The sequence below is a fragment of the Pituophis catenifer genome, unplaced genomic scaffold (genome assembly GCF_029215685.1).
Source record: "Pituophis catenifer annectens isolate HBS135680 unplaced genomic scaffold, rPitCat1.0.hap2 SCAF_2, whole genome shotgun sequence".
In the NCBI taxonomy this organism is placed as follows: domain Eukaryota; kingdom Metazoa; phylum Chordata; class Lepidosauria; order Squamata; family Colubridae; genus Pituophis; species Pituophis catenifer.
The window spans coordinates 2,389,171-2,461,259 of record NW_027256882.1 but is presented as its reverse complement, the minus strand read 5'-3'; the positions used below and the strand labels follow the sequence as shown (position 1 = coordinate 2,461,259).

The 72,089-nt window shown below is 40.9% G+C and overlaps 2 protein-coding genes across 2 annotated transcripts; both read left to right on the top strand.

The window, feature by feature from the left end:
• The first annotated feature begins 24,119 nt into the window (after positions 1-24,119).
• On the top strand, positions 24,120-33,624 carry LOC139310613 (vomeronasal type-2 receptor 26-like). Its single transcript, XM_070934804.1, has 4 exons — positions 24,120-24,869; positions 25,969-26,181; positions 27,138-27,264; positions 32,720-33,624. Exons 1-4 carry the CDS (start codon positions 24,120-24,122, stop codon positions 33,622-33,624), a joined length of 1,995 nt encoding a protein of 664 aa, XP_070790905.1.
• A 19,464-nt stretch (positions 33,625-53,088) lies between these two features.
• LOC139310371 (vomeronasal type-2 receptor 26-like) lies at positions 53,089-58,064 on the top strand. The gene is made up of 5 exons (XM_070934531.1): positions 53,089-53,250; positions 53,771-54,583; positions 55,685-55,894; positions 56,114-56,240; positions 57,169-58,064. Exons 1-5 carry the CDS (start codon positions 53,089-53,091, stop codon positions 58,062-58,064), a joined length of 2,208 nt encoding a protein of 735 aa, XP_070790632.1.
• Positions 58,065-72,089: the final 14,025 nt, after the last annotated feature.

Here is a 72,089-nt window from a genome sequence, read left to right as displayed (position 1 = left end):
TCCAAAGAAGGTCTTTCTTGGAATGTGAAAGGCGAGACTATAAAAATCATATTATTGTTTTCTCAGATACTGAAAAATGCACCAAGTGCCCAGATGACAAATATCCCACTGATGACAGAATCCAATGTATCCCCAAAAGAATAACCTTCCTGTCCTATGAAGAACTTCTGGGCATCATCCTGGTCTCCTTTGCTGTACTCTTGTTTCTAACAACAGGCTTTGTTTTAGTCATATTTCTTAAATACCTAGAAACTCCCATTGTCAAAGCTAACAATCGTGACCTGTCCTACATTCTCCTGGTTTCCCTCTTGCTTTGTTTCTTGTCCTCCTTTTTCTTCATTGGCCGACCAAGGAAAGCCACCTGCCTTCTCCGACAAACAATGTTCAGCATCACCTTCTCAGTAGCTGTGTCTTGTGTGTTAGCCAAAACAATCATGGTAGTGCTGGCCTTCCTGGCCACGAAACCAGGGAACCGGGTGAGGAGATGGTTGGGGAAGAGCTTGGCCAACTCCATCATCCTTTCTGGTTCTGCTGGAAAAATGGTCATTTGTGCAATCTGGCTGGGAGTTTCTCCTCCGTTTCCTGATTTTGACCTGCACTCCCAATCAGGAGTGATCATCCTTCAGTGCAATGAAGGCTCTGTCACCATGTTTTATTTGGTTCTCTGCTACATGGGTTTCCTTGCTGCCATTTGCTTCACAGTGGCTTTCCTGGCCAGGAACCTGCCTGGGGCGTTCAACGAAGCCAAACTGATCACCTTCAGCATGCTGGTCTTCTGCAGCATCTGGATCTCCTTCCTGCCCACCTACTTGAGCACCAAAGGGAAATACATGGTGGCCGTGCAGGTTTTCTCCATCTTGGCTTCTGGGGCTGGCCTGCTGGGCTGCATCTTCTTCCCCAAGTGCTACATTATCATCCTGAGACCAGATCTAAATACTAAGGAACATTTAATGATAAAAGTCGGTATCTGATCATGAAGTAGTTTCTTAGGGTCATAACACTTAATTATTTATTACAGTTATTATTGAGTTTGTGTCAACCCCGGCGTGCCGCCTGGCCAGGGGCTGCCATTTTGCGGGGAGATGAGGAGGTGACCACACACTTGGACATGGTCCTGCGTGGCGCGATCGATCATCCGGGGAAGCCTCCGACCCACCCGCTGCCATCCTGATACTTCATAGGTGGTGGCACGGCCGCTGCACAGCTGAGAGGCAGTCGCATACTGATGACATCACCAGACCAATCAGCTTGACCGGTGGATGCTACTGCTGGCCTCTACTCATACTGATGGATGTACCTGGAGGCTTTCTTGCGGGAACTGAAGGGCAACTACTTTCTTGTCTGATCTGCTGGGAGGAGGGGATTTCTCGCAAGCAGGGAAGGAGTAGGGTATTACTCGCGAGCAGGGAAGTACATGGGAACATTGTAGGGAGCAGCAGCACTTACGGGTGTGAGGGGGAGGATACAACATGCAGGGATTGGTTGGGGGTGATAAAGGGTAATTGTGGGCTTGGATAAGAAAAGGGCTAACATATAAAAGGTGGTGGGAAGCATTGGCCGTTAGCTCTAGCAATAGTTCCTTTTTGGATGTTAATGAGTGCCAGTAATAAAAAGGAAAAGCAACATCAATCCTAGTTTGTTTGTGTCAACCTTTCTTATTAGCCTGGAACCTGATAGATTTTGTTAGGGCTCCCTTACAAACCATGGCTGAAGGCACGGTACCAGAGTTAGAGGCAGCTGACCTCGAGGAGTCCACGAACATTAATGGGCTGGAGGCTGCATCCCAAGCAGACAACATCCCTGCGGATGTTCGGCCTAAGGAGCGACCAAGCCACAGCAGGCTGCAGAGGCCCAGGTGCTCCCTTTGGAAGCAGAACAAGGTGACTCTAGGAACTGGTGGTTGAGAAATATCAGGCTGGGGGACTTTAGAGGCCTTCCACCACCTGGACTCATGCTGACTGCATTGGGGGAACATTTCACCCAATCGAGGGAACGTAGAATATCGGACAATGATTACTGGAGCCATTCAATGGCTGTGGAGAACCAGACTATCAAAGTACTACAGGAGATGTATGGAGCAGCCGGTTTTGAAGAGGGGGGCCATCGTAGTGTTTGGCAAGGCCCTGCTGGAGGCCCACCTCCCTCCCCTGGAGCTCAGGGCCTTGAAGGTCTTCCTCGGTGGTCTAGGGTACCAATGGCGGGTACACAATACGAGTTACGTTACCATCCTGAGACCAGATCTAAATACTAAGGAACATTTAATGATAAAAGTCGGTATCCGATCATGAAGTAGTTTCTAAGGCTCATAATACTTAATTATTTATTACAGTTATTATTGAGTTTGTATGCTTCTTTTGACAATTAAGATTATTTAAAATCAAAAGAAATAAACATACAAAGAATGTATGACTAACTTAAGATAATAATCAAAGTGTAAAATAAATTAATTAATAATTTAAATGGTCATGAAACTAGGAAAGGACAAGAGAAGAAATGAGATTTTATTATCATACAGGACTGACTGACTGAATAAATAAACAGACATATGTTTGAAACAAGTTTACCAGTCAGTGGGTGGGATCCTCTTCAGTGCATTGAAAAAGAAAAAAAACATCTTTCCCTCTTTGCAAAATCTTTATTTTTTGTAATCTTTTGTAATGTACAGCAAAGAGGTGATTTTAAAGTCACTTTTGGAAAACGTTCCCCAGCTGAAACTGGGGAAAGTCTAAAACTCTTTTGGCCTTGTGTTCAGAGCCATTAATGAACCCAGTTCCTGACGTGCCAGGAATGAGCTCATCCGCCTTGAGCTGACTTCTGAGGAGGAATCTGGCGAGTTGTCCAAGGGGGACATTGTACTGCCTGCTGTTTATTTAGTAAACAAAGACGCTTCAAAGTACAAATGTTTACGGTGTCTTACATGAATACTGAAGGGCAAGTAGAAAGAAAAAAAAGTCTATCCCCATAACGTATTCCATATTTATTCAATGATACAATTGGCCAATTATCTATTTCCAGACCCTTTGTCTCAAATATCACCCCAAAGTTGATATTTCTAAGGCAAATGAAATTTCACTATCGCATGAGCAATTTTAAAATCACTTCCAATTTGTGATTAATATATGCAGATCTAATAGAAAAGTAAATTACAAACAGATCCTATTCTTAACATTAGGCAGGGTTCACAGTTACAGATTTTTTCCTTAAAATTAGAAGACAGGCAGTATTAGAATTAAGCGTCATCAACCTAAGTGTTCCAAGTAATAGCCCCAACGAAAGAAGACTCCGAAGCTTGAATTTTCTAAATGTTCCATTTTATTAGAGATGTCATATTGGCACATCTGAGAAAACCCAAATCAAAAAGTTTCCAGGTTTTCCCCACCCAAAAGGAGGTTCAAGTCCCTGCCCAGCACCCATCTTTCAATCACATGATCCAATCAGGCACCATCCAAAACTGGAGATGCCACCCAGTCACCTCATTGCAGCTGCAGGGCAAGGTGGCCTTCACTCTCTGAGAAAAGAATGTTATTTTGACTACATATTTCCTGTACTTTATGCAATCCCCCCCCCTTTTCCCACAGTAGAAATTGTGGTGGGCCTGAAGGCCAAATGTAAAAGATGGCTTCCATGTATGACACTAAGGTGGAACCACACTCTATAGTTCTGGTTGACCTTCCCCACGAGTCTCTGGAGACAAGAGACTACATTGAAGGACAACACCCAATTTCCTGGATGTCAACTATCTTTCTTCAGCATCACTTTCTAGACATGTTCAGAAAGGAAGGACCACAACCACTTCAAACCAGTGATCTCTAGGGGTACATCTATGATTTTTCACTATGCTTTTCTCCAGCTTCTCCTCTGCACACAGAGGCCCAGAAGTAGTTCAGGATTCACAGAGGAGATGTTGCTTCATACGGTATTATTAAAATCCTGGTCTGTGAGATCTCTCCTGATATTTCTCCAGTGATCACCTTTGATGTAAACATCAGACTGAAGCAACTTGAAAGCGATTTTGCATCAGAAAAGGATAAACGTCTCAGGTCACACTCTGTGTGGCACAAATTTTAGGACATTCAGGGACTGTGCTTCTTGAATGTACCTTTCCTTTCTCTCCTTTCCAGGTGCAGTTCTGTTTATCTCTCTCTCAGTCAAGAAAGTCACTCTCATTTCCATCTTTGAATGGGGGTGCTTTCAATTCTTTGAGCTCTTGTTCTTCCTTAGAAAGAGGAAGGGGAGTGATTCAGCCCCATGAATTATGGACCTCCTCCTTCTGCTTCTGCTGTTGCTGATGTCCCAGCCAGTCTCTGGGAAGCTGAGAATGAAGTGCCTGCTGAGTTTGGAGGAACATGAGGGAAGAAAACTACAGAGCTATTACAGGCCAGGAGACCACCTCATTGGTATAGTCACCATTGCCACAATAATATCCCAAATAATGGTGTCTTTCAACACAGCTCCTTATACTCAAGCTCCATCGTAAGTCATTCAGTGTGATGGAGTTGCATTCCTTCCATTTGCAGTCCTAACATTCTTCTTCTTTTCTTTCAGTTACTCCTATATTGCAGGACCTGTTTAATTTCTTGAATCATTTGGATTTCCATGGATTCTCTCTTATGTCTTTTTTTAAGAGACCCAAATCCAAAGATGAAACAGCCCTGCCCTCCAAAGTTCAAATTATTCTCCCCTCTCATAAAATCCTGACTTAATCACAACTAGCTTATTGAAAAGTTTGTAGTTGCCTCTGCCCAACCCATTCCCCTATTTTTATAACCATTCATTGATATTCAATTCCTGACCCTGGTATGGAATAGAGGATGGCTTGTTTTTCGAATTGCTTTTCTGGATCATTTATAAGTCCTCTTTGCTGATGATTCTATTTTAATGATTGAATGATTTTGAATCTTGGTCATTGCATAAATTAAAAATGAGCACTATTACAAATAATGATATATTTTAAATATTAAATCTCTATCTCGCCTTCTCAACACTCATAACAATTAAATGGTGATGGGTGACTATAATTTTATTCTTATTTTGGACACTTTTGGCTTAAGACTGAATGGGTTTGTGGAGAAAAAGAGGAATAAATGAAAATATATTTTGTTGTTGTTGTTAGAGATGATGTTATCATGAACATTTTTTACAGTCATTCAATTACTGATCCAGCAACAATCCTACGCTTCATTTTTGCCATTGAGCAAGTCAACAAGAAATCTCAGTTTTTGTACAATCTCACACTTGGCTACAACATCCATGACAATTATTTGAGCACCCTTGGGACTTCAGATGCCTTGCTTGACATTCTATCTATTGGAGAAGCCAATATTCCCAACTACAGCTGTGGAAAGAAGGACAACCTGATGGCTGTTCTTGATGGATCTCCTGATGACATCTCCATTCAGATGTCAACATTAGTAGGCCCCCACAAAGTCCCACAGGTTTGTTTGTTTGTTTGTTTGTTTCTCTATGTGTCAAAGTGAGCAGGTTGTTGGTGGGTGGGTAATAGATTCAATCATATCTTTTCTATGGAATTCATGAACTGCTTTTCTCATGGTCTTTGTCATGGGTAGGGACTGGGTTCCAGAGTGGGGAGGAGGTCTAAACATTTACTCGAGCAAGACTTGAGCAGCTGGACACAATGTTAAATATGGAACATTTAAGCAAATCTCTAAAATGAACTGATTGTATTCACATTGATCTAGAGATAGAAGACATAACATGTCTATTATCTGGATGTCAATTTTATTAGAAAAGAGAAAGAGCAGTATCTCAGACCTCAGATTAGACAAATGATTATATTCAATCTTGCTAATATTCTGCATTTTGTATTCTTTATCTTGATATGGCTAAAGGGTTAAGAACAATAGACTGTTCCAGTGGACACCAACCTTTCTGAACTCAGGGACCACCAAATTCATAATTTTAAATCCTGTGGACCACTAAGATGAATTTTTTTAAAAAAAGATAAATAGTATTTAGTGCAATATAAAAAGGCAAATAATTTTTCGGCAGACCACCAAAATTTTCTTGCAGACCACCAGTGGTCCATAGACCACCATTTGGTGAGCACAGGACTATTCTAATATGTTTGTGAGAAACACACTGGATGTGTTAAAAGCTTACATTTTGGACTTGATCAGATCTAAACATAATACACCATTCTTCATTTCTTCTTCAGATCAGTTATGGAATTGTTTCAGATGCTTTGACTGATAAAAGTCAAATGCCTTTATTCCATCAGATGCTTCCCAAAAATGGGATCCAGTATCCAGGAATTGTCCAACTCCTTCTCCATTTCAGATGGACTTTGATTGGTCTCTTTGCACCAGACACAGAAGAGGGAGAGAATTTCATGAGAACTTTCACTCCTATGCTTGTCAGAAATGGAATTTGTGTGGTTATCTCACAACAATTCTCAATGAGTAGACCTACAGAACCTCTCAGAAATGCCATCTCTAAGTGGAGAAAAGTCAATGTCTTTGTTCACTCCATAGAATTTGCTTCCATTGTGGATAGAATTCACGACATTAATTTAGCAATTGAAGGTTTGCCAGGACCCATTGAATGGAAAGTCTGGATCACCACAAATGTGCAGAAATTGACAATTAAAAGGGATAAACGGTTTAAATATATCCATAGCATTTGGGACTTTCCTTTTCAAGAAAGAAAATGGCCAAATGACGATGCCTTTCAACCCAATCTTTTTAAGGATTCCAAATTTGAAGTCCAGTCTTTTCGCTGTTATTTTTCAAAACACGTCCTCTCTGTCAAGGGCCGGAGACGATGCACCCAGATAGCACCACTGGACATGCAAGAGAAAAAGAATAGAATTCAGATACAAAATTACCACCGTTTTTATACTGTTGCTAAGACTCTGGCTCATGTCTTGAATGTTGCATATTCCTCAATATCTAGGAGGACAAAAACAGAAAAGAAAGAGAGATTGGGGGCTGCAAGGCTAGAGCCATGGCAGGTATGGGGTCATGACAGGGATCCATCATACCTAGTTCCTATTTAGAAAGAAATCCAATGCTGATGTAGGGGAACCATTGTTCTCCAAAAACCTAACAGGTTTGGCCAAGCTGTGGCCAAATTTAGTTCACAGGATTATGTTCTAAAGAGCAGGCACTGTGACAATTATATTTTGATATTAAACACTGCTATTATAAAATTATTTAAAATGTATACAGTGTAAATAAATTCCTGTACTTATGGCTTTGTAATTAGCATGATAGAATTTTGTATTCATAAATTTCAGCTAAACCTGGGAGCATTTAGCTTAACCCCTCCTCACTGCAGGAATCCAATTAAAGCTTTCCAGAATTATAACTACTTGGTCTTTGCATTTAGCTATGCCATTTATGTGAATGCTAACGCTAACGCTAACCCTAACTCACTGCTCACTGCCAGGAGTTCGATCCTGACCAGCCCATGTTTGACTCAGCCTTCCCTCCTTCCAAGTTTGGTAAAATGGGAACCTAGATTGTTGGGGGCAATATACTGATTCCATAAACCACTTAGAGAGGTCTGTAATAGCACTGTGAAGTAGTTTATAAGTCCAAGTGCTATTGCTATTTAGGCAAATAGTGAAGGGGAGTGACTGAACATCTCTTATTCACTAGTTCAGCTTTAAAATGGCTCCTCCTTTTAGGATGTTTCAAGTTGCTTTCAATATTCCTGGATGTTTCAATTCTAGTTCCATCCCTTTCTGGAGAAGAATGAGTTTTGCAATTTTTCCTTGGAGAAACTGTACTTGGACCAAACTGGAAATGTAGCAGCAGATCTGGATATCATAAGTTGGTTATTTTTCCCCGAGGAGGATCCCATCCAAGAGCAACTGGGGAGTTTTGAAAGACAGAGGCTTATTATCGACCAAGATGCTCTTTCACGGCTAAAGTTGCTCAACAAGGTGGTTGAAAATATTGGCAATTTTTCTCTGTCTGTATGTTTGGTGTTAGGGTCCCATGAAAGAGCAGGCTCAGATATTTTTTAATAGCTCATATCTGACCACAGTTATTCATGCCTTTGTTTCACCCACTGGGATAGGCCTCCTGCTGCTAGGAAGGTCATCCAAGGTGTTCAATCAAAATGGAACCACTATGACTTGTCCGATATGAGATAATGCCTTAAACTAGAAAAATGATGTACTGGAAATTACCTTGACTGCCCCCCCCAAGTCTTTCTTGACACTTGTAATAATGAGGGTCAATTTGTAATAAAATGCTACTTAGATTTGATCTTTGGCTTGTAAGCCATCTAAAAACCCATTTAATGGAATTTATTTATCTTGATTGTCAGCTACCTTAAGTCTTCCACTGAAACAAATATTTCTCCAAATTTAAGGAATAAATAAATGTGGGTCTGTTTTTCCATGTCATCTAATTGTAGTTCTAATTTTGGGAGGCAGTGGAGGACAGGGGGTCCTGGAGTGTTATGGTTCTTGGGGGATGAAAGAGTTGGAAACAAGTAGCGACTTACAACAAAACTGTAATTCTTCAATGGAAACGACCTTGTCTTGAATCCCTCAGTTGCAGAGGTTGGTTGCTATCAGTTTGTACCGGTTTGGGAGAACTGTTAGTGGAAATTTGGTGTGGTTCCCCGAACAGGTAGTGACCTCTGTCTGGCCACACCCCCGAACCGGTGCCTGCTTGCTAACCCCACCCACCTGATGCTCGCTCACCCTGCCTGCCCACCCACTCTGCCCAACCACTACTTGCAGAATCTAGCAGCATACTTCTGCTCACCGCTGTTGGCAAAGTTAAGGCCGAAGGGCATTGGCCAGTGGGTGGGCAGGGGAGGGAGAGCTGGTGGAGGGGAGATATCGACAGTGGGTGGTGGACCAATGCACGTGGGGAGGGAGGGGAGCATGCGGGAGATCGTGGCACCAGAGTTCTTCCTGTGTGTTTCCAACAGCCCGGTCTGGCCTGTGAGGGAAGCACGTGGGAGATCCTAGCTGAGGAAGGGAGAAAGGCCAATGGTGCTCACAAATAAATTGAGGCTCCTAAGTGGGGGGGGTCGAGCCTCCCCACCCACAACATGTTCACCTGAGGGCATTGCTGGCAGCCACTTCCTGCACCTCCCGTTCTGTGCTCTTCCCGCTGCTTCTCGGCCTCCTCGATTCACAGAGGCAGGAGGTGGTGGTTTCTTTCACTGCCTGCGAGCTGCTGGCTGCAAGCAGCAGATTGAGTAAACCAGCGATCTGCCGGCTGCCTCTATTCTGTAGTTTACTTGTGAGCAAGTTTATTCGTGATGCTCTCAAGTAAACTGCAGATTACAGGAAGCTGGCAGATCCCTTGCTCTGCTGCTCACCTGGCAGAGCGCAGACTGGCAGCTCTGGGTTGTCTCTCAGCCGTTGTGTGCAGGGAAAAACCTTGCAAAGTAAAGAAAAATTTTCCCTCTGTAGGAGAAGTTAATTGACTCGCAGTCGCAAGAAGTTTTTCTTTACTGTGGCAAAGTGTTTCCCTGCACGCAATGGCTGAGAGATGACCTGGAGCTGTCACTCTCTGGTAAAATGCACGTCTCGCAGTGGGGCGCAATTTGGGGTTACAGGTGGGGTAGGGGATGGGGGGAGCTCGGGAAGCTTTGCAGCTGCATGGCTACATGCAGCTGTTGTGCTGGGACTGATAGGAGCAGCAGCAGCCCTCTCCTGTCTTTCTCCAGCTGGGTGGGAAAAAATGGAGGAGGACTTCACAAGCAAAAGAGAATTCTTCTCTTTTGGCACCGGAGCCAAAGCTAAAAGAAACTGGAGGGGAGAAAAAGAGGGAGGGTAGGAACAGGGAAAGGCAATTTTTTCATTGTTTTAATTCCATAGCAACTTCTACTTAGTTGTTGGTTCTATAACAACCAACTACTGTCAAGGTTCAGTGCAAGTATTCCAAACTAACGAGTCTTAATGTCTGGTTAAAGTGGGTAGTACTTCCATTTAAAGAAGAAAAGCATAGCTCAGACAATTGCTGCGATTTTTTGCTCTTATATTCTGTTGTTTAGGTATAAATTTTGTTCATGTAGAAATTTTACTTACAGCCTATTAAACAACGGAGCTAGCTGTCTGCCTGCAATCATGTGTATCTATTAGGAGTAAATCCCACTGAAAGGGAGTAGTCTTACTGCCAATTAAACATGCATAGGCTTTACGTAGTTGAGAGATAGGGTATTGATTAGTATTCGGTGTAGTATGGAGAGAAATGAGAACTTCTGTAACAACATATACTTTGTGCCCAGACCAGGTGTGTGTGTGTGTGTGAGAGAGAGAAGAGAGAGAGAGGGGGGGAGGGAGGGAGGGAGGGGGGGAGAGGGAGAGAGAGAGAAGAAGGAAAGAGACAAAGAAAGAGAAAGAAAGAGAAAGAAAGAAAGAGAAAGTATGTGTGTGAGGGAGAGAAGAGAGAAAGACAAAGAAAGACAGAGAGGAAGGGAGAAAGAGACAAGAAAGAAAGAAAGAAAGAAAGAAAGAAAGAAAGAAAGAAAGGGAGGGAGGGAGGGAGATAGAGAAATGAGACAGAAAGAAAAAGAAAAAGAAAGAAAGAGGAAGGGGGAGAGAGAGAGACAAGAAAGAAAAAGAGACAAAGAAAGAAAAAAGAAAGAGGAAGAAAGAAAGAGGAAGGAAGGAAGGGCGAGAGATACAAGAAAGAAAGAGAAAGAGGAAGAAAAAGAAAGGAAGGCAGAGTGTATGTTTGTGTGTATGAGAGAGACGGATTGTAGGGGCAATAAGCTGACTTTGTATAAAAAAGAACACCGCTTTGGGGGGGGGGCAAAAGCCCTACTAAGCAGGTATGTACAAAAGTATGAAGGCTATTGTTTAACACATTATAAGCTGCCCTGAGTCTCCGGAGAATGGTGGCATATAAATCGAACTAATAAATAAATAAATAAATAAATAAATAAATAAATAAATAAATAAATAAATAAATAAATAAATAAATAAATAAATAAATGAATGAATGAATGAATGAATGAATGAATGAATGAATGAATGAATGAAAGAAGGAGGAGGAGGAGGAGGAGGAGGAGGAGGAGGAGGAGGAGGAGGAGGAGGAGGAAGGGAGAGAGAGAGAGAGAAAACGCTGTGCTTTTATTTTTAATTGTTCCATTATTTATCATGTGTTAATATTTTACACCGTCCCTACACCTAGAGTAATTTTATTGCCTTTCTTTTGCCCAGGACTACCACATATTTTTCAGGGATTTACATGCATTCAATGTCTATAGTCCAGAGCATGAATATGTGTGTGTTTATTTTGTACATCAGGTTGCATAAGTCCATCTTAATATGCTATTCCTGGTATGTGATGCTTTGTATACATACAGAGAAAGAAGCACTCTTGTGATCTTTGACTTTTAGGCTTCAGCCAGAAACATCAGCCATAATACTAATGACTATTTTGAACAATATGCACAAATGGCTATTTTATATGTGAAATTATGACTGAACTATTTCTACACCTATATTGGTTCTCACTCTCAGGAAGTGTCTCCTTAGTTTTAGGTTGCTTCTCTCTTTGTTCAGTTTCCATCCATTGCTTCTTGTTTTGCCTTCTGGTGCTTTGGAAAATACATTGCCCCCGCTTCTTTCTGGCAGCCCCTTAAAAGCCTGTTGCCTATCCCACTCTTGGGCAAAGCATGGGAGCCATTTCCTCCTTTCAGTGGCCCATGAAAGTACATCTATAGTATGTAGATAATAAAGTTGAAAAAGGTGAACAACATTTTTACAGAACTATAGATACGTTGAGGCTGGGTGTGACAAGGAATGGCTGGGAGGGGAGGGGCTAGGCGAGGCACTTCTTGACGTGAGTGACATTGAGTTGGCCACACCCACCCAGTCACATGACCATCAAACCACACCCAGTGTCACATGACCAGCAAGCCATGCCCACAAAATAAGCCATGCCCACAGAACCGGTAATAAAAAATTTTTACAACCCATCCCTGCTCACTTGGTCTTAGAAATATCTCTTTCTCACACAGGGTTCATACTCATGTCCCATGTGCTGCACAAAAACATGCCTGGCTCACGCTTTTTAAGTGACATGTTCTCATGATTTCATCCCCACTCATCCTCACTATAGTTCTAGAAACTAGGCAGTAATTGTTAGTCTTATTTCACCAGCATGGCCGCTGTATGAATTGAAAATATAAATGTAGAGATATAACTCAATAGTACCTCATTTGAGGTTGACAGCCCTAGTTGGTGAAGATTTTTGTCTTCATATCTTAACTGGACAAAGATTTGGGTTATTTTCAAAGGGGAGAGGCTTTGCAATATTTTACTTAGTCCAGGAGAAATCTTTTCTTGATCTACTGCTCAGAGTTTCTTTCCTAAGCACAGTTTCATTTTATTTTAGTAAATTAATCTAATAAATAAAAAATTGGCAGATATTTTAGAATGAATTTTGTTTTTCTGCTTAGTCTCTGCCTGAGTCCAAATGTGTGGACAATTGTCACCCTGGATTTGTAAAACGGGCTCGGAAAGAAGAACCAATTTGTTGCTATGATTGTATTCCTTGTCCGGATGGGACCATTTCCACACAGGAAGGTGAGTAACACCAGAGGAACTCTGGCTTTCCTGTCTCTCGGTATCAGCTGCCATTGAAAGAAGGTCTTTCTTGGAATGTGAAAGGAGAGACTAAAAAAATAATATTACTTATTGTTTTCTCAGATACTGAAAAATGCACCAAGTGCCCAGATGACAAATATCCCACAGAGGAGAGAATCCAATGTATCCCCAAAAGAATAACCTTCCTGTCCTATGAAGAACATCTGGGCATTATCCTGGTCTCCTTTGCTGTACTCTTGTTTCTAACAACAGGCCTTGTTTTAGTCATATTCCTTAAATACCTAGAAACTCCCATTGTCAAAGCTAACAACCGTGACCTGTCCTACATCCTCCTGGTTTCCCTCTTGCTTTGCTTCTTGTCCTCCTTTTTCTTCATTGGCCGACCAAGGAAAGCCACCTGCCTTCTCCGACAAACAATGTTCAGCATCATCTTCTCAGTAGCTGTGTCTTGTGTGTTAGCCAAAACAATCATGGTAGTGCTGGCCTTCCTGGCCACGAAACCAGGGAACAGGGTGAGGAGATGGTTGGGGAAGAGCTTGGCCAACTCCATCATCCTTTCTGGTTCTGCTGGAAAAATTGTCATTTGTGCAATCTGGCTGGGAGTTTCTCCTCCGTTTCCTGATTTTGATCTGCACTCCCAATCAGGAGTGATCATCCTTCAGTGCAATGAAGGCTCTGTGACCATGTTTTATGTGGTTCTCTGCTACATGGGTTTCCTTGCTGCCATTTGCTTCACAGTGGCTTTCCTGGCCAGGAACCTGCCTGGGACCTTCAACGAAGCCAAACTGATCACCTTCAGCATGCTGGTCTTCTGCAGCGTCTGGATCTCCTTCCTGCCCACCTACTTGAGCACCAAAGGGAAATACATGGTGGCCGTGCAGGTTTTCTCCATCTTGGCTTCTGGGGCTGGCCTGCTGGGCTGCATCTTCTTCCCCAAATGCTACATTATCATCCTGAGACCAGATCTAAATACTAAGGAACATTTAATGATAAAAGTCGGTATCTGATCATGAAGTAGTTTCTTAAGCTCATAACACTTAATTATTTATTGCAATTATTATTCAGTTTGTATGGTTGTTTTGATAATTAAGATTATTTAAAATCAAAAGAAATAAACATTCAAAGAATGTAAGACTAACTTAAGATAATCATCAAAGTGTAAAATAAATTAATTAATAATTTAAATGGTCATGAAACTAGTGAAGGACAAGATAAGAAATGAGATTTTATTATCGTCTGACTGACTGAATAAATAAACAGAGAAATGTTTGAAACAATTTACCAGTCAGTGGGTGGGAACCTCTTCAGTCCATTTAAAAAGATAGAACATCACGTCTTTCCCAGTTTGTAAAATCTTTATTTTTTGTAATCTTTCGTAATATGCAGCAAAGAAGTGATTTTAGAGTCATTTTTGGAAAACTTTCCCCAGCTGAAAAGCGGGAAAGTCTAAAACTCTTCTGGCCAGGTTTTCAGAGCCATTAATGAACCCAGTTCCTGATGTGCCAGGAATGAGCTCATCCTCCCTTGAGCTGACTTCTGAGAAAGAATCTGGGGAGTGGTCCAAGGGGGACATCATACTGCCTGCTGTTTATTTAATAAACAAAGACACTTCAAATTATAAATGTTCTCGGTTTCTTACATGAATACTGAAGGGCAAGTAGAAAGAAAAAAAGTCTATCCCCATAACGTATTCCATATTTATCCAATGATACAGTTGGCCAATTATCTATTTCCAGACCCTTTGTCTCAAATATCACCCCAAAGTTGATATTTCTAGGGCAAATGAAATTTCACTATCGCATGAGAAATTTTAAAATCACTTCCAATTTGTGATTAATATATGTAGATCTAATAGAAAAGTAAATTACAAACAGGTCCTATTCTTAACATTAGGCAGAGTTCACAGTTACAGATTTCTTCCTTAACATTAAAAGACAGTCAGCATTAGAATTAAGTGTCATCAACCTAAGTGTCAGGGTTCCAAGTAACAGCCCCTACGAAAGAAGAGTCTGAAGTTTGAATTTCCTCAATGTTCCATTTTATTGGAGATGGCACATCTAGGAAAACCCAAATCTGAAAGTTCCCAGGTTTTCCCCACACACAAAAAAATTCAAGTCCCTGCCCAGCACCCACATCTCCATCACATGATCCAATCAGGCACCATCCAAAACTGGAGACGTCTCCCAGTCACCTCATCACACTTCAGGGCAAGGTGGCTGTTATGTATGTATCTATTTTGTGCGGAAGATTCAAATGTACGGTGAATTCTGATTGGTTCATGGTTGCCTCTGAAAAGTATATAAAGAGGGCTGTTGCCTGTGTTCCTTTGCTTGAGTATTGAGGCCACAAGAAGCAAATCAAAAAGAGCTCTGAGTTTCAGCCAGGGTGACTAGCGAACACGGAGACACGGCATGTCTGCCTACGTTCTGCCAAAACCCTTCGACCCGACCCGAGAGAAGTGGGGATCGTCTCTAACCAGGTTCGAGTGTTCCCTGGAAGCAAGCGAAATGCAAGAGCTCTCAGCGTACCGAAAAAGAGCCCTGTTCTTAAGCCACTGCGGGCCAGACGTTTTTGAGATGGCCGAGTCCCTCTGCGAGCCAACCCCAGTCCAGACAGTTTCCTGGGACATCCTTCAAGCCAACCTGAGAGCCCACTACGCTCCAGTTCCTTCCAAATTTGTACAGCGCTACGAACTCCGGCAACGAGTACAAAAAGAAGGAGAACCGGTCAGTGCTTATTTGGCCGCGCTTCAAAAAGCCACAACGCATTGTGACTATAGAGACTTAGACGACGCGCTGCTTGAACAATTGATTTGCGGGGTTCGAGATACCCGGTTACAAAGGCGTCTTCTAGCCAAGCCAGACCTAACGCTAGCCGGTGTGCTAGATGAAGCCCGAGCACACAAGGCATCAATGAAAGCTTCGGAAGCGCTGCAGCGACCACTTCCAAGTAAAGAGGGGCCGAAAACAGCCCCCGTCCACAGAGAAGAGGCGCGAACCAGCACAGAAGAAGAGTCGGAGGAGGACGCCTTCCATACTGAAAAGAAGAAGACTGAGCAAAGCCGCCGCCACGAGAACTGTTCCAGCTGTGGCGGAGATCACGAGAGACAATCGTGTAAATACAGAGACGCCATTTGCAGGCGTTGCGAGAGGAAAGGCCACCTAGCACGAGTTTGCAGAGCTCAATTTCTGCGTAGTCGCAAGCCACGTGACTACCGTGACCAACCAGAACCAGCTCATTCAAAACAGCCAATCAAAGATGACGGCGTGAGGAAATGGCACGAATCTCAAAGGCGGGAGACCTACAGCACGAGAATCGCCCAAGCCAGCACAACCGACAATGAGAAAGTCTACATGAAAGTAGAAATCGAAGGCAGACCGTGCGAAATGGAAATCGACACCAGGTCTATATTATCGATCATGTCCTGGACAACAATCAAAACACTCCTGCCTAAGTTCCAGAAAACCCAGCTGTCCCGACAGAAAATTCGCCTCCTCGACTACCAGGGAAACCGAGTACCCGTAGAAGGCGTGGGCACATTCTGGGTCACCTACGGCGAGTTCCAGAGAGAGCTGCCCCTGACCATCGTAAGCAAGCCACTACCAAGTCTCCTGGGCATGAAATGGTTCCAAGCCCTTGTCATGGGCTTCACGGGCGTTCACAGCATCGGCGGCCCATCCCTCAAAGAAACCCTTCTTTATGAGTTTCAGGACGTTTTCGAAGAGACTCTAGGCAAGTACGTGGGGACCCCTGTTTCTTTTAATTTAGACCCCAACGTAGCGCCAATTAGACTGAAAGCAAGGGGTGCTAATTCCCGTAGATCACGCTAAGTGGGAAACCCCAATAGTCACGCCAGTCAAATCGGACAGTTCAATTAGAATTTGCGTTGACTATAAGTGTTCGATCAACAAGGCGTTGCAGCAGAGCACCTATCCGGTTCCGATAGTCCACCATCTACTACACTCGCTGGGGCCTGGCAAGCTATTTGCAAAACTAGACCTTGCGCAGGCGTACCAGCAGCTGCCAGTAGATGATGCTACGGCAGAATCACAGACAATAGTAACTCACAGAGGTGCCTTTAAATGCACCAGACTACAGTTTGGGGTTAGCATAGCCCCTGGGCTCTTCCAGAGTATCATGGAGCGCCTTCTACAAGGCCTCCCAGGGTTCGTCCCGTATTTTGATGACGTTTTAATTAGTGGCCAAGACAAGACTCAATTAGGACAGAGGGTTAAACAGGTTCTAACCAGATTCAGGGAAGCGGGACTTAAACTCAAATGAGCAAAATGCAAAATAGCGGTCCCATCAGTGGAATTCTTAGGTTACCAGATTGATGGCTCAGGCATTCACCCCACAGAAAGCAAAGTCAGGGTCATCCAAAATGTGCCCACCCTGAAATCGAAGACTGAACTGCAGGTCTTTTGGGGGCTTCTCAATTTCTACACCATGTTTTTAAAACACAAAGCCATTATTGCGGAGCCTCTGCACAGGCTCCTTGGAAAAAACGTTCCGTGGGTGTGGGGCAAATGAGAAGTGGCTGCATTCAATGCAGTAAAGAAACTTTTGTCTGAGGACAGTTTCCTCATCCAATACAATTCTGAACTACCTCTAGTGTTGGTGTGTGACGCTTCCCCCTTTGGCGTAGGCGCAGTTTTAAGCCATAGACTGCTGAATGGCTCATCGCCTATTACTCTCACACTTTGTCTAGTGCTGAAAGGAACTATAGCCAGCTAGACAGGGAGGCATTAGCAGCTGTAGCTGGGGTCAAAAAATTTCACGAGTATTTGTTTGGCCGTACTTTTGAACTCATTATGGACCACCAACCTCTTTTGGGACTTTTGGCTGGCGATAAGCTGACCCCGGCTGCTCTTTCCCCCTGGATGACCAGATGGTCCATTTTCTTAGCCGCCTATTCTTACAGACTGCTCCACCGGCCGGGCAGAACTCTGGGACATGCTGACACCCTCAGCCGATGCCCCTTGCCCGAACTATTGGACAACCCAGCCCCAGAAGCCCCAGTTTTACTTATCGACGTTGTACCCCCGGGCCCCATTTCTTCAAACGAGGTTGCAAAGGTTTCTGCCAGAGACTCTGTTTTGCGCACTGTAATGGGCTGGGTAACGCGGGGTTGGCCTACCAAGGTGGACGGTGGAGATTTTCAATTGTACTTTAATAAAATAAATGAACTGTCAATGTTGGGGGGTTGCTTGTTGTGGGGAGACAGGGTGGTCATTCCTTCATGGTTAAGGCACAAGGTTCTAGAGATGCTGCATGAGGGACACCCTGGTATTTTTTGCATGAAAGGCCTAGCTCGTAGCTATGTTTGGTGGCCACATCTTGACCAAGACATCATTGAGTGGGTGGGGAAGTGCAGGCCCTGCCAGGAATCCCGCCCAGATCCTCCTATAGTTCTCGTTCGGGAATGGGAAAAACCAAAGGGACCATGGGGGAGGATTCACATTGATTTCGCTGGCCCGTTCCACGGCCAGAACTTTCTAATCATTGTAGATGCATATTCTAAATGGCTCGAGATTGCCTTAATGCCATCAACCACTTCTGAGGCCGTAATCAAAGTACTCAGAAAACTGTTCGCAACACACGGGTTGCCGGACACCCTGGTATCCGACAATGGGCCCCAATTCACAGCAACTCAATTTGAGGGCTATCTAGCTGAATTAGGCATAAGACATGCATTATCCGCTCCTTTTCATCCGGCTTCGAATGGCCTTGTAGAAAGATTTGTAAGAACAGCCAAAGAAGCTCTTCCCCGGCTTGATGCAGGGGACTGGCAGGCTAGAATAGATGAGGTCTTAGCTGTACAGCACGCCACCCCGTGCCCCACCTCGGGCCGCAGCCCAGCCGAGCTCTTAATGGGCTGAAAACTTAGATGCATTCTCAATCGACTGCATCCCAATTACTCCTCCGATAACTTCAAGGGGGAAGGGGGAGGACTAAGACAATTCCAAGTGGGAACACCAGTGTTTGCCAGAAACTACACCAACGGGCCCTTGTGGGTAGAGGGAATCATCGTAGGAATTACTGGTCCAAAGTCATACACAGTTGATATAGGGCATGGTAAAATTTGGAGGAGACATATAGATCAATTGCGTAAATGTTTACAAAATGAAAACTCATGTCCTAACTATTGGCGGAGCCGGGAGAGACGGGAGGTCCCTCCGACCGGCTCGACACCTCACCAACAACTGAACTGTGCAGGTCAACCAGGATTAAGACACGCCCTGGTCACCTGAGTGATTTTGTATGTAAATATGTAAATAGATAGAATAAGTGCTTTCTGGGAGTGGAGGGGTGTTATGTATGTATCTATTTTGTGCGGAAAATTCAAATGTACAGTGAATTCTGATTGGTTCTTGGTTGCCTCTGAAAAGTATATAAAGAGGGCTGTTGCCTGTGTTCCTTTGCTGAAGTCTCACCCTGAATTAAAGAGCTGTTGTCACTAGCTTGCTTGTGCCTCTCGTTATTCCCACGCTACAACAGTGGCCATTGGCTCTCTGAGAAAAGAATATTATTTTGACTACATATCACCCCTACTCTATGCAGTCCCCCCTCCCATTTTCCCATAGTAAAAAATATGGCAGGCCTGAAGGCCCAAATGTAAAAGATGGCTTCCATGTCTGACACTAAAGTGGAACCAAACTCTATAGTTCTGGGTGACCTTCCCCAGGAGTCTCTGGAGACAAGAGAGTACATTGAAGGACAACACCCAATTTCCTGGGAGTCAACTTTCTTTCTTCAGCATCACTTTCTAGACATGTTCAGAAAGGAAGGACCAAAACCACTTCAAACCAGTGCCCTCTAGGGGTATATCTATGATTTTTCACTATGCTTTTCTCCAGCTTCTCCTCTGTACATGGAGGCCTAGAGGTAGTTCAGGATCCCCAGAGGAGATGTTGCTTCTTACGGTAATTATTAAAATCCTGGTCTGTGAGATCTCTCCTGATATTTCTCTAGTGATCGCCTTCAATGTAAACATCAGACTGAAGCACCTTGAAAGAGATCTTGCATGAGAAAAGGATAAATGTCTCAGGTCACACTCTGTGTGGCACAAATTTTAGAGCATTCAGGGACTGTGCTTCCTGAATGTACCTTTCCTTTCTCTCCTTTCCAGGTGAAGTTCTGTTAATCTCTCTCTCGGTCAAGAAAGTCACTCTCATTTCCATCTTTGAATGATGCTTTCAATTCTTTGAACTCTCCTGTTCTTCCTAAGAAACAGGAAGGGGATTGATTCAGCCCCATGAATTATGCATCTCCTCCTTCTGCTGCTGCTGCTGCTGCTGATGTCCCAGCCAGTCTCTGGGAAGCTGAGAATGAAGTGCCTGCTGAGTTTGGAGGAACATGAGGGAAGAAAACTACGGAGCTATTACAGGCCAGGAGACCACCTTATTAGTATAATCTCCATTGCCACAATACTATCCGAAATAATGCTGTCTTTCAACACAGCTCCTTATACTCAAGCTCCCTCGTAAGTCATTCAGTGTGATGGAGTTGCAATCCTTCCATTTGCAGTCCTAACACTCTTCTTCTTTTCTTTCAGTTACTCCTATATTGGAAGACCTGTTTAATTTCTTGAATCATTTAGATTTCCTTTTTTTTTTATTCATTTTATATTTTAAATTACTAACATTACAAACAACATATACAATATTTCACCCTGTGCTATACATAAGAAAGGAAGATTTGGTTCTTTGGATATATCCTCATGATTGCCAAAATCCACGTTCTCGGGGTACAGGTACCGAAGCATCCAATTTTCCCAGCGCATAGTCCACAAATGGTTTCCAAATTTTCCAGAAAATATCTTCTTTATAGTCACCATTTCTAATTTTAATATCACATGTCATTTTATCATTTAAAGCTAATTTCCACATTTCACAATACCATTCTTTTATTCTAAAATTCACATCTAATTTCCAATATCTGGCTATTATAATTCTACCCATTATAATCATAATTCTAATCAATTCTTTCTCATATTTTGTTGGTTCTATTTCCTTAATTATCAACAGTAATATAGTTTCTGGTCTCAATATTATTGCTTTCCCCATCATTTCAAATATCATTTCCTCCAATTGTTGCCAAAACTTTTTAACTTTATCACATTTGTACCACATATGTTCATAAGTCCCTAATTCCATGTCACATCTCCAACATTGTTTACTAATTTTTTTATCCATCAATGACAATCTTAATGGAGTCAAATACCATTTCCAAACAACCTTATAATTATGCTCTTTAATCCTTACAGATAAAGTCTTCATAATTCTACTCTTCCAATTCACGTTCCAATCTAAATCTGATATTTTAATATTAAGTTCTTTTTCCCAATTCATCTTCATCACCCTTTGTGGTTTTCCATCAAAATTTATAATCTTATATATCTTATTAACAAGTCCCTTTAGCCCAATTTCATCTTTCATAATTTGGAATACTAAATATTCAAATTCAGTTTTACTTCTACTTATCGAACAATTGTCCCTTACCTTCTTAGTCCATTTTTCTATCTGTATTTTTTCAAACCAGCCTAAACCCAATTTTTCAATGATTTCTTTTTTCCTCCTTTCATTTTCTGAAGTTTTTAACCAATCTATTATAGTTTGTATATTTTCATCTTCCATTACCCTATCACGACTTATATTAGTTTTAATCGGCCAATTTTCAATTGTCTTCCCTAAGAAAATTATATCTGGAATTAAAATTTTAACAAATTTGTTCCAAATTTTACTCAGTCCCTTTAACCAATAGCTATTAATTACACATTTTGATTTTGCTTTATCTAAAAACCATGTTGAGCCAAATCTCTTGATATCCTTTAATTCTAAATCTCTCCAATGACTATCTTCACCTTTAAATATTTTTACCACAGTCCGAATAGCATAAGCCCAATAATAATTGAGTAGTTTGGGGATTCCTAATCCACCTTCCTTTTGATTTTGATACCACATTTTCTTCACTAATCTAGGTCTTTTCCCACCATTACAAAATTTATCCAATTTCTTCTGATATCCTTCAATATCTTTCTCTGTCAAGTTTAACGGTAACATCTCAAATAAAAAATTAAACTTTGGCAACAACATCATCTTACACATTGCAATTCTACCAAACCAAGACAACTTTATCATTTTATATTTATCTATCTTTTTCTCAATTTCATTCATCACCACATCATAATTTAATTTTTTCGTTTCTTTAACTTTGAGTGAAAGTGTTATGCCCAAATATTTCAATGTTTTTTTAATCCTTATCCCAAGTTGTTCTTGCATATTCTCCCACTCCTTACCATTATTATTCATTAATAATTCAGATTTTGACCAATTTATTTTCAAACCTGTCATTTCCTCAAATTCTTCCAAATGCTTATGTATCTTTTTCAAATCTTTCTCTATATCTTTCAAAATAATCAAAGTATCATCCGCATACAGATTTATCTTATATCCCTTATACCCTTCCAATTCTTCATCTTTTTCTATCATTTTAGTCAAAATTTCCATAACCAATAAAAATAATGTTGGAGACAGGGGACATCCTTGTCTTGTACCCGCTTCCAATCTTATCTCTTCTGTCAGCCTTCCATTCACCTTCACTCTTGCACTACTTTTTTGATACAGTTTTGAAATAACATGTATAAACTTATTACCAAAACCTAGTACCTAACACTCTTCTTCTTTTCTTTCAGTTACTCCTATATTGGAAGACCTGTTTAATTTCTTGAATCATTTAGATTTCCATGGATTCTCTCTTACATCTTATTTTAAGAGACCCACATACAAAGATGGAACAACCCTGCCCCCCAAAGTCCAAATTATTTCCCCCTCTTGTACAATCCTGACTTAATCACAACTAGCTTATTGAAAAGTTTGTAGTTTCCTCTGCCCCACCCATTTCTCTATTTTTATAACCATTCATTGATATTCAATGCCTGACCCTGGTATGGAATAGAGGATGGCTTATTTTTAGAATTGATTTTCTGGATCATTTATAAGTCCTCTTTGCTGATGATTCTATTTTAATGATTGAATGACTTTGAATCTTGATCATTTCACAAAATAAAAATGAGCACTATTACAAATAATGATATATTTTAAATATGAAACCTCCATCCCACCTTCTCAACACTCATAACACTCTAACACTCTTTTGGCTTAAGACTGAATGGGTTAGTGGAGAGAAAGAGGAAAGAGCCCTGGTGGCACAGCAGACTAAAGCACTGTTATTAACATCAGCTGCCTGCAATTACTGCAAGTTCAAATCTCACCAGGCTCAAGATTGACTCAACCTTCCATCCTTTCTAAGTTAGGTAAAATGTGGACCCGGATTGTTGGGGCAATAAGCTGACTTTGTATAAAATATACAAAAGTATGAAGGCTATTGCTTAACGCATTGTAAGCCCCCCTGAATCTCCGGAGAAGGGTGGCATATAAATAAAATCAAAAACAAACAAACAAATGAAAATATATTTTGTTGTTGTTGTTAGAGATGATCTTATCATGAACATTTCTTTTTACAGTCATTCATTTACTGATTCAGCAATAATCCTAACCTTCATTTTTGCCATTCAACAAGTCAACAAGAATTCTCAGCTTTTGTACAATCTCACACTTGGCTGCAACATCCATGATAATTATTTGAACACCCTTGGGACTTCTGATGCCTTGCTTGACATACTTTCTACTGGAGAAGCCAATGTTCCCAACTACAGCTGTGGAAAGAAGGACAACCTGATGGCTGTTCTTGATGGATCTTTTGATGACATCTCCATTCAGATGTCAACATTAGTAGGCCCCTACAAAGTCTCACAGGTGTGTTTGTGTGTTTCTCTATCTGGTAAAGTGAGCAGGCTAGTGATGGATACGTAATAGATTAAATCATATCTTTTCCATGGGATTTATGAGCTGCTTTTCACCGTGGCCTTTGTCATGGCTAGGGATTGGGATCCACAGGAGGCCTAAATATTTACTCGAGCAAGACTTGAGCAGCTGGACACAATGTTAAAAAGGGAACATTTAAGTAAATCTCTAAAATGAATTGATTGTATTTGCAGTGCTCTAGAGATAGAAGACATAGCACGTCTATTATCTGAATGTCAATTTTATTAGAAAAGAGAAAGAGCAGTATCTTAGACCCCAGATTAGACAAATAATTATATTCAATGTTGCTAGTATTTGTATTCTTTATCTTGATATGGCTTAAGGGTTAAGAACAATAGACTGTTCCAGGGGTCACCAACCTCAGGGACCACCAAATTCATAATTTTTAATCCTGTGGACCACTAAGATGATTTTTTTAAAAAAAAGATAAATAGTATTTAGTGCAATATAAAAAATGCAAATAATTTTTCTGCAGACCATCAAAATTTTCTCGCAGACAACCAGTCGTCCATAGACCACCAGTTGGTGACTGCTGGACTACTCCAATATGTTTGTGAGAACCACACTGGATGTGTTAAAAGCTTACATTTTGGACTTGATCTGATCTAACCATAATACACCATTCTTCATTGCTTCTTCAGATCAGTTATGGAATTGTTTCAGAGGCTCTGAGTGATAAAAGTCAAATGCCTTTTTTCCATCAGATGCTTCCCAAAAATGGGATCCAGTATCCAGGAATTGTCCAACTCCTCCTCCATTTCAGATGGACTTTGATTGGTCTCTTTTCAACAGACACAGAGGAGGGAGAGAATTTCATGAGAACTTTCACTCCTATGCTTGTCAGAAATGGAATCTGTATAGTTATCTCACAACAATTCTCAATGACTAGACCTACAGAACCTCTCAGAAATGCCATCTCTAAGTGGAGAAAAGTCAATGTCTTTGTTCACTTCATAGAATTTGTTTCACTTGTGGATAGAGTTCGCTACATCCATTTAGCAATTGAAGATTTGCCAGGACCCATTGAAGGGAAAGTCTGGATCACCACAATTGTGGAGAAATTGCCAATGATAAGGCATACACATTTCAAATATATCCATAGCATTTGGAACTTTGCTTTTCAGGAAAGAAAATGGCCAAATGATGACTCCTTTCAACTCAATCTTTTTAAGGATTCCAAATGTGAAGACCAGTCTTTTCGCTGTTCTTTTTCAAAGCATGTCCTTTCTGTCAAGGGACGGAGACGATGCACCCAGATAGCACCACTGGACATGCAAGAGAAAAAGAACAGAATTCAGATAAAAAATGACCACCGTTTTTATACTGTTGTTAAGACTCTGGCCCATGTTTTGAATGTTGCATATTCCACAATATCTAGGAGGAGAAAAACGGAGAAGAAAGAGAGATTGGGGGCTCCAAGGCTAGAGCCATGGCAGGTATGGGGTCCTGACAAGGAGCCATCAAACCTATTTCCTATTTAGAAAGAAATCCAAAGCTGATGTAGGGGAACCATTGTTCTCCAAAAACCCAACAGGTTTGGCCAAGCGGAGGCCAGATTTAGTTCACAAGATTATGTTCCAAAGAGCAGGCACTGTGATAATTATATTTTGATATTAAACACTGCTATTATAAAATAATGTATACATTGTAAATAAATTCCTGTACTTATGGGTTTGTAATTAGCATGATAGAATTTTATATTCATAAATTTCAGCTAAACCTGGGAGCATTTCGCCTAATCCCTGCTCACTGCTGGAATCCAATTAAAACATTTCAGACTGATGGCTGCTCAGTCTTTGCATTTAGCCGTGGTGGTGCAGAGGTTACAAGGCAAATATTGCTGGCTAACTCACTCCTCATTGCCAGGAGTTCGATACTGACCAGCTTAAGGTTAGTTTACAAGATTATGTTTCAAAGAGCAGGCACTGTGACAATTATATTTTGATATTAAAAACTGCTATGATATAAATTCCTGTACATATGGGTTTGTAATTATGGGTTTGTCATTATATATTCATAAATTTAAGGCAAGCCTGCGAGCATTTAGCCTAATCCCTGCTCACTGCAGGAATCTAATTAAAACTTTTCAGACTGATGGCTACTCGGTCTTTGCATTTAGCCATGGCATTCATGCTAACGCTAACGCTAACGCTAACGCTAACGCTAACCCTAACCCTAACCCTAACCCTAACCCTAACCCTAACCCTAACCCTAACCCTAACCCTAACCCTAACTCACTGCTCACTACCAGGAGTTCAATCCTGACGAGCTCAAGGTTGACTCAGCCTTCCATCCTTCCAAGTTTGGCAAAATGGGGAACCAGATTGTTGGGGGCAATAAGCTGATTCTATAAACCATTTAGAGTGAGCTGTAATAGCACTGTGAAGTGGTATATAAGTCTAAGTGCTATTTCTAATTAGGCATATAGTGAAGAGGGGACTGAACATCTTTCATTCACTAGCTCAGCTTTAAAATTGCTCCTTCTTTTAGGATGTTTCAAGTTGCTTTCAAAATTCCTGGATGTTTCAATTCTAGTTCCATCCCTTTCTGGAGAAGAATGAGTTTTGCAATTTTTCCTGGGAGAAACTGTACTTGGACCAAAGTGGAAATGTAGCAGCAGATCTGAATATCATAAGTTGGTTACTTTTCCCCAAGGAGGATCCCATCAAAGAGCAACTGGGGAGTTTTGAAAGACAGAGGCTTATTATCAAGCAAGATGCTCTTTCACGGCTAAAGTTGCTCAACAAGGTGGTTGAAAATATTGGCAACTTTTCTCTGTCTATATGGTTGGTGTAAGGGTCCCCTGAAAGAGCAGGCTCAGATATTTTTTAACAGCCAATATCTGACCACAGTTATTCATGCCTCTGTTTCACCCCACTGGGATAGGCCTCTATCCCATGCTGCTAGGAAGGTCATCCAAGGTGTTCAATCAATGTGGAACCACAATGACTTGTCCGATATGAGATAATGCCTTAAACTAGAAAAATGAAGGACTTAAATTTGCCTTGACTGCCACCCCTCAAGTCCTTCATGATACTTGTAATAATGAGGGTCAGTTTGTAATATAATGCTACTTATATTTGGTCTTTGGCTTGTAAGACATCTAAAAACCCTTTGAATGCAATTTTTTATCCTGATTGTCTTACATTAAAATGAAGAATTATCCAAGAGTTGGACACAACTAGCAATTAACAACAAAACTGTAATTCTTCAAAGGAAAGGGCCTTGTCTTGAATACCTCACTTGGACTTAGAAATATCCCTTTCCCACACAGGGCTCATACTCATTTCTCATGTTCTGCAGCAAAAGATGCCTGATTTAAGCTTTTTGAGTGACATGTTCTCATGATTTCATCTCTATTCGTCCTCACTATAATTCTAGAAACTAGACAGTAAACTTTAATCTTATTTCATCAGCATGGCAGCTGTATGAATTGAAAATATAAATGTACAGACATAACTTAATAATACCTCATTTGAATTTGGCAGCCATAGTTTGTGAGGGATTTTTTCTTTATATCTTAACTGGAAGAAGGATTTGTATTATTTTCAAAGGCGAGTGGCTTTACAATCTTTTATGTTTTCCTGATCTATTGCTCAGAAGTGTCTTTCTTAAGCACAGTTTCATTTTATTTTAATCATCAATCAATGTAATAAATAAACATTTGGCAGATATTTTAGAATGAATGTTGTTTTTCTGCTTAGTCTCTGCCTCAGTCCCAATGTGTGGACAGTTGTCACCCTGGATTTGTAAAACGGGCTCGGAAAGAAGAACCAATTTGCTGCTATGATTGTATTCCTTGTCCGGAGGGGACCATCTCCACACAGGAAGGTGAGTGACACCCGAGGAAAGGGATTGGATTCAACCAGAACCTCTTATCAAAGTGCATGTTAAGAGACAGATGTGAACGTGACTATTTTATTCTTCATTGCTATTTTCAACATGAAAAATAAATTCCATAATGGGAGGAATAAGATCTTGAAGAATAAGGCAGGAAAGGATAGAAGAACGTAGTGGATTGGGCAAGATGCATTCTGCTAAAGGAAATATCTTTTCTACTACTCAGCTAGGAAGTTTCCTTCCATGTTTACCATCTAAATTCTTTGAAACTTGAGAATTGGTTTCAGGCCGATGGGTTTAGTTCATCCAAACTAATTTTATCTTACAGGCCAAAAGATATCTCAGCCAGACAGTCGGTCAGCCAGTCAGCCAGTGAGTCAGTCAGTCAGTCAATATTTATTAAGATCATAGAACCACATAACCGAAAGATCTACTTGGGTGGACCAGGGAGGGAGAGTGTTTGGGTTCAAAGAACAAGAGAAAACAAAAGACTTAATATTGAAGTTTGCAGAAAACCCACATACAGTGACCAATATTTTGATTCTCACCACCCACTGCAGCACCGAATGGATGTTATCAGAACCCTACATCACCGGGCTGAAGGTTTGCCTACCAGCAATGAGGGAAAAGAAAAAGAACTAAAACACATAAAGGAAGCCCTCAGAATGTGTGGCTATCCCAACTAGGCCTTCATCAAATCCAAATAAAGAGCTCCTCCATAAGAAACAATGAAGGGAATAACAGACAGAGCAACATTGTCATTCCATATGTTGCAGGAATATCTGAAGAGCTCAGGAGGATTTTCAACCAACACAATATACATCCACACTTTAAACCCAAACATACACTAAGGCAGAAGGGTCAGTGTTCCTCGTTGTGCACCTAAGACACATAAGAGGCCATCTTGGAGGCTTCAAGTTTGCCAAGAAGCTTGTCTACTCCAAGGATAAAACACCCAGATAAAAACTGAGCAATGTGGTATATATACAATATAATGCAGTGATACATGTACACATCTGTACTTTGGAGACACAAAACAATCACTTCACAAATGCATGGCACAACATAGGAGAACAAAGCTATCAGGACAAGAATCAGCAATCCATATGCATTTGGACAATAAAGGCCACTCTTTTGAAGACAATAAAGTCAACCATACATATCAATTACTGTCCATTTTGCATTCTGCAGAAAAAAACACACCCTGAAAAATAAAACAGAAAAAACAGAAAAGAAGGGGTTAACACCTTGTACAGGACCCCTTAACCCCCTCTCTGCCCTCCAGGCATACCTTTTGGTTTCTCAGGGAATTTATCATGAAATTGCTTTACTAAAGTATCAGTATTCACATCCCAACTTTTCACCCAAGTAGCTTCAGACAATGGGTACCCTTTCCAGTGTCCCAAATATTGAAACCGACCCCTTTATAGTCTAGAGTCAAGGATCTCCTTCATTTCATAATGGGTCTCCCCTTGTACTACGAAAGGAGGGGTGGGGGAGCAGCTGGTAAGGGCCTTAAGTTAGATTCTCTAGCTGGTTTCAATAAGCTACTGTGAAAAACTGGGTGTACTTTCCCTAATATGCAAGGGAGGCTAAGTTTGACAGCTTTGCATAAAGTTTGGCCGCTAGGAGTTTTTTCAGTACTTGCCTGACTAATTTGACATGTTCTTCCATATTTTCACTGAATATAAGAATGTCTTCCAGGTAAACAAGGACCCCCTTGTTTACAAGGTGCTCATGCCGAACTTCATTGATCAGTTGCATGAAGACTGTGGGGGCCCCTTGGAGTCCAAAAGGCATGACCTGGAATTGGAAGCTGCCCAGGGGGCAGTTAAAAACAGTCTTCCATTCATCTCCCTCCTTTATGCGAATCCGGTAGTAGCCTTCCCTTAGATCTAACTTGGTGAAAATCTTGCCTTTTGACAAGTGGTTCAGCAAGTCTTTCATCAGTGGTAGGGGGTAGGTATTTTGTATGCAAATGGAGTTTACCTCCCTAAAGTCGACACACAATCTCAGCCCCCCATCTTTCTTTTGTCAGGGTTCCAAGGAACACCCCAAAGAAAATAAAATTCTGAGGCCTGAGGTTCCTCAAAGTTCCAATTTATTAGAGGTGTCATGTTGGCACATCTGGGAAAACCCGAATCTGAAAGCCTTCAGGTTTTCACACCCAGCTAGCAGTTCACAGCCCTGCCCCACACCCACAAATTCATCACATTGTCCAATCAACTCTTCACATTCCACCGGATACAATCTTCAGGCAGTCTCCATCAGACGCAGGCAAAAGTCCTTGAATACGGAATGTTGTTATGACTAACTTTCAACCACTCCAGCAACAACCCTCTCCCAACTTCCCCAGCTAAAATATCTGGCAGTAAAGAAGCAAAAAAGAAAATTGTCTTCCAAAACTGACAGGCTTCCCCCCTCAGGAAAGGAACGCATCCTGGGACAAGACTGGAGTCAGGGGTTAACACAATTAGCACATTAACCACCCCTTCACCCCCCCCACCTAGGAGGACCCTTAGGCTTATCAGGGAACTTATCATGAAATTGCCTAACTAAGGTGTCTGACTGAACATCCCAACTCTTCACCCATGTGGCTTCAGACAATGAACCAAATATTGCAAAAGTCCTCTCTGCAATCTAGAGTCCAAAATCTTCTTCACCTCATAATGAGTCTCACCCAGCACCACAATCGGCTTTGGGGGAGCAGTAGGTCGAGGTCTCAATTTAGATCCCACAGCAGGCTTTAACAGGCTGCAATGGAAAACAGGATGAATTTTTCCCAGTATGCAGGGGAGATTTAACTGTACAGTCACTGGATTAATCCCTTTCACTATGGGGAAGGGACCTAAATATTTCAGTCCTAACTTCTTACTCTTCAACCTCAAACATAAGTATTTGGAGGAAAGATACACGTGATCTCCCACCCGAAAGGGGGTTGGAGAGATTGGTGTTTGTCTGCTTGCTTTTTGTATGCTTCGGCTGCTTCATTCAGGGCTTTTTTGGTATTCTCCCAGTCCTTCTTTAACAACTCCATCCATTCACTCAGAGTCACGGAAGAAGGCTGTTCTCTCAGCAGTTCTGGCATAGGGACAAATTCCATGCCGCTCGTAATCTGAAAGGGTGTCAGTCCTGTACTACTATGCATCACATTATTGTAAGCCAGTTCTGCGACAGGAAGCAAATCAGCCCAATTATCTTGCTGGTAATCTACATAACATCTGATGTATTGTTCCACCATGGCATTAGCACATTCCACAGCTCCATTCATACTCGGATGGAAAGCCGAGCTAAGCCCCTGAGATGACCCAATGGACCTCAGGAACTCCCTCCAGAACTTAGCGGTGAACTGAAATCCTTGATCGGAGATCAACCATCGCGGAACTCCATGCAGCTGGTAGATCTGTTTGACAAACATCTTGGCTAATCTCTTAGCCGAGGGAAGTCCAGAACAAGCAATAAAATGGGCCTGTTTGGAGAACAGGTCTATCACAGTCCATATTACAGTATTTCCGCCACTTTCCGGGAGCTCTACTATCAAGTCCATAGCTATTTCTTCCATTGGGCGGCTGGGCTCAGCTAACTGTTGAAGCAAACTGGGAGGCTTCCTCGGTCTTGTCTTATTGCTGGCACATATGGCACAACTTTTTACATAGTCCTCCACATCAGCTTTCATCTTAGGCCACCAAAACTTCCGTCTAATCAGATGAAGGGTCTTTAGAAATCCAAAATGAGAATCAGGCCAACGCTGGAGTACCAGGAGTCTCATGCTCTTGGGGATGTAAATTGTCGAACCTTTTCAAGCTAGTCCATCATGGATTGTCAAAGTGTCTCGATTGTTGGCTAGCCATGGATCAGTAGATAGTGCTGCCTTCAAGTCGGCAGTTAGCTTCCCATCGAGGGGATCAGTCCGCCTGCTGGCCTGTCCCCGGGTAGTGACTTGCACTGCACTCTGCGTGTCCGGGATGATAGCATGGATGACGTCCTCCCTCTGGCTGTCATATTTGGGTTTCCTTGAGAGGGCATCTGCAAGCAGATTCTTTCCCCCAGGATGTATTTCAGCTTGAAATCAAACCGCTTGAAATACTGCACCCAGCGGACCTGTTTGGGGGAGAGCCTTCATGAGGTCTTTAAGGCTTCAAGGTTTTTATGGTCTGACCATACCTCAAAGGGTATCTTGGCTCCCTCTAGGACATGCCGCCATGATAGAAGAGCCCAACGAACAGCAAAGGCTTCCTTCTCCCATACTGCCCATCTCTGCTCGGTGTCCATGAGTTTTTTGGACACATATGTGCAAGGAAGCAGCCATCCCTGTGGGTCTTCCTGGAAGAGCACTGCTGCCACTGCAACATCACTAGCGTCAGCCTGGACAATGAACTGCCTATCTGGGTCTGGGTGCTGAAAGATGGGATCCTCTGCAAACAGCCATTGCAAGCTTTCAAACGCTTTTTGACAGCTTAGCGTCCAGGCTAACAACTGCATCGGCTGTGGCTTTGCGGGGGAGGGTCCTGTCTTTAGAAGTTGGTAAGCAGCAGAGCCACTTCCGCAAAGGCTGGGATGAATTGCCTGTAGAAGTTAGCAAAACCCAGGAAACTTTGCGGCTGTTTCCTGGTGTGAAGGGGCTGCCAGTCAAGTATGGATCGCACTTTCCCGGGATCCATCTCTATGCCTTCGTTTGACACTCGGTAGCCCAGGTAGTCCAGAGAAGTCTTGTGAAACTCACATTTGGAAGGCTTCACATAAAGTTTTGCAGCTAACAGTTTCTTTAGTACTTGTAACATACCTGCCCTATTGAACACCCTTCCCATTGAAACCCCAACCTCCTAATCAGCCGCCCCACCCTCCTAAACCTCCGGAGCAGTGTTGAAATGCAATTTTTTTTACTACTGGTTCTGTGGGTGTGGCTTGGTGGGCATGGCTTGGTGGGCATGGCAGGAGAAGGATACTATAAAAGTTCAATTCCCACCCAATTCTGGGGCCAGCCAGAGGTGGTATTTGCCAGTTATCTGAACTACTCTAAATTTCCGCTACCGGTTCTCTGAACTACTAAACATTTCTGCTACTGGTTCTCCAGAACCTGTCAGAACCTGCTGGATTTCACCCCCATTCTGAAGGTTGTTCTTCTAAGCATTGGGATGAAGTGATTACAACAAGGTATACTGCCTCAGTGAAGAGTGGGTGTGGCGTCAATTATTACTCTTTTGGGTTTCGTTTATTGTTGATATTTTGATCATCATGTATATTGTGTTTTTTAAACTGGACTGTAAGCTGCCTACATTTGGTTTAAGATTTTTAGCTTTCTATGTCTATTTCTATATTTCAGTTTACCAATTTACCAATTACTATTGCTTTCTTGTCTCCCAGTATCAGCTGCCATTGAAAGAAGGACTTTCTTCTAATGTAAAAGGAGGAACTATAGAAATAATATTACTTATTGTTTTCTCAGATACTGAAAAATGCACCAAGTGCCCAGATGACAAATATCCCACTGATGACAGAATCCAATGTATCCCCAAAAGAATAACCTTCCTGTCCTATGAAGAACATCTGGGCATCATCCTGGTCTCCTTTGCTGTACTCTTGTTTCTAACAACAGGCCTTGTTTTAGTCATATTCCTTAAATACCTAGAAACTCCCATTGTCAAAGCTAACAACCGTGACCTGTCCTACATCCTCCTGGTTTCCCTCTTGCTTTGCTTCTTGTCCTCCTTTTTCTTCATTGGCCGACCAAGGAAAGCCACCTGCCTTCTCCGACAAACAATGTTCAGCATCATCTTCTCAGTAGCTGTGTCTTGTGTGTTAGCCAAAACAATCATGGTAGTGCTGGCCTTCCTGGCCACGAAACCAGGGAACAGGGTGAGGAGATGGTTGGGGAAGAGCTTGGCCAACTCCATCATCCTTTCTGGTTCTGCTGGAAAAATTGTAATTTGTGGAATCTGGCTGGGAGTTTCTCCTCCGTTTCCTGATTTTGACCTGCACTCCCAATCAGGAGTGATCACCCTTCAGTGCAATGAAGGCTCTGTGACCATGTTTTATGTGGTCCTCTGCTACATGGGTTTCCTTGCTGCCATTTGCTTCACAGTGGCTTTCCTGGCCAGGAACCTGCCTGGGGCGTTCAACGAAGCCAAACTGATCACCTTCAGCATGCTGGTCTTCTGCAGCGTCTGGATCTCCTTCCTGCCCACCTACTTGAGCACCAAAGCGAAATACATGGTGGCTGTGCAGGTTTTCTCCATCTTGGCTTCTGGGGCTGGCCTGCTGGGGTGCATCTTCTTCCCCAAGTGCTACATTATCATCCTGAGACCAGATCTAAATACTAAGGAACATTTAATGATAAAAGTCGGTATCTGATCATGAAGTAGTTTCTTAGGCTCTTAAAACTTAATTATTTATTGCAGTTATTATTGAGTTTGTTTGCTTGTTTTGAAAATTAAGGCAGGGGTGAAATCTAATTTTTTTCCCTACCGGTTCTGTCGGCGTGGCTTGATGGGGGAGTGTCCTGTGACTGAGTGGGTGTGGTCAACTCGATGTCACTCATAGCCATGCCCACTTAGTCAGAAGACCCCCTCCCTCCAAGCCATGCCCACAGAACCCGGTAGGAAAACTTTTTAAATTTCTATTCAGCCGGCGTGTCCTTACCTTTCTCCTGCGGTTCCACCCACCCGCCCCATTCCCCGGAGTTGGGGAATGCACCATTCTCCGATTCCTACTGCTCACCTTTCTCCCGCAGCTGGCTGTCAGGGAAGGCAAGCACCTGAAAGGTACCGGAGTCGCTCACTCTCCTTCTTGAATGAGCCGCTCTGGTCCATGCGCCAGCTGCGCAAGCACACATCCAACCTGCCACTGAATTAAATAAATGGTGTGTGCTTGCGCAGCCAGTGCGTGGACCAGAATGGCTTTTAAATTGCCGTGAAACTAGGGAAGGACAAGATAACAAATGAGGTATTTATGTTAATATAATGCATCTTCAGAGGAGACAAGACTTCCCAGATTGGGGTGAGGGGGAGAGATACGACATCATCTATCTCCAGTCCTCAACACAGTCCTCTTAGCAGTTCCAAGAAGGCTCCTCACCCCCTTGCACCACTCAGGTGACCCTGAGAACCCAGATCAACCTCCAGGTGGCTTTCATGACTCTCTAAAAGGATGCAAATGACCAGATGTCTGCAAGGAGTATAAATCCTTCCATTCCCCACCCTCCAGTCAGAGCTGAAGAAGCTTCTTGGATGAGTAGTGAAATGTCTTCAAAGAAAAACAGTCCAGTTACCTCTTGAAAAAAGCACATTGGGGACATCACCATGCTACAAATCTACATTTTAACTGTAGTCTCAAATGATGGTGAAATTGAACAAAATAAAACAAAATAAAGGGTGAGTAGACAGGTCTTCATTGCAAGGGGTGGAACTTCCATTTCACTGGGGACAGAACTTTACCTCTAATTTTGGATATTATGTGTATCAAATCAAATACCATCTTTTGTTCCTTAAGCTTTAAGACCTGATTCTGTAGATAGCTTCAGATCCCAATGATGGAGCATCACAATGGAGATGGTTTATGAACTAAGAGGCCATCCCACCCCCCACATATCCAGCTCCTTCCCTCCCTATTGCTTAACTATAATTCTATTTTGATTATAGTTTCCATTTTAATTATTTTATTTTTCTTTTATGATTTTAATGGTATAAGTTTCCCAGAGTTGTTTCAAAACAAGATGGGTGGCAAATAAGATGAATGAATGAACAAACAAACAAACAAACCAGCAAACAAGCAAACAAACAAATGTTTGAAACAAGTTTACCAGCCAGTGGGTGGGATCCTCTTCAGTCCATTTAAAAAGAAAGAATATCACATCTTTCTGACTTTATAAAATCTTTATTTTTTGCAATCTGTTGTAATATACTGTAAAGAGGTGATTTTAGAGTCATTTTTGGAAAACTTTCCCCAGCTGAAACTGGGGAAAGTCTAAAACTCTTTAGGCCAGGTGTTCAGAGCCATTAATGAACCCAGTTCCTGACGTGCCAGGAATGAGCTCATCCTCCCTTGAGCTGACCGCTTTTTCTTTTGGTAAAGTTTTTTTTAAATTTTTTAAACACACAAACAAACATACAATACATCTTTTCTGAACAGAATATTGGCCCGGTCTTAAATTTGTACAGATTTTTGTTCATCTTTAACACAATTTTATATGTTCAATTTTTCTCATAGCATTTATTCTCTCTAATTTTAAGAAACCAATATTACCCTTCATCATAACTTCTCATCCTATTATAGTTCAAATTTTCTTTTCCTTCCTTAAAATTTGAACCCCTAAATTTACATCCATATAACATAGTACAATCCCCAATTATTTCCTTAAATTCTCTTATTCTAATCACCAATAATTCTCTTATCAGCTATTCCAAATAATACAATTCAATATATTAGTAGAAACCAATTAAATAAATAGAGAAACCAGCAATCCAAAATTAATAGGGCTATCAATGCATGTAACATAGATGTCTGTGCGAGTAAGATTTTTTTTTTAATATACTTTATTGAGATTTTTTACAAAACAAAAAAGAAGTAAAAAAGAAAAGAGAAAAAGGATAAACAAACATTTAAACAAAAACATAAAACACATAAGTATAATAAACATTTTCAATTTGTATCGGATGTGCAGTGTTTTAACTATTTACATAAATAATACTTGGTGACATTTCAGCTCACTTTTAACCAGTATTTAACACACCTTTAGATCTTTCTTTCATTTTATCATGCAACCACTTGTACCACCTTTCCCACACCATATAGTAAACTGACTTCTCATCATTTAATTCATAAGTTAATTTAGTCATCTCTGCGCACTCGAGTATTTTCTTAATTGTAAGCTCTTCTGGTGGTTGGGTTTTCTCTTTCCAGTACTGTGCGTATGCCAATCTAGCGGCTGTAATTATGTGGATCATTAAATGTGTCATTTCCTTTCTATATGGCTTCTTTATTATTCCCAGGAGGAAAATCTCTGGTGTTAATTCAATATCTTCATCAATTATTTCATATAACCACCTCCTAATTTTATTCCAGTATCCTTTCGCTTCAGGCATGTCCACCACATGTGAAAGAAGGTGCCTTGACCATGGCCACATTTCCAACAATTGGGATGTATATTGGGATATATCTTCGCTAGTCTGGCCGGGGCTAGGTACCATCTATGAAACATTTTGTAATGGTTTGCCTTATATGCCACCACTCTAGTCAGTTTAAGATTTCTGTTCCATGCCTCCTCCCATTCCCCAAAATTTATATCGCGCCCTATATTTTTCTCCCATGCAATTATTTGGTTCTTTGTGACATCTTCGAACTTATCGTCACTTAATAAATAATTGTATAGTTTTGCCAGAATCTTTTTATTTGTTCCCATCAGGACTTTATCCAGTCCATTTGGTCCAAGTTCTAGACCGTATTGTTCTTTGTCTCTCTGATATCTGGATTTTACTTGTGAGTAGGTCCACCAATCTAAAATTATTCCTTGCTCTCGTAAGGTGTCATTTGATTTAAGCCTCCCTCCTTCGTCTAAAATATCTTTATATCTGCCCATTTTCTCCCTCTCCCACCTATTTGGGTGGGTCAGGGCCTCCATCGTTGAGAGCCAATTTGGGATTTTTTTGTAATATTTTTGCCTAATCTGGGTCCATGTTTGTATCAAGGAGTCTCTAATTTTGTGTCTATGGAAATGTGTCCTCCTTTTCTTCTCCGTGTCCCAAATATGGGCGTGCCACCCTTTTTGCAAGTCATGGCCTTCTAAGGTAAGAATCCTCTCATTTTCCAGGGTGATCCAATCTCTTATCCAAACTAGCTTAGCTGCCCTGTAGTATGTTTCCCAAACCGGGAGTCCAAATCCACCTATATCTCTTTTGCCCCTTAAAATTTTAATGGAAAATCTCGGTTTTTCCCCTCCCATATAAATTCTCTGATAATTTTGTCTAGTTCTAGAAAGAATTTTTTATCTAAATTTATCTAAAAATATTTTGGAATAAGAATAATATTCTGGGGAGGATGTTCATCTTAATTGTAGCTATCTTGCCCAAAAGTGATAGTCTTATTTTTTTCCAGCTATCTAGGTCTTGTTTTATTTTTCTAATTAGGGGAGTATAATTATCGTCTTTCAGGGTCGAACATCTTGATGTAATCCAAATTCCTAGGTATTTAATTTTTTTGGCAACCTGTAATCCTAATACTTCTTCTATTTCATTTTTCTGGTTCTTGATCAATACTTTGGTTTTAGTTTTGTTCAGTATGAAGCCTGCCACCTCTCCATATTTACTTAGTTCCTCTAATACTTTAGGTCCTGATTCTATGGGGTCTTCAGGGATTAGAGCTACGTCGTCCGCAAATGCTTGCGTCTTGTAAGTCTCCTTCCTGATCTTCAATCCTTTTATTTCCTCATTAGTTCTAATTTTCCACAGAAGAACTTCTAGGGCCAAAATAAACAATAAAGGGGATAGGGGACAACCTTGCCTTACTCCCTTACTAATTTGGAATGTTTTGGTCCTATCCCCGTTCACCAGGATACTCGCCTTTTGGTTATTATAGATAGATTTAATCATCATTTCAAAATTTGTTCCGAATTTCATAATCTCAATTTGTTTAATCATAAATTTCCAATTTAGATTGTCAAATGCCTTTTGAGCATCGACAAAAATCAGAGCCATCTGTTTTCCGGGGTGTTCTTCATAGTACTCTAGCGTGTCTAGCACGATTCTCAAATTATCCCTAATTTGTCTCCCCGGTAAAAATCCGTTCTGGTCTTTGTATATCCAATTATTTAAAATCTTTTTCATTCTTTCTGCCATTATACCCATGAATATTTTGTAGTCAGTATTTAGGAGCGAAATTGGTCTGTAATTTTGGATTTGTTTTGGGTCGGCACCTTCTTTCGGCACAAGTGTAACATGCGCCTCTTTCCATGACTTTTTTATGGTCTAACAGTGCATCATTAAAAATTTCTACTAATTTCAGTTGGAGTGTTTCTTCTAATTTTTTATATATTTCCCCTGGGAATCCGTCAGGTCCTGGCGCTTTATTGTTTTTCAATTTAGAAAGGGCTATTTTTAATTCTTCAATTGTAATCTTTCTGTTGAGCATTTCTTTCTCGTCATCAGTTATTTGTGGGAGCTCTGCTTTTATTAAATATTGTTCTATTTTGTCATCCGGTATCTCCTCTTCTTTATATAGGGATTCGTAGTATTCTCTCACCCTATCCCGTTTTTCTTCCTCGTTAATCAATAATTTTCCCTTAGAGTCTTCTAAAGTATGAATTATTCCTTTTTCATTTTTCCTTTTTTAATTTATAGGCCAGCCATCTGCCCGATTTGTTGGTATTCTCAAAAAGATATTGTCTGTGCGAGTAAGATTATCACCCCTGGTGTCAACTAAAACTAAGCATTTAATAGCGAGTGCTATACCATGTGCATTATTCAAACAGGTGGCAAGAAAGTAGGGGCAGTCAGGCACGACACAGGTTATGTAGACAGTAAACAAAGGGTCAATCAAAATGGACTCAAATGTCTATACACCAATGCACAGAGTATGAGGAATAAACCGGGTGAATTAGAAATTCAAGTAAATGAGGGCAGATATGATACTGTTGCCATTACGGAAACTTGGTGGGATGAAACCCACAAATGGAACATACAGTTAGAGGGATACAAACTATTTAAAAGAAATAGATGAAATAAAAGAGGAGGTGGAGTTGCACTATATATAAGAAATAACTACATCTCTACAGAAATAGAGCACAAAAATGATGAAAATTATCTTGAATGCATTTGGGTCAATATTAAAGGGGGGGGGAATGACCTTGTCATAGGTCTATACTATAGGCCACCCAACCAAACAGAGGAAGTAGATGAACTTTTTGCTCATCAGCTAACTAAGGTATGTAGGAAGCACAGCACAATACTAATGGGGGATTTTAACTACCCTGACATCAACTGGGAGACAAACTCTGCACCAAGTGGAAGATCCAACACGTCTCAAAGATCACCCCAAAGTTGATATCTCTAAGGCAAATGAAATTTCACTATCACATGAGCAATTTTAAAATCACTTCCAATTTGTGATTCAGACCAGTGCCCTATAGAACAGTGACTATCTATGATTTTTCACTATACTTTTCTCCAGTTTCTCCTCTGCACGTGGAGGTCCAGAGGTAGTTCAGAATCCCCAGAGGAGATGTCTTCTTACTTATTATTATTATTAACATCCTGGTTTGTGAGATCTCTCATGATATTCCTCCACTGATTGCCTTTGGTGTAAACATCAGACTGAAGCAACTTGAAAGGAATCTTACATGAGAAAAGGATAAATGTCTCAGATCAAACTCCATGTGGCACAAATTTTGGGACATTCACGGACTGTACTTCTTGAATGTACCTTTACTTTTTCTCCTTTCCAAGTGCAGTTCTGTTTATCTCTCTCCCAGTCAAGAAAGTTACTCTCATTTTCATCTTGTGACAGTTCTTCAAACTCTCTTGTTCTTCCTTAGAAAGAGGAAGGGGATTGATTCAGCCCCGTGAATTATGGACCTCCTCCTTCTGCTTCTGCTGCTGATGATGTCCAAGCCAGTCTCTGGGAAGCTGAGAATGAAGTGCCTGCTGAGTTTGGAGGAACATGAGGGAAGAAAACTACGGAGCTATTACAGGCCAGGAGACCACCTCCTTAGTATCGTCACCTTTGCCATATTCATATCCCATATAATGCTGTCTTTCAACACAGTTCCTTATACTCAAGCTGCCTCGTAAGTCATTCAGTGTGATGGAGTTGCATTCCTTCCATTTGCAGTCCTAACATTCTTCTTTGTTTCTTTCAGTTACTCTTATATTGGAAGACCTGTTTAATTTCTTGAATCATTTAGATTTCCATGGATTCTCTCTTATGCCTTATTTTAAGAGACCAAAATCCACAGATGGAACAACCCCGCCCCCCCAATTCCAAATTATTTTCCTCTCTCGTACAATCCTGAGTTAATCACAACTATCTTATTGAAAAGTTTGTAGTTTCCTCTGCCCCACCCATTTCCCTATTTTTATAACCATTCATTGATATTCAATGCCTGATCCTGGTATGGAATAGAGGATGGCTTGTTTTTAGAATGGCTTTTCTGGATCATTTATAAGTCCTCTTTGCTGATGATTCTATTTTAATGATTGAATAATTTTGAATCTTGGTCATTGCACAAATTAAAAATTATTACAAATAGTTTAATTACAAATTACATTACAAATAATGATATATTTTAAATATTAAAACTCCATCCTACGTTCTCAACACTCATAACAATTAAACGGTGATGGGCGACGATCATTTGATTCTTGTTTTGGACACTTTTGGCTAAAGACTGAATGGTGAAAGAGGAACAAATGAAAATATGTTTTGTTGTTGTTGTTAGAGATGATGCTATGATGAACATTTTTTTACAATAGTTTATTTACAGATCCAGGAAGACTCCTAAGCTTCATTTTTGCCATTCAGCAAGTCAATAAGAAACCTCAGCTTTTGTACAATCTCACACTTGGCTACAACATCCATGACAATTATTTCAACACCCTTGGCACTTCAGATGCCTTGCTGGACATTCTATCGACTGGAGAAGCCAATGTTCCCAACTACAGCTGTGGAAAGAAAGACAACCTGATGGCTGTTCTTGATGGATCTCTTGATGACATCTCCATTCAGATGTCAACATTAGTAGGCCCCTACAAAGTCCCACAGGTGTGTTTGTGTGTTTCTCTACCTGGCAAAGTGAGCAGGTATTTGGTGGGTGGGTAATAGATTCAATCATACCTTTACTATGGAAATCATGAACTGCTTTTCTCATGGCCATTGTCATGGCTAGGGATTGGGATCCACAGCAGGTCTAAACATTTACTTGAGCAAGACTTGAGCAGCTGGACACAATGTTAATTATGGAACATTTAAGCAAACCTCTAAAATGAACTGATTTGCATTTGCAGTGCTCTAGAGATAGAAGACGTAGCACACCGATTATCTGAATGTCAATTTTATTAGAAAAGAGAAAGAGCAGTATCTCAGACCTCAGATTAGATAAATGATTATATTCAATCTTGTTAATATTCTGCATTTTGTATTCTTTATCTTGATATGGCTTAAGGGTTAAGAACAATAGACTGTTCCAGGGGTCACCAACTTTTCTGAATTCAGGGACTACCAAATTCATAATTTTAAATCCTGTGGACCACTAAGATTATTTTTTTTAAAAAAAGATAAATAGTATTTAGTGCAATATAAAAAGGCAAATAATTTTTCTGCAGACCACCAAAATTTTCTCGCAGACCACCAGTGGTCTTTGGACCACCGGTTGGTGACTGCTGGACTATTCTAATATGTTTGTGAGAACCACACTGGATGTGTTAAAAGCTTACATTTTGCACTTGATCTGATCTAACCATAATACACCATTCTTAATTGCTTTTTCAGATCAGTTATGGAATTATTTCAGAGGCTCTGAGTGATAAAAGACAAATTCCTTTTTTCCATCAGATTCTCCCCCAAAATGGGATCCAGTATACAGGAATTGTCCAACTCCTCCTCCATTTCAGATGGACTTTGATTGGTCTCTTTGCACCAGACACAGAGGAGGGAGAGAATTTCATGAGAACTTTCACTCCTATGCTTGTCAGAAATGGAATTTGTGTGGTTATCTCAATGACTAGACATATAGAACCTCTCAGAAATGCCATCTCTAAGTGGAGAAAAGTCAATGTCTTTGTTCACTTCAGAGAATTTGCTTCCCTTGTGGATAGATTTTGCCACATTCATTTAGCAATTGAAGGTTTGCCAGGACCCATTGAAGGGAAAGTCTGGATCACCACAATTGTGGAGAAATTGCCAATGATAAGGCATACAGTTTTCAAATATATCCATAGCATTTGGGTCTTTCCTTTTCAGGAAAGAAAATGGCCAAATGATGACGCCTTTCAACCCAATCTTTTTAAGGATTCCAAATTTGAAGACCAGTCTTTTCGCTGTTCTTTTTCAAAGCATGTCCTTTCTGTCAAGGGCCGGAGACGATGCACCCAGATATCACCACTGGACATGCAAGAGAAAAAGAATAGAATTCAGATACAAAATGAGCACCGTTTTTATACTGTTGCTAAGACTCTGGCCCATGTCTTGAATGTTGCATATTCCTCACTATCTAGGAGGAGAAAAACAGAGAAGAAAGAGAGTTTGGGGACTCTAAGGTTAGAGCCATGGCAGGTATGGGGTCTTGACAAGGATCTATCATATCTAGTTCCTATTTAGAAAAAAATCCAATGCTGATGTAGGGGAACCATTGTTCTCCAGAAAACCAACAGCTTTGGCTAAGCAGAGGCCAGATTTAGTTCACAGGATTATGTTCCAAAGAGCAGGCATAGTGACAATTATATTTTGATATTAAACATTGCTATTATAAAATTATTTAAAATGTATACATTGTAAATAAATTCCTGTACTTGTGGGTTTGTAATTAGCATGATAGAATTTTATACTCATAACTGTCAGCTAAACCTGGGAGCATTTAGCTTAATCCCTCCTCACTGCAGGAATCCAATTAAAGCTTTTCAGACTAGTGGCTACTCAGTCTTGGCATTTAGCCACGGCATATACCCTAACCCTAACCCTAACCCTAACTCTAGCCCTAACCCTCACTCCACCCGTAACTCACTGCTCACTGCCAGGAGTTCAATCGTGACCAGCTCAAGGTTGACTTAGCTTTCCATCCTTCCAAGATTGGTAAAATGGGCACCTAGATTGTTGGGGGCAATATGCTGATTCTATAAACCACTTATGAGCGCTGTAAAAGCACCGTGAACTGGTCTATAAGTCTACGTGTTATTGCTATTCAGGGAAATAGTGAAGAGGGGATTGAACTTCTCTTATTCACAAGCTCAGCTTTAAAATTGCTCCTCCTTTTAGGATGTTTCAAGTTGCTTTCAAAATTCCTGGATGTTTCAATTCTAGTTCCATCCCTTTTTGGAGAAGAATGAGTTTTGCAATTTTTCCTCGGAGAAACTGTACTTGGACCAAAGTGGAAATGTAGCAGCAGATCTGAATATCATAAGTTGGTTGCTTTTCCCCAAGGAGGATCCCATCAAAGAGCAACTGGGGAGTTTTGAAAGACAGAGGCTTATTATCAACCAAGATGCTCTTTCACGGCTAAAGTTGCTCAACAAGGTGGTTGAAAATATTGGCAATTTTTCTCTGTCTGTATGGTTGTAGATAGGGTCCCTGAAAGAGCAGACTCAGATATTTTTTTTAACAGCCCATATCTGACCACAGTTATTCATCCCTCTCTTTCACCCCACTGGGATAGGCCTCCTGCTGCTAGGAAGGTGATCCAAGGTGTTCAATCAATGTGGAACCACTATGACTTGTCCGATATGAGATAATGCCTTAAACTAGAAAAATAAAGGACTTAAATTTGCCTTGACTGCCACCCCTCAAGTCCTTCATGATACTTGTAATAATGAGGGTAAATTTATAATAAAATGCTACTTAGATTTGGTGTTTGGCTTGTAATCCATCTAAAAACTCCTTGAATGCAATTGTTTATCTTGATTGTCATCTACCTTAAGTCTTCCATTGAAAAGAAGAATTGTCCAAATTTAAGCAATAAATAAATGTGGGTCTGTCTTTCCATGTCATCTAATTGTAGTTCTAATATTGGGAGGCAATGGAGGACAGGGGATCCTGGAGTGCTTTGGTTCTTGGGGGATGAAAGAGTTGGAAATAAATAATGACTAGCAACAAAACTGTAATTCTTCAATGGAAAGGACCTTGCCTTAAATACCTGACTTGCAGAGGTGGTTTGCTACCAGTTTTGACGGGTTCGGGAGAACTGTTAGTGGAAATTTGGCATGGTTCCCTGAACAGGTAGTGACCTCTGGATGGCCATGCCCCTTAACCGGTTCCCACTTGGTCACCCCTCTCACCTGATTCTCGCTTTCCCTGCCTGTCCACCCGCTCTGCCCAACCACTACTTGCAGAATCTAGCCACGTACTTCTGCTCACCACTGCTGGCAAAGGTAAGGCCGAAGGGCATTGGCCAGTGGGTGGGCAGGGGAGGGAGAGCTGGTGGAGGGGTGATACCAGCAGTGGGTGGTGGACCGATGCACGTGGGGAGGGAGGGGAGCATGCGGGAGATCGTGGCACCAGAGTTCTTCCTGTGCGTTTTCCCCAGCTGGCCTGGCCTGAGAAAGAGGCACTTGGGAGATCTTAGCTGAAGTTTACTTATGAGCAATAATGGACGGGAGAGGAAGGGAGAAAGGCCAATGGTGCTCACGAGGAAATTGAGGCTCCTAAGGGGGGGGTCAAGGCTCCCCACCCACATGTTCACCTGAGGGCATTGCTGGCAGCCACTTTCTGCACCTCCCGTCCTGTGCTCTTCCCGCTGCTGCTCGGCCTCCTCGATGCACAGAGGCAGGAGGCGGCAGTTTCTTTCATTGCCTGCAAGCTGCCAGCTGCCTCTATTCTGTAGTTTACCTGTGAGCAGGTTTAGTCATGAACATAGTGCTCTCAAGTAAACTGCAGATTACAGGAAGCTGGCAGATCCCTGGTTTACTCGCTCCTCTGCTCGCCTGGCAAAGCACAGACTGGCAGCTCCGGATTGTCTCTCAGCCATTGTGTGCAGGGAAAAACCTTGCAAAGTAAAGAAAAATTTCTCTTGAGTGGGAGAAGTTAATTGCCTCGCAGTCGCAAGAAATTTTTCTTTACTGTGGCAAAGTGTTTCCCTGCACACAACTTCTGTAACAACAGATACTTTGTGTCCAGACCAGGTGTGTGTGTGTGTGTGTGTGTGTGTGTGTGTGTGTGTGTGTGTGTGTGTGTGAGAGAGAGAGAGAGAGAGAGAGAGAGAGAGAGAGAGAGAGAGAGAGAAGAAAGAAAGAGACTGAGAAAGAGAAAGAAAGAAAGAAAAAGAAAGAAAGAGGAAGTGTGTGTGTGTGTGTGAGAGAGAGAGAAGAGAGAGAGACAAAGAAAGACAGAGAGAAAGAGAGAAAGAGCCAGGAAAGAAAGAAAGAAAGAAAGAAAGAAAGAAAGAAAGAAAGAAAGAAAGAAAGAAAGAAAGGAAAAAGAGGAAGAGAGATAGACAAGACAGAGAAAGAAAAAGAAAAAGAAAAGGAAGGAAGGGGGAGAGAGAGAGAGAAGAAAGAAAAAGAGACAAAGAAAGAAAGAGAATGAAAGAAAGAGGAAGGAAGGGAGAGAGAGACTAGAAAGAAAGAAAGAAAAGAAAGAAAGAAAAAGAAAAAGAAAGGAAGGGAGAGACAATGTGTGTGTGAGAGAGAGAAAGAGAAAGAGAAGAAAGAAAGAACGAGACAGAAAGAGAGTAGTCTGTGAGGAATTTTTTCTTTATATCTTAACTGGAACAAAGATTTGGATTATTTTCAAAAGGGAGTGGTTTTACAATATTTTACGTAGTCTAAAAGAAACCTTTTCTTGATCTACTGCTCAGAAGTTTCTTTCTTAAGCACAGTTTCATTTAATTTTAATCAATCCATCTAATAAATAAAAATTTGGCAGATATAGTGGAATGAATGCTGTTTTTCTTCTTAGTCTCTACCTCAGTCCAAATGTGTGGAGCATTGTCATCCTGGATTTGTAAAACGGCCTCGGAAAGAAGAACCCATTTGCTGCTATGATTGTATTCCTTGTCCGGAGGGGACCATCTCCACACAGGAAGGTGAGTGACACCCGAGGAAAGGGATTGGATTCAACCAGAACCTCTTATCAAAGTGCATGTTAAGAGACAGATGTGAACGTGACTATTTTATTCTTCATTGCTATTTTCAACATGAAAAATAAATTCCATAATGGGAGGAATAAGATCTTGAAGAATAAGGCAGGAAAGGATAGAAGAACGTAGTGGATTGGGCAAGATGCATTCTGCTAAAGGAAATATCTTTTCTACTACTCAGCTAGGAAGTTTCCTTCCATGTTTACCATCTAAATTCTTTGAAACTTGAGAATTGGTTTCAGGCCGATGGGTTTAGTTCATCCAAACTAATTTTATCTTACAGGCCAAAAGATATCTCAGCCAGACAGTCGGTCAGCCAGTCAGCCAGTGAGTCAGTCAGTCAGTCAATATTTATTAAGATCATAGAACCACATAACCGAAAGATCTACTTGGGTGGACCAGGGAGGGAGAGTGTTTGGGTTCAAAGAACAAGAGAAAACAAAAGACTTAATATTGAAGTTTGCAGAAAACCCACATACAGTGACCAATATTTTGATTCTCACCACCCACTGCAGCACCGAATGGATGTTATCAGAACCCTACATCACCGGGCTGAAGGTTTGCCTACCAGCAATGAGGGAAAAGAAAAAGAACTAAAACACATAAAGGAAGCCCTCAGAATGTGTGGCTATCCCAACTAGGCCTTCATCAAATCCAAATAAAGAGCTCCTCCATAAGAAACAATGAAGGGAATAACAGACAGAGCAACATTGTCATTCCATATGTTGCAGGAATATCTGAAGAGCTCAGGAGGATTTTCAACCAACACAATATACATCCACACTTTAAACCCAAACATACACTAAGGCAGAAGGGTCAGTGTTCCTCGTTGTGCACCTAAGACACATAAGAGGCCATCTTGGAGGCTTCAAGTTTGCCAAGAAGCTTGTCTACTCCAAGGATAAAACACCCAGATAAAAACTGAGCAATGTGGTATATATACAATATAATGCAGTGATACATGTACACATCTGTACTTTGGAGACACAAAACAATCACTTCACAAATGCATGGCACAACATAGGAGAACAAAGCTATCAGGACAAGAGAAGGCCCTCCCCCGCAGGCCTGCCAGCCAGCATTGTTTAGCTGATGGGATCTGGAGGAGACCAACTCTGTGGGATCTTACTGGTCACTGGGAGCTATGCGGTAGAAGGCAGATTTGGCAGATATTTTGGAATGAATTTTGTTTTTGTGCTTAGTCTCTGCCTCAGTCCAAATGTGTGGACAATTGTCACGCTGGATTTGTAAAACGGGCTCGGAAAGAAGAACCAATTTGCTGCTACGATTGTGTTCCTTGTCCGGAGGGGACCATCTCCACACAGGAAGGTGGGTGACACCACAGGAACTCTGGCTTTCCTGTCTCCCGGTATCAGCTGTCATTCAAAGAAGGTCTTTCTTGGAATGTGAATGGAGTGACTATAGAAATAATATTACTTAATCTTTTCTCAGATACTGAAAAATGTACCAAGTGCCCAGATGACAAATATCCAACTGATGACAGAATCCAATGTATCCCCAAAAGAATAACCTTCCTGTCCTATGAAGAACTTCTGGGCATCATCCTGGTCTCCTTTGCTGTACTCTTGTTTCTAACAACAGGCCTTGTTTTAGTCATATTCCTTAAATACCTAGAAACTCCCATTGTCAAAGCTAACAACCGTGACCTGTCCTACATCCTCCTGGTTTCCCTCTTGCTTTGCTTCTTGTCCTCCTTTTTCTTCATTGGCCGACCAAGGAAAGCCACCTGCCTTCTCCGACAAACAATCTTCAGCATCATCTTCTCAGTAGCTGTGTCTTGTGTGTTAGCCAAAACAATCATGGTAGTGCTGGCCTTCCTGGCCACGAAACCAGGGAACAGGGTGAGGAAATGGTTGGGGAAGAGCTTGGCCAACTCCATCATCCTTTCTGGTTCTGCTGGAAAAATTGTCATTTGTGCAATCTGGCTGGGAGTTTCTCCTCCATTTCCTGATTTTGACCTGCACTCCCAATCAGGAGTGATCATCCTTCAGTGCAATGAAGGCTCTGTGACCATGTTTTATGTGGTTCTCTGCTACATGGGTTTCCTTGCTGCCATTTGCTTCACAGTGGCTTTCCTGGCCAGGAACCTGCCTGGGGCCTTCAACGAAGCCAAACTGATCACCTTCAGCATGCTGGTCTTCTGCAGCGTCTGGATCTCCTTCCTGCCCACCTACTTGAGCACCAAAGGGAAATACATGGTGGCCGTGCAGGTTTTCTCCATCTTGGCTTCTGGGGCTGGCCTGCTGGGCTGCATCTTCTTCCCCAAGTGCTACCTTATCATCCTGAGACCAGATCTAAATACTAAGGAACAATTAATGATAAAAGTCGGTATCTGATCATGAAGTATTTTCTTAGAGTCATAACACTTAATTGTTTATTGCAGTTATTATTGAGTTTGTATGCTTGTTTTGACAATTAAGGTTATTTAAAATAAAAAAAAATAAAAAAAAAAGAATATAAGACTAACTTAAGATAATCATCAAAGTGTAAATAAATTATTTAATGATTTAAATTGTCATGAAACTAGGGAAGGACAAGATAAAAAATGAGTTAGTTATGTTAACATAATGCATCTGCAGAGGAGACAAGACTTCCCAGATTGGGGTGAGGGGGAGGGATATGACATCATCTATCTCCAGTCCTCAACACAGTCCTCTCAGCAGTTCCAAGAAGGCTCCGCCCCCATTTGCTCTACTTAGGTGACTCCAGGGACACAGATCAACATCCAAGTGGCCTCAATGACTCTCTAAAACAGGGGTGTCAAACTCGTGGCCTGTGGGCCAGATGCGTCAAGTGCTGGCCCTGCTCCCACCTGGTTTAGTGAAAGGGAAAAAAGTCTCGATATCTCACGTGTTGCCACTGTGACGACATGAGTTTGACACTCCTGCTCTAAAAGAATGCAAATGACCAGCTGTCTGCAAGGAGTATAAATCCTTCCATTTCCCACCATCCAGTCAGAGCTGAAGAAGCTTCTTGGATGAGTAGTGAAATGTCTTCAAAGAAAAACAAAACAGTCCAGTTACCTCTTGAAAAAAGCACCTTTGGGACATCACCATATTACAAATCTACATTTCAACTGTAGTCTCAAATGATGATGAAATTGAACAAAATGAAACAAAATAAAGGGTGAGTAGGGTGGAACTTCCATTCAACTGGGGACAGAACTTTACCTCAAATTTTGGATATTATGGGCATCAAATAAAATACCATCTTTTGTTCCTTAAGCTTTAAGACCTGATTCTGTAGATAGCTTCACATCCCAATGATGGAGCATGACAATGGAGATGGTTGATGAACTTAGAAGCGATCCCACCCTCCCACATATCCAGCTCCTTCCCTCCCTATTGTTTAACTATCATTCTATTTTGATTCTAGTTTCCATTGTAATTATTTTAGAAATATTTCTCTTTTATCATTTTAATGATATAAGTTTCCCAGAGTTGTTTCAAAACAAGACGGGTGGCAAGTAAGCTGAATGAATGAATGAATGAATGAATGAATGAATGAATGAATGAACAAACAAACGTTTGAAAGAAGTTTACCAGTCAGTGGGTGGGATCCTCTTCAGTTCATTCAAAAAGAAAGAACATCACATCTTTCCAACGTTGTAAAAACTTTATTTTTTTGCAATCTTTTGTAATATACAGCAAAGATGTGATTTTAGAGTTGTGATTGGAAAACTTTATAAATGCTTTGTGAAAGTGATTTAAAGCAGGGGTCACCAAACTTTCAGACCTCAGGGACCACTAAATTCATAATTTTAAATCATGCAGACCACTAATATGATCTGTCTAATGACTGGCTGGGTGGGCCTGGCTAGCTGGTCATGTGACTCGGTGGGCATGGCCAACTTAATGTCACTCACGTTGAGGGGTGCCTAGCCGGCCTCTATTGCCCTCCCCTCCCAGTCACTCCTCACCTGCCTGCCTGGGCTCCTTAGGGCCCTAACAGGAAGCAGTTGTTGGAGCTAAGCAGCCACCATAAGAAAGAGTTGGCAAAACGGCTGGCTCAGTTCAAATTGGATCTGGCCAAGAAGGAGGATCAGCAGAAGCACCTCACTGAGGACTACGAGCATAAGCTTTCCTAGCAGAGGGAAGACCTGCGGGAGTTCAAGGCCAGGTACTGGGGCCTGGAGGCTCAGCAGGTTGACATGGTCAGCCAGTTCCAGGCCATGATCCACTCCCACTGGAACAAGGCCCTCTGGCTCTTTACCACCAGCAGTGCTTCCCTCCCGCCTTCACCCAAAGCCCTGCACCAGGAGACTGAAGCAGACCCCAAGTCAGAATTTCTGCCCCCCTCTGCCCCACACAAGTGGACCCTGAAGGGGGAGACTCTCTGCAGAAACACAAGTGTTCATTACATGTATCCGGCCCAGGGGCCAAAGTTTGAGGACCCCTGATTTAGTGCAATATAACAACCGCAAATAATTTTTCTGCGGACCACCAAAATTTTCTCACGGACCACCAATGGTCCACGGACCACCAGTTGGTGACTGCTGATTTAAAGACTATGAAGTTAATTACAAAGAATCTTTGGTATGGGAAAAATCTGTCTTTTTTTTTAATATAAAAAGTTTTTTATTATTTTAAAACATAAACATAAAACACATCTTTTCTAAACAAAGCTCTTGATCTGGTCACAAATTCATACAAATTCCTAACAAATCTTATTTTTCAATTAATACCACTTAATATTTTACTCAGTTATTTCCCTCAAATCTATTATTCAACTATGCCATTATCCCCCAAAACCTGTTACTTAAATCTTAAATCTTAACCAATAATCATACCCTTTTTCTCTTTCATTTGCTTAAATGGATATATTTTTAAAGTATATATCACTTATTATAAACATTCATAAAATATTAAATTTTATAATCGAGATGTAACAACACAGGCAACCAACCCGCTCATAGCAACAAAGCCAGCACCCCACACCTCCCCACCAGTATTTATAGAGAGACGGCAGCTCCGATCACGCTTTCCTCGCACAAACACGAAGCCGAAGACACCAGCCTGAAGATGACGAGTGGGACCTCGTCAAAACGTTGCCAAGATACTCACAATCTTACATGGGAAAAGTTCCGAATACACCAAAACTTGCATACCTCTACCCGTGAAAATCTACGAAAACAAATATATATATATACACACATATACATACACACATATATATATAAACATACACACACACACACACACACACATACACACACATATGTATATGTATATAAATTTGGGGCAAAATTCTCCAGTTTCCCATATTGTCCCATCTTCAAAGTTTGGAGCCACAACTTTGAGTTCTCCCTTTGAGCATCTCCTATTGACTCATTCAGGGCTCAGATGCTTCTCTTCCTTGCAATTGTCCAAATTATAGTGATTTTGTTGTTTTTATGTTAGGACCCTAGAGACCTTTCTGCAAACTTTCAGAACATTTTACGCAAACATTCGGAAATTGGTTTGATATCAATACCAGTCTCAAAGCAAAGTCTAGTGGGGTCTATATTATCAATACTAGATGCATAAATGACTCTGGAGATGGAAAGGGAATCTGGAGCTGGATTCAGGACAGGCAGGTGCTGTGTTTATGTCTCTTGGATGGGCTCTGACTGGATCTGAAGCTACTTTCCTGGAAGAGGTTTTGGTTTCTTCCACCTCTTCATCTCATCCATTGTTAAAAACCAGGTGCCATTGAGAAGGCTCAAATCATGTTGCTACTGCTTCAACTTCTCCTGCTTCTGTGGCCAAGGGGAGCCTGTGAGATACGCAAAGCCAAATGCCTCCTGACTCTGAAGCAAGGTGAAGTGGATCCAGACAATCACTACAAGTCAGGAGATTATTTCATTAGCGGCATAATCTCTGCAAGGGACACTAAGTTTGAACCATTGAGCTTTGAGCGAAGTCCTTCAATAAAGTTCCTTGAGTAAGTCCTGCACTGCATTAGAGCCACTCCATTTTCATTGAATGTCTACAGTTCCAGTTCTCCAAAAACACCAGGTGCTTTCTCTCCTTGATCTGCTCCTTTTGCTTAGTTACTTTCTGATTCTGTCTTCTGTTGCACACTGCAAGTGACAAAACTCATTTTGAGAAGTTAAATTTTAGAAACCCAATCACAATGTTTGCCCCATTCCATGTCCTTTCTGTCCTATGAGCAGAGCTAGAGTGTAGACACAGAGGAACAAAAGGGCATCTCCCTTCCACCTCAACCCTCAGCTGAGCTGGACTCCGAGGAGGCCTGATCCAACCACAGAGAGCTGCTGTATTTTCTCTTTGCATCAAATGTGCGATAGCGCCATTCTTGTTTATCCACACCAAAATTTACTCCTAGTTTCCAAGCATCCCAATTAAGAACATAGTCATTCAGAGAGTTTGCAAATATCTCTGATTCTCATTCAAGAGTTCATGCCAGGGATCTAACAATGAAACATTTTAAAGAAATAAAAGCATCATCTCTATTATATGGGTTGGGTTGTTGGATATTATCTCTATTATATTTGTTTGTTTATTGGAATTCATAGATATGAATGTGACTCTAGATAGCTTACAATTAAAAGAAAAAAAAAAGACAAAACAGGAAAAGACAAAAAACCAAACCAAACCCAGAAACAACAACAATAACAACAAATCCAACAAATGTCCATCCAATGTGGCTCAATTTTCACTCTGCCTCAGAGGTTGGCAGAATAATCTGGTCTTTACAAGCTTCTAAACATCATCCAGATTGAGCCATTCTCAGTAGGTTTGGTCCAATGCCACAAATATTTATCATATGAAAAATGTACAAGAAATGTAATAAATGTTTTTTTAATGTAATGAATGGATGAAAAGTACAGTATTATCAGGAAAGAAAGTTGTATGTTATATTCATCTTTTTTTTTTTTTTGCATCTGCAGTCCATCATCCAATCATTATTGGAAATTTCTGCCCTTCCTTTTTGCCACTGAGGAGATCAACAAGAATGTCCACTTCTTGCCTAATATCACTCTGGGTTACAATATTTATCAAGTTTTCTTCAAGGTAGAAATGACTTCAGATCCGTTGTTCGATCTGCTTTCGGATGGGGAGGCCAATGTTCCCAACTACAGATGTGGACGGCAGAGAAACACGGTGGCTGTTCTGGAAGGGGCCGAGTCTGGCATCTCCATCCAAATTTCAACCTTGTTGGGCACCTACAAAATCCCTCAGGTATGTCTTTCTTGGAGGAACTGTTAGAAGATCAATCAGAATAGAGCTGGAAGGGACTTTGGAAGTATTCTAGTTCAACACCCTTCTCAAGCAGGAGACTCTGCCATTTCAGATAAGTGGCTGTCCACTCTTTTCTTAAAAACCTCCAGTGATGAAGAACCCACCACTTCTGGAGGCAACTTCTGTTCCACTGGTTAATTGTCCTCACTGTTAGGAAGTTTCCCCTTAATTCCAATTTGCTTCTCTCCTTGATTAGTTTCCATCCATTGTTTCTTGTCTTGCCTTCTGGTGCTTTGGTAAATAAATTGACCCCCTCTTCTTTGTTAATGTGCAATTTTGAATCAAACACCTTCTCCTTCCCTCCAGAATGCTCTGTGAATGCTCCAATACTGGAAGTTTTTAAGAAGAGATTGGACAACCATTTGGTTTCCTGCCTGAGCAGGGGCTTGCACTAGAAGACTCCAAGGTCCCTTCCAATTTTTTCCAACTTTTAATTTGACATTCTGTTAATCCTTTTCAGATCAGTTACAATTTGGCTTCCCGGATTCTGAGGGATCAAACTCAGTTTCCTTTCTTCTACCCGATGCTCCCTGCAGAAGGAATCCAGTACCCAGGGATGGTCCAGCTTCTCCTCCATTTCAAGTGGACCATGGTTGGTCTTATTGCTCCAGAAACTGACCAGGGGGAGAGGTTCATGAGGACAATGTCTTCTTTGATGTTAAGGAATGGCATTTGTGCAGTTATCTATCAAAGCTTTCCACTAAATCTGTATCGGCTAGTTTTAACCCTTAGCAAATATTACAAATGGAGAGAAGTCAATGTCGCCGTTTATGGTTCAGAGATAATTTCCTTCCATTTTGGATTGTCGATTCTACAAACAATACTTCAACATTTTCAGGGACCTATTGTAGGGAAAGTCTGGATCACCACAGCACACTGGGACCTGAGTCTCGAGTTGATGTTTCCTAAAGCTTCCTTTAAATACATTGGTGGACTCTTTTCCTTCCTAATACAGAAAACGAAATGGGCGAACTATGATGCTTTTAGTGTCTTTGTTGACTCAGTATTAAACTTTTCAAAGAAAATCTTTACATGTTCCTCCACTAAGGATGACTTTTCGGTGAAAGTCTGGAGGCGGTGCAGACAAAAAGAAGAACTGGTGGCTCTGAGGGACGAGGAGATGGATCGGATCCTGGCTATGGACAGTTATCTCACTTACAGCACCATCTGGGCTCTGGGCAGGGCCTTAAATTCAGCTCATATCTCCACATTCAAGAGATCGGCAAGGCACCGAGGCATAAAGGTAGAAGCTCCAAGACTGACAGCTTGGCAGGTATTTCTATTTAATTCTGAAAAATTAAATTGTCCTGAAACTCAGATCCAACCCAACTGCAACCCAAAAAGTATAAACAAAACTAGATTTTTTTTAACGAAAACAGTTAATTTGACCCAACAAATCCATCTGTTTTTCCATCTGTTCTTCCATTGGGATGATTAATATATATTTCCATTTTTGTGCATTTTACTGCAGTCAACATATACAATATCAAAGTTCCATGGGTTTTTTTTTTTTTTCAATTTCCTTGTCCAGAAGTCCTTAAAGAAAAGTCTTGGTTTCAGTTTTATATTCATGTTACAATCTTTTGTATTAAAATTTGAATCTGGCTGCTTTATCACAAGTCCACCAAAGAAGATGAAAACTTTCTCCCTTACAATTGTATTTCAAACGTACATTATTTTCCAAAGCACCTGAAGGCAGGAGAAGAAGCAATGGATGGAAACTTATCAAGGAGAGAAGCAAGAACCTAGAACTAGAACTAAAGAGGAATTTCCTGAAAACAACTAATCAGTGGAACGATTTGCCTCTAGACCTTGTAGATGCTCCATTGCTGGAGACTTTCAAGAAGAGGTTGGACAACCATTTGTCTGAAACGGTATAGGGTTTCTTGCTTGAGCAGAGAGTTCAACTAGAAGACCTCTACAGTTCCTTCCAACTCTGTTTTATTCATTCATTTGAAATTCCTATATACCTTGCACAATTTATCAGCTGTTAAATATAAAATATAAACCCCAATTGTTGGAAATGTGGAGAAAAGCAAGGTACCTTCTTTCACACATGGTGGTTATGCTCAGATGTTATGTTCAGATACTCCCCAACATAGACCAAAAGGTTCCAGTCCCAGCTTAGCTACGAAAGCTGGCTTGCTGTCCTTGGGTCAGTCACTCTCTCTCAGCCCAACTCACTCACAGGGATGTTGTTGTGGGGAAAGTAGGAGGAGGAAGGTGTGTTGCATAAATTGGCCACCTTGAATTATCTGTAAATGTAATAAAAGTGGGATACAAACAAACAAACAAACAAACAAACAAACAAACAAACAAACAAACAAACACTTCCAATGTCCTTTCTAAACTTTTCTTTCCCTTTCCTTTCCAGCTTCACCCTTTCCTTCAAAGCCCTCAGTTTCACAATAATTCCATAGCTGGGATATATTTGGATGAGAAAGGAGATCTGACAGCTGACCTGGACATTTTGAACTGGATTGTTTTTCCAAACAAATCTATTAAGAGAATGAAAACTGGAAGTCTAGAAAAACAGACAACACAGGATTTTAAAGTTACCATTGACCAGAGGAACGTTGGACAGGTAGAAATGCTGACACTCTGGGATTAATATTTATTTTATTCTACTAAATGTGGCAAAAACATTTAATAGGGAACACAGGGAATGTGTGTGTTTTCTTTCGTTGCTTTTGAGTTTTTATGTCAGCTGATCAGGTTCTCAAGAGTCCAAATATCATCTTTATGAGATATTCAGTTGGTCTACATGTTGATTTTTCTGGATGTACTTCCTTTCATTCCTCAGACCTTACCGACTTCCAGGTGTGTGGAAAGCTGTCATCCTGGATTCATGAAGGTGGTTTTGGAAGGGAAACCCATCTGTTGCTACCATTGTCTCCCTTGTCCAGAAGGAACCATCTCCACCATGGAAGGTGAGTGATAGCAGGGAAAAGAGGCACCCATTTGGGAAGACCACGGCCTCTGACTGGCTCATGAAAGCATGTTTTGAAAGGCATTTTTAAAGTTGACTTTAAAAAAATAATTTCTTTTAATATGTATAATTTATAGGGAGTTAAAAGAAGTAGTCTGATAATTTAAATAGGGAGCAGGATATCAAAAACAGCAGATCAATCAAGAATTGGAATTAGAAGAGAAATGGCATTTCTCTTTCTTCATCTTATTTATTGGTGAACCTCTGTCCTTTTTTCTTGGTGTCTCTGCAGAAATGGAGAAATTTTGATCTCTGCTTTGTTCTCCTCTCCTCTCCTTTCCCCTCCCCTCTCCTTTCCTCTCCCCTCCCCTCCCCTCTCCTCTCCCGTCCTCTGCAATAGATTGCTTAAACTTGCTAACTACTGCTGCATACTTCCTTTCTCCATACACTGTCAGGGTTCCAAGTAACACACTCAATGGAATCAAAACTCCCAGGCAGGAATGTTCCTCAAAGTATAGATTTATTAGGAATGTCATATTGGCACATCTGGGGAAACCCGACTCTAAATCCCCCTTGAGTTTCTCCCTAGTTAAAAGTAAATTTTTCCCCCTCCCATGCAGTCCATCACATGGTCCAATCAGGTCCAAGGGTCCCTTGGTCTCCGATCCCACCTCCTTGCACTTGGTGGGGAAGTCCTTGGTTCTCAGAGGAAAGAATTTAATTTGGCTACAGTCCCCCAGCTATCTCTACCTCTCCTCTCCCATTCCCACAGCTCGACTCATCTCCGTTGTGACAGCCCTGAAGGTGGAGAGGGAAAATGGCTCCAGGGCTGACACACACATTCTTCAACATAATTGTTAGTTTTATTCCAACTCTGCATGTGATGGAAGAATCTGCTTTATGGTAGATGTTAATCTTGCTCTTTTCAGATGCTGAAAAATGCATGAAATGTCCAGTGGGTCAGCATCCAAGCATCAACCGAGATGGCTGTATACCTAAGGTTGAAACTTTCCTGTCCTACCAAGAAATATTGGGGATCATCCTAGCTTCCCTTGCCTCGTTCCTGGTTTTGGCAACAGGTTTTATCTTCGTAGTATTCATTAAATTTCAAGCAACTCCCATGGTCAAAGCCAGCAATCGTGATCTCTCCTGCATCCTCCTCATCTCCCTCCTGTTTTCATTCTTGACCTCATTCTTATTCATTGGCCAGCCAAGAGTAACCACTTGCCTTGTCCAGCAAACAGCATTCAGCAACATTTTTACAGTTGCCATTTCTACTGTCCTGGCCAAAACTGTCATGGTGGTGTTAGCCTTCTTGGCCACAAAACCAGGGAATAAAGTACAAAGATGGCTGGGGAAGAGCTTGGCCAACTCTATCATACTTTCTTGCTCTGGGGTCCAAGTTGTCATCTGCAGCATCTGGTTGGGCACCTCTCCCTCATTCCCAGAGTCGGACATGTATTCAGAGTCTTCTCAGGTCATCCTGCAATGTAATGAAGGCTCTGTTGCCATGTTCTACCTTGCTCTTGGCTACATGGGTTTCCTGTCTGTCATCTGCTTCACAATGGCCTTCCTGGCCAGGAATCTCCCAGGGGCCTTCAACGAAGCTAAACTGATCACCTTCAGCATGATGGTCTTCTGCAGTGTCTGGATATCCTTCGTTCCCACCTACCTGAGTACCAAGGGGAAGTATATGGTTGCTGTGCAAGTCTTCTCCATGTTGGCTTCCAGTGCCAGCCTGTTGCTATTAATTTTTCTCCCCAAATGTTACATTATTTTCCTAAGACCAGATCTGAATACAAAAGAACGTATGATGTCAAAATAAAATAGAAAATTGAATTCTGTATATGTGTTTCCCAGAAACCATCATCCTCTTCCTTTAATGACCCCATAATCCCTCGCGGGGTGGAGTCCAGGCAACTGAATGGAGCTAGCAGAGTGTTTACTGGCCGGATGCCCTTCCAGACACCAATTCAGAGATTTGTTCAGCAGATATATTCTCGTTGTGCCCAGAGAGAGAAATATCTGCCTCTATCTAGGATCGAACTCACAGCCTCTTGATTGTGAGGAGAGAGCTCCACCTCTAGGTCACCGCACCACTCATGTGTTTCCCAGAAATCTCAGTTAATAAATGTACTAAATGGTGTTTGATAATTGAGTCATTTCTTTATGTGGTAGAAATGGACTCCCAGTCATAATAGATGTGTTTTCCCCCTTTCCTTTTGCTGTCCAGTGTATGGGAAAGCGTGTGGGTATGCATGGATGCTATGGTTGCATGTGTGTGGATTTTCTAAAGATACATTTGAACCAGAGACCAGGAGACCTTTCTGTTGAAGCACATTTTTTTCTTATTGATATTCAGGGCAAAAGGATGGGCCTAAAGAAGGGAGGATTCCCTCCTTTTTATATTATGTAAATGTATGCATACAAGGGATTGAGAACAGAAGCAAGTGAAATGATTAGGCCTGGACAACAGCAAGTGTGTGATTGGGTACTGGACATCAAGAGCTAGTGAGGTCCATGAGGCAATTAGTTCACAAATAAATGCAGTAATGACTCCACATCCCCCCAAATCTTACTCTGCCTCTGATGAAGCTTCTTGGATGAGAAGCAAAATGTCTTAAAGAAAAATTTGAAAGTCCAGATGCCTTTGAAATAAAAGCACCTTTGGGACAATCATGACCTGCCCTTTCTTGATCGGGATTCCCTGTGCACAGTCACTCATGCCCTTGTCACCTCTCGCCTTGACTACTGCAACGCTCTCTACATGGGACTCCCCTTGAGGAGCACCCGGAGGCTCCAGCTGGTTCAGAATGCAGCAGCGCGGGTAGTGACGGGAGCAGCATGGCGCTCCCATGTAACACTGCTCCTGCGCGAGCTGCACTGGTTCCCGGTGGTCTTCCGGGTGCGCTTCAAGGTGTTGGTTAGCACCTTTAAAGTGCTCCATGGCATAGGGCCTAGCTATCTTCGAGACCGCCTGCTGCTACCGACGACCTCCCATCGACCTGTGCGCTCCCACAGAGAGGGCCTCCTCGGGGTGCCATCAGCCAAACAGTGCAGGCTGGTGACCCCCAGGGGGAGGGCCTTCTCTGTGGGGCACCTACCTTCTGGAATCAGCTGCCCCCAGAGATAAGGAGAATCCAAGACCTCAGTGCCTTCCATCGGGCCCTTAAAACCCATTTTTTCAAGCAAGCCGGGCTGGCTTAAGAAGAAATTTTTAAATGTTTTAATCGGCAGTGAGTTTTAATTGGGCCAAATTTATATATCTTTTAATTGTTTTTTAATATATGTATTGCATGTTTTTTTTAATTCTGGCTGTACACCGCCCTGAGTCCTCAGGGAGAAGGGCGGTATAGAAATTCGTCAATAAATAAATAAATAAATAAATAAATAAATAAATAAATAAATAAGAACCTCCATAGACCTCTGCACATAGGGCCCTAAAAAACTCAGGAACCCCAGAGAAGAAATTACTAGATTGGTAAAGGACTATATGGTTTCATGCCAGGGATTGAGAACAGAAGCAATCAATCAGATTCTTGTTGTGCACCAACTGTGCCCTTTCCTGCACTCGGGGCCTTCATCATGCCTTGGTCACTATCTCTTTGAATTTACAATAGGCTCTACATGGAATTGATCTTGAAGATTACCTGGAATACACACATGGTCCAGAATGCAATGGTATGCACAGCATTGGGTGCCCTATATTCTTCCATCCCATACCACTATTATGTAAGCAGCACAGGTTCCCAGTTTCTTTCCCAGTGCAATTAAATTCACTTCCAAAGCCCTACTTTGCCTAGGACCAGGTATCTCAGGGGCCTCTTCTCCCTGAGGATATTTACCTGTCCCACCATTGCAGATGTAATAGACACACTGTGTGTTTCCTAAAACATTGCCACCATATGGTTCCTCAAAAGCCTGCCTTTTTTTCCGGAAGCTCCTGCCCTATTGAAAACCCTCCTGATTGAAACCCCACCCTCCTAATCAGCCGCCCCACCCTCCTAAACCTCTGGGGCAGTGTTTAAATCCAACTGTATTTATTATCGGTCCTGTGGGCGTGGCTTGGTGGGTGTGGTGTGGCTCGGTGGGCATGTCAGGGGAAGGATACTGTAAAATCTCCATTCCAACCACACTCTGGGGCCAGCCAGAGGAGGTATTTACCAGTTCTCTGAACTACTCAAAATTTCTGCTACCGGTTCTCCAGAACCTGTCAGAACCTGCTGGATTTCACCCCCATTCTGGAGGTTGTTCTTCTAAGCATTGGGATGAAGTGATTAAAACAATACTGCCTTGGTGAAGGGTGGATGTGGCGTCAACTATTTCTCTTTTGGGTTTTGTTTATTGTTGTTGATATTTTTTTTTATTGAAGAGTTTTACAGAAAGAAAAAAAAAACAAAATTTTTTTTACAAGTATTTCCCCATCCCTCCCTCCCTTCCTTACCCCCTCCACCCCCCCCCCGAACTTCCCAGAACAAAATACATGGTATAACAATTAACAATCATATGCTAAACTAAACTAATAAACTAAGGATTCCCCCCTTCACACTTTAACTCCCCTTTTACTAACTAAGCATCAATACTCTTAATTTTTCTATTCATCCATAAGGTATTTGATATTTCTTAGTCTGATATTTGTTTTGAATATAATCAATCCATCTTCTCCATTCCAATATATATCTTTCTTGTAAGTGATCTTTCAAATATGCCGAAATCTTCACCATTTCTGCCAAATTCGCTACTTTTAATGTCCATTCTTCAATAGTAGGCAAATCTTCCTTCTTCCAATATTGCGCCACCAAAAGTCTAGCTGCAGTTATTAAATTTAAAATCAATTTAGTCTCTATAACCATACAATCTGTGATTATACCCAACAAAAACAATTGTGGAGTAAACTTTATCTTCTTTTTAAGAATATTTTGGATAATCCACCATATTTTAATCCAAAATGCTTTAACCTTTTTACAAGTCCACCATATATGATAATAAGTAGCATCATCACAATCACATCTCCAACACTTAGATTGTAAATTCGGATACATACAAGCCAACTTTTTAGGATCTAAATGCCATCTATAGAACATTTTATAAAAATTTTCTCTTAAATTTTGTGCTTGCGTAAATTTTACATTTCTAACCCATATTTTTTCCCAAATTTCCATCATTATTGGTTCCTGAATATTTTGTGCCCATTTTATCATACAATCCTTAACTAATTCCGTTTCTGAATCTATTTCTATCAATACATTGTATAATCTTTTTATATGCATTTGACCTTGGTCTCTAATTTGTTTTACCAAATTTTCCTCGTTCTGCATGATACCAATTCTCTGGTCTTCTTTCCATCTAGCTTGCAACTGACCATACTGAAACCAAGTTCGAATTATTATTTCTTCTTTTAATGCGTTTAAGGATTTTAACTGCAATATCCCCCCCCCAACTCTTTTGGCCAGGTGTCCAGAGCCATTAATTAACCCAGTTCCTGACAGGCCAGGAATGAGCTCCTCCTCCCTTGACCTGACCTCTGAGGTAGAATCTGGGGAGTGGTCCAAGGGGGACATCATACTGCCTGCTGTCTTAGTAAACAAAGATACTTCAAAGTATAAAGGTTCTCGGGAGTGGTAAAATTTGTTACTATCGGTTCTGTGGGTGTGGCTTGGTGGGGGTAGTGTGATTGAGTGGGCGTGGCCAACTTTTTTTTTTTTACTTTTAAAACCAATTTTTTTACAACCTCTTCAGCCGAAGAGGTTGTAAAAAATGCTTTTAAAAACTCTGACGATCAAGCAAGTCAGCTGGGATTGTCAGAGGCTTTTAAAAGCATTTTTTCTACAATCTCTTTGGCCAAAAAAAAATGCTTTTAAAAGCCTCTGACGATCCCAGCTGAACCATGCGATCATCATAGGCTTTTTTTTTATTTTTAAAAGCATTTTTTTCTCAACCTCTTCAACTATAAAGAAAAAAAGTCTATCCCCATAATGTATTCCATATTTACCCAATGATACAGTTGGTCAATTATCTATTTCCAGACCCTTTGTCTCAAAGATCACCCCAAAGTTGATATTTCTAAGGGAAATAAAATTTCACTATCGCATGAGCAATTTTAAAATCACTTCCAATTTGTGATACAGACCAGTGCCCTCTAGGGATATATCTATGATTTTTTACTATACTTTTCTCCAGTTTCTCTTCTGCACGTGGAGGCCCAGAGGTAGTTCAGGATTCCCAGAGGAGATATTGCTTCTTACAGTAATTATTAAAATCCTGGTCTGTGAGATCTCTCCTGATATTTCTCCAGTGACTGCCTTTGATGTAAACATCAGACCGAAGCAACTAGAAAGGAATCTTGCATGAGAAAAGGATAAATGTCTCAGGTCAAACTCCATGTGGCACAAATTTTGGGACATTCAGGGACTGTGCTTCTTGAATGTACCTTTCCTTTTTCTCCTTTCCAGGTGAAGTTATCTTTATCTCTCTCCCAGTCAAGAAAGTCACTCTCATTTTCATCTTGTGACAGTGCTTTGAATTCTTCGAACTATCTTAGAAACAGGAAGGGGATTGATTCAGCCCCATGAATTATGGACCTCCTCCATCTGCTTCTACTGCTGCTGATGTCCCAGCCAGTCTCTGGGAAGCTGAGAATGAAGTGCCTGTTGAGTTTGGAGGAACATGAGCGAAGAAAACTACGGAGCTATTACAGGCCAGGAGACCACCACATTAGTATAGTCACCATTGCCACAGTAATATCCCATATAATGCTGTCTTTCAACACAGCTCCTGATACTCAAGCTCCCTTGTAAGTCATTCAGTGTGAAGGAGTTGCATTCCTTACATTTGCAGTCCTAACACTCTTCTTCTTTTCTTTCAGTTGCTCCTATATTGCAGGACCTGTTTAATTTCTTGAATCATTTGGATTTCCATGGATTCTCTCTTACGTCTTATTTTAAGAGATCGGAGAGAAAAATGAATTATTCCTGTAAAAATCATAACCTAAGTAATGCCATATTTAACCTTCATATAACCTGATTTATATAGCCTGTGAATAGGATATGAGTAAGCATGATATCCTGGGAAGGATAAGGGACCAATGACGCCTGTTTTGAGGAAATAGATGTTCTGGTACATTCTAAGTTGGGTCAGGCTGACCTAAGCTCTATTGAAAAAGAGGAAGAGACTAAATGACCAACTAATAAGAACAATAACAACAATTATGAAAACATATGTAAAGGGTATTTTTGGAAGGTAATTTTGGAGGGGAACTCCAGGGCGGAACATGTGAAGAAAGCCAAAATGTTATATAAGACCTGAAAACAATACCATGCGGGGGCGTTTGCATTGTATTGCTGAACATCGAAAACTGTATTTAAACAATGTAATCGAAGTGGTCAGACGTTCTCTCTCTTTCATGGGAGAACCCTTTTGCAAAAGCTTGAAATATATATATAGCTTTTTATATATATATATATATTTAATAAACGTACCTTTTACTTGTTCATGGTCTCTGTTTCGATTTTTATGAGGTTTGCTGTTTTTTAAATCTCACAAGATCCAATTCCAAAGATGGAACAACCCCGCCCCCCAAAGTCCAAATTATTTTCCCCTCTCGTACAATCCTGAGTTAATCACAACTAGCTAATTGAAAAGTTTGTAGTTTCCTCTGCCCCACTCATTTCCCTATTTTTATAACCATTCATTGATATTCAATGCCTGACCCTAGTATGGAATAGAGGATGGCTTATTTTTAGAATTGCTTTTCTGGATCATTTATAAGTCCTCTTTGCTGATGATTCTATTTTAATGATTGAATGACTTTGAATCTTGATCATTGCACAAATTAAAAATAATTACAAATAATGTAATTACAAATTACATTACAAATAATGATATATTTTAAATATTAAAACTCCATCCCACGTTCTCAACACTCATAACAATTAAACGGTGATGGGTAACTATAATTTTATTCTTGTTTTGGACACTTTTGGCTTGATATTGAATGGTTTTGTGGAGAAAAAGAGGAATAAATGAAAATATATTTTGTTGTTGTTAGAGATGATGTTATCATGAACATTTTTTACAGTGGTTCAGTTACTGAACCAGCAAGAATCCTACACTTCATTTTTGGCATTCAACAAGTCAGCAAGAATTCTCAGCTTTTGTACAATCTCACACTTGGCTACAACATCCATGACAATTATTTGAGCACCCTTGGCACTTCAGATGCCTTGCTTGACATACTATCTACTGGAGAAGCCAATGTTCCCAACTACAGCTGTGGAAAGAAGGACAATCTGATGGCTGTTCTTGATGGATCTTTTGATGACATCTCCATTCAGATGTCAACATTAGTAGGCACCTACAAAGTCCCACAGGTTTGTTTTTTTGTTTCTCTATCTGGCAAAGTGAGCAGGTTGTTGGTGGGCGGGTAATAGATTCAATCACATCTTTTCTATGAAAATCATGAACTGCTTTTCTCATGGCCTTTGTCACGGGTAGGGATTGGGATCCAGAATGGGAAGGTGGCCTAAACATTTACTCGAGCTAGATTTGAGTAGCTGGACACAATCTTAAATAGGGAACATTTAAGCAAATCTCTAAAATGAACTAATTTCCATTTGCAGTGCTCTACAGATAGGAGACATAGCATGTCTATTATCTGAGTGTCAATTTTATTAGAAAAGAGAAAGAGCAGTATCTTACACCCCAGATTAGAGAAATGATTATATTTAATCTTGCTAATATTCTTCATTTTGAATTCTTTATCTTGATATGGCTTAAGGGTTAATAACAATAGACTATTCCAGGGGTCACCAATCTTTTGGAACTCAGGGACCACAAAATTCATAATTTTAAATCCCGTGGACTACTAATATGAATTTTTTTAAAAAGATAAATAGTATTTAGGGCAATATAAAAATGAAAATAATTTTTCTACAGACCACCAACATTTTCTCGCAGACCACCAGTGGTCCTTGGACAACCAGTTGGTGACTGCAGGACTATTCTAATATGTTTGTGAGAAACACACTGGATGTGTTAAAAACTTACATTTTGGACTTGATCCGATCTAACCATAAAACACCATTCTTCATTGCTTCTTCAGATCAGTTATGGAATTGTTTCAGAGGCTCTGAGTGATAAAAGTCAAATGCCTTTTTTCCATCAGATGCTTCCAAAAAATGGGATCCAGTATCCAGGAATTGTCCAACTCCTCCTCCATTTCAGATGGACTTTGATTTGTCTCTTTGCACCAGACACAGAGGAGGGAGAGAATTTCATGAGAACTTTCACACCTATGCTTGTCAGAAATGGAATTTGTGTGGTTATCTCAATGACTAGACCTACAGAACCTCTCAGAAATGCCATCTCTAAGTGGAGAAAAGTCAATGTCTTTGTTCACTTCATAGAATTTGCTTCCCTTGTGGATAGAATGCACCACATCCATGTAACAATTGAAGGTTTGCCAGGACCCATTGAAGGGAAAGTCTGGATCACCACAATTGTGGAGAAAGTAACAATGAGAAGGTATACACTTTCCAAATATATCCATAGTATTTGGGCCTTTGCTTTTCAGGAAAGAAAATGGCCAAATGATGACGCCTTTCAACCCAATCTTTTTCAGGATTCCAAATTTCAAGACCAGTCTTTTCGCTGTTCTTTTTCAAAGCATGTCCTTTCTGTCAAGAGACGGAGACGATGCACCCAGATAGCACCACTGGACATGCAAGAGAAAAAGAATAGAATTCAAATAAAAAATGACCTCCGTTTTTATAGTGTTGTTAAGACTCTGGCCCATGTCTTGAATATTGCATATTCCTCACCATCTAGGAGGAGAAAAATGGAGAAGAAAGAGAGATTGGGGGCTGCAAGGCTAGAGCCATGGCAGGTATGTGGTCCTGACAAGGGTCCATCAAACCTAGTTCCTATTTAGAAAAAAAATCCAATGCTGATGTAGGGGAACCATTGTTCTCCAAAAAACCAACAGGTATGGCCAAGCTGAGGCCAGATTTAGTTCAAAGAATTGTGTTCCAAAGAGCAGGCACTGTGACAATTTCATTTGATATTAAACACTGCTATTATACAATTATTTAAAATGTATACATTGTAAATAAATTCCTGTAATGATGGGTTTGTAATTAGCATGATAGAATTTATACTCAAAAATTTAAGCTAAACCTGGGAGCATTTAGCTTAACCCCTCCTCACTTCAGGAATCCAATTAAAGCTTTTCAGACTGATGGCTATGCAGTCTTTGCATTGACCCTAACCCTAGCCCTAGCCCTAGCCCTAGCCCTAGCCCTAGCCCTAGCCCTAACCCTAACCCTAAACCTAAACCTAACCGTAAACCTAACCCTAACTAACTGCTCACTGCCAGGAGTTCGATCCTGACCAGCTCAAAGTTGACTCAGCCTTCCATCCTTTCTAGGTTGGTAAAATGGGTACCCAGATTGTTGCTGATTCAATAAACCACTTAGAGAGGGCTGTAAAATCACTGTGAAGTGGTATATAAGTCTAGGTGCTGTTGCTATTCAGGCAAATAGCAAAGAGGGGACTGAACATCTCTTATTCACTAGCTCAGCTTTAAAATGGCTCCTCCTTTTAGGGTGTTTCAAGTTGCTTTCAAAATTCCTGGGTGTTTCAATTCTAGTTCCATCCCTTTCTGGAGAAGAATGAGTTTTGCAATTTTTCCTGGGAGAAACTGTACTTGGACCAAAGTGGAAATGTAGCAGCAGATCTGAATATCATAAGTTGGTTGCTTTTCCCCAAGGAGGATCCCATCAAAGAGCAACTGGGGAGTTTTGAAAGACAGAGGCTTATTATCGACCAAGATGCTCTTTCATGGCTAAAGTTGCTCAACAAGGTACTTGAAAATATTGGCAACTTTTCTTGGTCTGTATGGTTGGTGTTAGGGTCCCCTGAAAGAGCAGGCTCAGATATATTTTTAACAGCCCATAACTCTCCACAGTTATTCATGTCTTTGTTTCACCCCACTGGGATAGGCCTCCTGCTGCTAGGAAGGTCATCCAAGGTGTTCAATCAAAATGGAACCACTATGACTGGTCCGATATGAGGTAATGCCTTAAACTTCAATAATGAAGGACTGAAAATGAAAAACTTTCTTAAGTCTTGAAATAATGAGACAATGCGGATCAATTTGTAATGAAATGCTACTTAGATTTGGTATTTGGCTTCTAATCCATCTAAAATCCCCTTGAATGCAATTATTTATTTTGATTGTCAGCTACTTTAAGTCTTCCACTGAAACAAAGAATTCTCCAAATTTAAACAATAAATAAATGTGGGTCTGTCTTTCCATCACATCTAATTGTAGTTCTAATTTTGAGAAGCAATGTAGGACAGGGAGTCCTGGAGTGCTATGGTTCTTGGGGGCTGAAAGTGTTGGACACAAGTAGCGACTAACAACAAAACTGTAATTCTTCAATGGAAATGATCTCGTCTTAAATCCCTCACTTGGCCTTACAAATAACCCTTTCCCACACAGGGTTCATACTCATGTCCCATGGGCTGCAGGAAAACATGCCTGGCTTACCCTTTTTAAGTGACATGTTCTCATGATTTCACCTCCACTCATCCTCACTATAGTTCTAGAAATTAGACAGTAATGTTTAGTCTTATTTCACCAGCATGGCAGCTGTATGAATTGAAAATATATGTGTACAAATATAACTAAATAATACTTCATTTGAAGTTGACAGCCCTAGCCTGCAAGTAATTTATTCTTTATATTTTAAGAAGGATTTGGATTATTTTCAAAGGGGAGTGGCTTTACGATGTTTTATGTTTTCCTGATCTATTATTCAGAAGAGTCTTTCTTAAGCACAGTTTCATTTTATTTTAATCAATCAATATAATAATTTAAAAAATTATATAAAAATTTGGCAGATATTTTGGAATGGATTTTGTTTTTCTGCTTAGTCTCTGCCTGAGTCCAAATGTGTGGACAATTGTCACCCTGGATTTGTAAAACGGGCTCGGAAAGAAGAACCAATTTGCTGCTATGATTGTATTCCTTGTCCGGAGGGGACCATCTCAACACAGGAAGGTGAGTAACACAAGAGGAACTCTGGCTTTCCTGTCTCGGTATCAGCTGTAATCCAAAGAAGATCTTTCTTGGAATGTGAAAGGAGAGATTATAAAAATTATATTACTGTTTTCTCAGATACTGAAAAATGCACCAAGTGCCCAGATGATAAATATCCTACTGATGACAGAATCCAATGTATCCCCAAAAGAATAACCTTCCTGTCCTATGAAGAACATCTGGGGATCATCCTGGTCTCCTTTGCTGTACTCTTGTTTCTAACAACAGGCTTTGTTTTAGTCATATTCCTTAAATACCTAGAAACTCCCATTGTCAAAGCTAACAACCGTGACCTGTCCTTCATCCTCCTGGTTTCCCTCTTGCTTTGCTTCTTGTCATCCTTTCTCTTCATTGGCTGACCAAGGAAAGCCACCTGCCTTCTCCGACAAACAATGTTCAGCATCATCTTCTCAGTAGCTGTGTCTTGTGTGTTAGCCAAAACAATCATGGTAGTGCTGGCCTTCCTGGCCACGAAACCAGGGAACAGGGTGAGGAGATGGTTGGGGAAGAGCTTGGCCAACTCCATCATCCTTTCTGGTTCTGCTGGAAAAATGGTCATTTGTGCAATCTGGCTGGGAGTTTCTCCTCCGTTTCCTGATTTTGACCTGCACTCCCAATCAGGAGTGATCATCCTTCAGTGCAATGAAGGCTCTGTGACCATGTTTTATGTGGTTCTCTGCTACATGGGTTTCCTTGCTGCCATTTGCTTCACAGTGGCTTTCCTGGCCAGGAACCTGCCTGGGGCCTTCAACGAAGCCAAACTGATCACCTTCAGCATGCTGGTCTTCTGCAGCGTCTGGATCTCCTTCCTGCCCACCTACTTGAGCACCAAAGGGAAATACATGGTGGCCGTGCAGGTTTTCTCCATCTTGGCTTCTGGGGCTGGCCTGCTGGGCTGCATCTTCTTCCCCAAGTGCTACATTATCATCCTGAGACCAGATCTAAATACTAAGGAACATTTAATGATAAAAGTCTGTATCTGATCATGAAGTAGTTTCCTAACCTCATAACACTTAATTATTTATTGCAGTTATTATTGAGTTTGTATGCTTGTTTTGACAATTACGGTTATTTAAAATCAAAAGAAATAAACATACAAAGAATGTAAGACTAACTTAAGATAGTTGAGTTAGTTATGTTAATATAATGCATCTTCAGAGGAGACAAGACTTCCCAGATTGGGGTGAGAGGGAGGGATATGACATCATCTATCTCCAGTCCTCAACACAGTCCTCTCAGCAGTTCCAAGAAGGCTCCACACCCACTTGCACTACTTAGGTGACCCCGAGGACACAGATCAACCTCCAAGTGGCCTCAATGGCTCTCTAAAACAGGGGTGTCAAACTCGTGGCCTGCAGGCCGGATCCGTCAAATGCTGGTCTTGCTCTTACCTGGGTTAGTGAAGGGGGAAAAAGTCTCGATATGTCACGTGTTGCCACTGTGATGACATGAGTTTGGCACTCCTGCTCTAAAAGGATGCAAATGAGGGGGGAAGGGGGGGTGAAAATGTTTGTACTTTTCATAAAACTTTTCAATAAAAAAAAAAAGAAAAAGAAAAAAAGAAAAAAAGAAAAAAGAAAAAAGAAAAAAGCACCTTTGGAACATCACCATACTACAAATCTACACTTCAACTGTAGTCTGAAATGATGGTGAAATTGAACAAAATAAAACAAAATAAAGGTGAGTAGACAGGCCTTCATTGCAAGGGGTGGAACTTCCATTTCACTGGGGACAGAACTTTTGTTGCAATATTTTTCAGGATCAGACTCAATAAATTTAGTAAGAGTTAAAGGTTTAAATATATCTCCTTTTATTTACAATAGGCATTCTATATTCACTGAATATTCATAGGTAGAAGCAAGTAAATGGGGGCAAACAGCTCCTTATATATACAATGGGTGGAGCTAGATGTGGGAGTGGTGAATCATGAATACATTAAGAAGTGAAGAATAAGTTAACCCCTGATACCCCGTTCATATATTATTTACACATTATAGAATAAGGCATTTACATCTGACAAATCCCCCTCTAAATGCCGATTCGTTATGCAACACCAATTACATTCAGATTCAGGACAGTACAAAACATACAATTTAGAAGTTAAGTATTTATGCTGCTTGGCAGGTAAAGGTTTTGTCAATATGTCAGCTAATTGTTCTGAAGTTTCACAATGCACAGCTTTAATAAATCCATCCTGAGATAATTGTCTCACATGTTTAAATTTTATATCTATGTGTCTGGACCTTTGTCCAATGGCGTCAGATCTGGATATTTCAATAGCTGCTTTATTATCTTCATGCATAACAAAAGGTAAAGCAGGTTTTTTCCAAACATCTGAAATCAAATCATTAAACCATACAAGGTTATTTGCAGCTTTAGATAAACAAACATATTCTGCTTCTGTTGTTGAAGTGGCCACTAATTCTTGTTTACCAGTGTACCAGTAAACTGGACAGTCATTTAAGAGGAATATATAACCAGATGTACTTTTTCTACATGATGTGTCTCCAGCCCAGTCTGCATCTGCATAACATGTAAGCTTTGGTTCTTTATTATCGTTAGGTTCCAACATTAAACAAAAGTCTAGTGTACTTTTCAGATATCTTAATATTCTTTTAACAGCTTCCCAGTGGTACATTGTTGGCTTGCTGACATGTCTGGATAATAAATTGAGGGGTAAAGCGATATCTGGTCTTGTCCAATTAGATATATAAAGAAGTGAACCTATGACTGATCTATAAAATGTGTTATCTTTGAATTCAGGGGATGATTCAAAAGTATTTCTTAGAAAGTCAGTTTGCATAGGAGTATCGCAAGGTTTGGCATTACTTAGATTGCATTTGTTTAAGAGCTCTATGATCTTATCTCTCTGAGTAAGTTTGAATCCTCTTTTTGTTTTATTAATTTGAACACCAAGATATTTGTTTACTTTGCCTAAAGATTTCAATGAGAAATGTTCATTTAGCTTAGTTACAAAAGTTTCTCTTCTCTCTTTATGTTTTCCTATGTATAAAATGTCATCCACATAGATCAATACAAATTCTATGTAATCATCACCCTTTTTAACAAAGAAACAGTTATCAGCAGTAGTAGCATTGAAATCCATAGTTTTAAGTACTTTTACTAAACAATCATACCATCGTTTACCAGATTGTTTTAACCCGTATAAACTTTTGTTTAATAACCAAGTCTCATTCTTGTTTGTGTATTGACTGTGAGGTGCTCTTACATATATTTCCTTATCTAGTTTTGCGTGTAGATACGCAGTCTGTATGTCATATTGGAATACATCGAGGTTAAGTGCTGATGCTACCACTAGAGCTGTTTTGACACTCTCGGTTCTTACTGTGGGGGAATACGTGTCAGTGTAATCCTCCGGATATTTCTGTGCATAACCTTGTGCAACTAGTCTAGCTTTGTATAGGGTATTGCCTCCCTCTAAGTTCTTAATTTTATATATCCACCTGGTACCAATAATTGTTTTATCCTTTGGTGCGATTGCAGGTGTAAATACATTTAGTCCTTGTAAGCTTTCCATTTCTTTTTTCATTGCTAATTCCCATTTTTCTTTTTCTTCACGAGGGAGTTTTAACACTTCCTCATATGTATTAGGTGTCTTTGACTCATCATCCATATGCATTATATAGTCCTTATATTTATTTGGCATCTGATTTCTGGTGTTTCTAATTGTTTTTTCAGGTTTACTATTGTTATCATGCAAATATCTTGCTTCCTTTTTTGTTAGTGTGT

Bases quoted from the DNA above. Each gene is read 5' to 3' on its own strand.
- LOC139310613 (XM_070934804.1), top strand. From the start codon at position 24,120: ATGCCTTTTTTCCATCAGATGCTTCCCAAAAATGGGATCCAGTATCCA. The intron at 24,870-25,968 runs GTATGGGGTCCT...TTTCAATTCTAG, and splicing joins CAAGGCTAGAGCCATGGCAG to TTCCATCCCTTTCTGGAGAA. The intron at 27,265-32,719 runs GTGAGTGACACC...TTGTTTTCTCAG, and splicing joins GACCATCTCCACACAGGAAG to ATACTGAAAAATGCACCAAG.
- LOC139310371 (XM_070934531.1), top strand. From the start codon at position 53,089: ATGACTTCAGATCCGTTGTTCGATCTGCTTTCGGATGGGGAGGCCAAT. The intron at 55,895-56,113 runs GTAGAAATGCTG...TTCATTCCTCAG, and splicing joins ACCAGAGGAACGTTGGACAG to ACCTTACCGACTTCCAGGTG. The intron at 56,241-57,168 runs GTGAGTGATAGC...TGCTCTTTTCAG, and splicing joins AACCATCTCCACCATGGAAG to ATGCTGAAAAATGCATGAAA.